Source organism: Salvelinus sp. IW2-2015, linkage group LG4q.2, assembly GCF_002910315.2.
Source record: "Salvelinus sp. IW2-2015 linkage group LG4q.2, ASM291031v2, whole genome shotgun sequence".
In the NCBI taxonomy this organism is placed as follows: domain Eukaryota; kingdom Metazoa; phylum Chordata; class Actinopteri; order Salmoniformes; family Salmonidae; genus Salvelinus; species Salvelinus sp. IW2-2015.
In genome coordinates, this window is record NC_036843.1 from 615907 (window position 1) to 687995 (window position 72089).

At 43.2% G+C, this 72089-nt stretch overlaps 4 protein-coding genes and 1 long non-coding RNA gene across 10 annotated transcripts in view; 2 read left to right on the forward strand and 3 right to left on the reverse strand.

Moving 5' to 3' along the window:
* The window catches only part of LOC111963111 (homeobox-containing protein 1-like), a 32547-nt gene extending 19914 nt beyond the window's left edge, over positions 1–12633 (reverse strand). For 3 of the 6 annotated variants that reach the window (XR_011479767.1, XM_023986339.2, XM_023986338.2), the window contains exons 1-2: positions 12372–12633; positions 10988–11060 (exon numbers count right to left, since the gene is read on the reverse strand). Coding sequence is in view for 4 of the 6 variants with exons in the window: in XM_023986339.2 (XP_023842107.1) it covers positions 10988–11052 (65 nt within the window). In the remaining 2 variants the exon portion in view is untranslated. The remainder of the gene's footprint in view (positions 1–10987; positions 11061–12371) is intronic. The other 3 variants (XM_070443316.1, XM_023986342.3, XM_023986340.2) reach the window with 3 other exon arrangements.
* On the reverse strand, positions 6357–10925 carry LOC111963112 (uncharacterized). The gene is made up of 4 exons (XR_002877210.2): positions 9690–10925; positions 8840–8947; positions 6548–6729; positions 6357–6453 (listed from the first exon to the last, which is right to left on the reverse strand). It is a non-coding gene; the product is annotated as an uncharacterized lncRNA (long non-coding RNA).
* Positions 12634–25698: 13065 nt separating the features above from the next.
* Positions 25699–27501, forward strand: LOC111963008 (left-right determination factor 2-like). Its single transcript, XM_023986229.2, has 4 exons — positions 25699–25976; positions 26206–26449; positions 26570–26809; positions 27006–27501. Exons 1-4 carry the CDS (start codon positions 25709–25711, stop codon positions 27325–27327), a joined length of 1074 nt encoding a protein of 357 aa, XP_023841997.1. The 5' UTR covers positions 25699–25708; the 3' UTR covers positions 27328–27501.
* A 14099-nt stretch (positions 27502–41600) lies between these two features.
* adpgk2 (ADP-dependent glucokinase 2) lies at positions 41601–56907 on the reverse strand. Its single transcript, XM_023986343.2, has 6 exons — positions 56619–56907; positions 52172–52331; positions 43829–44019; positions 43654–43750; positions 43313–43449; positions 41601–42879 (listed from the first exon to the last, which is right to left on the reverse strand). The coding sequence occupies exons 1-6, from the start codon at positions 56809–56811 to the stop codon at positions 42173–42175; spliced, it is 1485 nt and encodes a 494-aa protein (XP_023842111.1). The 5' UTR covers positions 56812–56907; the 3' UTR covers positions 41601–42172.
* A 5998-nt stretch (positions 56908–62905) lies between these two features.
* kif26ba (kinesin family member 26Ba) overlaps positions 62906–72089 on the forward strand; it is a 162945-nt gene continuing 153761 nt past the window's right edge. Inside the window, 2 exon segments of the mRNA XM_023986344.3 lie at positions 62906–63463; positions 63865–64260. Coding sequence (XP_023842112.2) covers positions 63404–63463; positions 63865–64260 — 456 coding nt within the window. The 5' untranslated portion in view covers positions 62906–63403.

Genomic DNA, 72089 nt, shown 5'->3' on the forward strand with positions numbered 1-72089 from the left:
GTCGCCTATGGGCACAAACCCACCGTCGCTGGACTGGCAAAAAAAAGTGCTCTGCACTGACGAGTCGCGGTTTTGTTCTCACCAGGGTGATGGTCAGATAAACGCGTTTATCCTCGAAAGAATGAGCGTTACACCGAGGCCTGTACTCTGGAGCGGGATCGATTTGGAGGTGGAGGGGTCCGTCATGGTCTGGGGCAGTTTGTCACAGATCATCGGACTGAGCTTGTTGTCATTGCAGGCAATCTCAGTGCTGTGCGTTACAGGGAAGACATCCTCCTCCCTCATGTGGTACCCTTCCTGCAGGCTCATCCTGACATGACCCTCCAGCATGACAATGCCACCAGCCATACTGCTCGTTCTGTACGTGATTTCCTGCAAGACAGGAATGTCAGTGTTCTGCCATGGCCAGCGAAGAGCCCGGATCTCAATCCCATTGAACACGTCTGGGACCTGTTGGATCGGAGGGTGAGGGCTAGGGACATGGCCATTCCTCTCAGAAATGTCCGGGAACTTGCAGGTGCCTTGGTGGAAGAGTGGGTTAGCATCTCACAGCAAGCACTGGCAAATCTAGTGCAGTCCATGAGGAGATGCACTGCAGTACTTAATACAGCTGGTGGCCACACCAGATACTGACTGTTACTTTTGATTTTGACCCCCCCCCCTTTATTCAGGGACACATTATTCAATTTCTGTGGAACTTGTTCCGTTTATGTCTCAGTTGCTGAATCTTATGTTCATACAAATATTACCCATGTTAAGTTTGCTGAAAATAAACAGTTGACAGTGAGAACATTTATTTTTTTGCTGAGTTTAGTTGAGCACACATCGGTTTTGTTGCTCAAAAACTATGTTTTCCAAAAACTCTGTTAAAGCTGCAATGTGTAACTTTTGGGCGACCTGACCAAATTCACCTAGCAACGCGACTTATAGAACTGTCATTCTCKTTGAAAGCAAGTCTAAGAAGCGGTAGATCTGTACTATGTGCGCTATTTCTATGCTTCTGTTCTTAAGTTTTGTTTTTGCGTCTTTTACTTTTATACACCAGCTTCAAAAACAGCTGAAAATACAATACTTTTGGTTATTGAAATATTTTTCACAGTGGGTTAGATGGTAAAGTGATTCTCTACACTGCTTTTTTGTCACAAACTGAAATTAGGAGAAATATTAGAAATTAAGCAACCAGGAAAATGGCGGAGCGATTTCTGCATATTGCACCTTTAAATATCTCCTCAGAATTAAGTTTCAAAGATGTCTGCAGAAAGAATGGGGTGTCAGCTATGACATGACACCTTGAGTTTGATATATATATATATATATATATATATTTGGGTTATTGAACTACAGTAGGTGAATTGGATTTACATCCAGTAATGTAATTACATCATGGGTCCCTGATCTGTACTATGTAGAAATGCATAATTATGGATATTAATTTAATTATCTTCATGGTGATGTATCCTGAATAGGTACACAAAAGTAGAAATATGCATTATCCTTGTTTTGGATATGTGGGTATTATTTTACACACTGGCTATTATTCTAATGAGCTCCGCCCCCAAGTTTGGTCCAGACCAAACCAAATCTGAACCAATCATAGATGTCTATGTTTCACAGGTTTGGACATCACAGRACAGRATGGTACAGTTCTGTACTGAGTACTCTACTCATATGCTCTACTTTTCTTTACTGTAATGTTCTCTACTGTACTGTGCTGTTCAAACTCAGATTTGGTCCAGACAGGGCGGACTGACCAAATTTCAACGTTCATGGACGTCCGGTGCTCAGTTGGTGAGGATGCTTGTTACAGTAAATGGAAAAGAGGGTACGTAGTAGGTGTGCGAGAGGAAGGAGAATCAGCGCAAGTCTGGTTGTCCATACAGTTTTCAGTCTTGCTTTGACCACAAGATGAAAGAAAATAGTTATGAGCTGAACATAAGTTTGCTAGTGGAAAGGAGGACAGTAGCAGGTGACTCAACGGTGGTTTGTTAAGACTGATTTTAAATTGTAGCCAGTTCAATTGCGGTAATTCCGTTACCGATTTGATAACTGAATTACGACTTTTGAACACTTAATAATACATAAACAAACTTTATCAGTAAATACACTAGCTTATTTGGTAGGTCTACCTATACTAGTTCTGTGAACTTTCATCATCATCCCTCAAGAGAGACAGAAATTAGAAAATATCTTAAACATATGGGCTTTTGGAAACGAAAGGCACATTTTTTAGGATGGAAAATTGTTGAAAAATGTACAGTTGAAGTCGGAAGTTGACATACACCTTAGCCAAATACATTTAAACTCAGTTTTTCACAATTCCTGACATTTAATCTGAGTAAAAATTCCCTGTTTAAGGTCAGTTAGGATCACCACTTTATTTTAAGAATGTGAAATGTCAGAATAATAGTTGAGAGAATGATTTATTTCAGCTTTTATTTCTTTCATCACATTCCCAGTGGGTCAGAAGTTTACATACACTCAATTCGTATTTTGTAGCATTGCCTTTAAATTGTTTAACTTGGGTCAAATGTTTTAGGTAGCCTTCCACAAGCTTCCCACAATAAGTCAGGTGAATTTGGGCCATTCCTCCTGACAGAGCTGGTGTAACCGAGTCAGGTTTGTAGGCCTCCTTGCTCACACACCCTTTTACAGTTCTGCCTACAAAACTTTCTATAGGATTGAGGTCAGTGCTTTATGATGGCCACTCCAATACCTTGACTTTGTTGTCCTTAAGCCATTTTAACACAACTTTGGAAGTATGCTTGGGGTCATTGTCCATTTGGAAGACCCATTTGCGACCAAGCTTTAACTTCCTGACTGATGTCTTGAGATGTTGCTTCAATATATCCACATAATTTTCCTCCCTCATGATGCCGTCTATTTTGTGAAGTGCACCAGTCACTCCTGCAGCAAAGCACCCCCACAACATGATGCTGCCACCCCCTTGCTTCACGGTTGGGATGGTGTTCTTCGGCTTGCCAAGTCTCCCCATTTTTCCTCCAAACATAACGATGGTCATTATGCCAAACAGTTCTATTTTTTTTGTTCATCAGACCAGAGGACATTTCTCCAAAAGATATGATCTTTGTCTCCATGCGTTAATGCAAACCATAGTTTGGATTTTTTAATGGCGGTTTTGAAGCAGTGGCTTCTTCCTTGCTGAGCGGCCTTTCAGGTTATTGTTGATCTAGGACTCGTTTTACTGTGGATACAGATACTTTTGTACCCGTTTCCTCCAGCATCTTCACAAGGTCCTTTGCTGTTGTTCTGGGATTGATTTGCACTTTTCTCACCAAAGTACATTCATCTCTAGGAGACAGAACGCGTCACCTTCCTGAGCGGTATGACGGCTGCCTGGTCCCATGGTGTTTATACTTGCGTACTATTTTTGTACAGATGAACGTGGTACCTTCAGGCATTTGGAATTGCTCCAAGGATGAACCAGACTTGAGAGTCTACAATTTTTTTTCTGAGGTCTTGGCTGATTTCTTTTGATTTTCCCATGATGTCAAGCAAGAGGCACTGAGTTTGAAGGTAGGCCTTGAAATACATCCACAGGTACACCTCAATTGACTCAAATGATGTCAATTAGCCTATCAGGAAGCTCTAAAGCCATGACATAATTTTCTGGAATTTTCCAAGCTGTTTAAAGGCACAGTCAACTTAGTGCATGTAAACTTCTGACCCACCTGAATTGTGATACAGTGAATTATAAGTTAAATAATCTGTCTGTAAACAATTGTTGGGCAAATTACTTGTGTCATGCATAAAGTAGATGTCCTAACCGACTTGCCAAAACTATAGTTTGTTAACAAGAAATTTGTGGAGTGGTTGAAAAATGAGTTTCAATGACTCCAACCTAAGTGTATGTAAACTTCCGACTMCAACTGTATATATGCCTAAATAACAAAACAAAAAAAAGACTCTTAGCTTTCATTTGACATGCTCCTATGAACTTCACATGTTGGAGCTCATGGGTCCTTTAGATGGAAATGCCCATGCTTAACTAGGGAGACTCAGTGAAAGTGGCTTATTCAACATTGACCAGAGTTGTTGCGGTTTACTACCATCCAAAGCCAAGTGATTGAAAATCGATAGTCAGCTTTACATTCAAATCGCGACAGCTTTTCATGCAAATATAGTTTGAGGTGTTGAGATGTTTCCTTCAAACTGACAAAACTGTTGCGGTTAAAATTCCCATGTATTGAATAAAAAAATACAAGTTAAATTGGTTTCCATCGCGTTTTCAACTTTACTGATTGTTTTGTCACAAAATCTGTTGCGTTATATAGCAAAATGTGCCCACTCTGGTCTTGGAACATGAGCTCTAGCCAACAGCTCGCAGGAAGTGCYGGTAGGCTATCTACATGAGATTATAAAGACTGAGCTAGACTATTTTTATTTAAATTTTTATTTAAATGCAGTGGAGGCTGGTGGGAGGAGCTATAGGAGGATGGGCTCATTGTAATGGCATAAATGGAACGGTATCTAACCATTTTTGACTCCGTTCCATAAATTCCAGTTCAGTCATTACAATGAACTCCTCCTATAGCTCCTCCCACCAGCCTCCACTGGTCAAATGGCAGCCAAGCATCATGATCATGTCACCAGAATAAAACCCTTGATATTTATTGAAAAGGTGCATTAGGTTCATCACCGGGCACTTTCACCACCCTGTGAAGTTCATCCAGTGCAGGCTGCTGAGGGGAGGACGGCTAATAATAATGGCTGGAACGGAGCAAATGGAATGGCTTCAAACGAATGGGATCAAACGCATGTCTCTCCTGCTATTTTCACGAGCCCGTTAAGGTGCCACCAACCTCCTGTGAGTTCYTCATAACTTAATTCATCTGTAGCCTAAAACTGCAAGCTCTCCCTGAGTCGTAGTGGGAGACCACACAACATATTGCGTGACTCCGAAGTTTACTTCTATATGATAGGTATTATACCAATATCTTTTTAGACCTATTCTTGCCTCCTATAAGACCCTATGAGTTGTGAACCATACATGATACAGACAACATCGTGGTGTCATTACACTCCTTATAGTTTGCTTTAATATATGGAGTGTCTAGATTCTGAAATAAAAATATTACACGTTAATTTGTTCAACATGAATCTCAAAACTACCCGTTTAGATTTTGTTCATTTTTGGACATATTGTTTAAAACAATATACTCTACAAGTACATCACATTTACAGAGTGGATTCTCTGCTACATGATAAATTAATGATTGATTGTATAGCAGTAATAATCCATTGTATGAGCACCACCACCAGAATGAAATGGAAAATGGATTCAAAGGGAACTCCTTCTGCTGGTGATTTGCTGAATGTGTAATCTTAATTAAAAGGAGGGCTTGGATTGGTTCATGACATGTAATGTAAATTTCAATGTATAAAATCATATTTTCAAACATACCATAGAGCTCACTCTGGATGTGATGTACTTGTAGAGTATATTGTTTTAAATAATATGTCTAAAAATAAACACTTTTTTTTTTAAGTGTCATTTTGGGTGATTCTGTCTTTAAGGGTGTGTTCGTAAATTCACTCTGTAGTGCCAGAGTGTGCWCAGAGTGCATTTGTGAGTGTCGTTAGATTGTCCGTTCGTAAATTCAGAGCGTTTCGCTCTCGGAGCGTTCAGAGCGCACACTGGACGCTCTGGCCGAGGAGTAGGGTTGATCTGATCGTTCTGACCTCCCAACAGCAGTCAAGCACGCAACCGAACTTGATTGCTACTTCCAGACACAAATGAGAGAACATCTCACTCGCCCTAGCATCACTGTTCAGTCTGTTTTCATATTATCTAGTGCATTGGTGAATGCAACTGTGCTGCTGGCAACAATTTCAATACGTTCTTTTGCCGACGTTTACTGGACGGCAGTATTATTCAAATGGGGGTTGCGCGTTCGTAAATTCCTCAGTTATTTTGTGCTCTGGCACACAGACGAGCGTGCTCTGAAATCGGAGTAGATAGCCAGAGTGAATTTACGAACACAGTCCAAGTCTCCAGTGGGTGATGAAGTCCCTTCCATCTACGTAATGAATTACATTATGGACAGGTGCAGTCAGGTGGAAGGAMGGGTGGAGTGCATGACACTCCATCCTGGATATGACAGAGTTTGCCTCAACCCATGGGTCCAGCAGGCAGAGTTCAATAAGTACAGACAGATGTGAGATGTAGGAGGACGGCACTCTTCCCATACCTCTCCAGGAGGATGCATTGCATTGGTCAGTAGCCTACAAAGGAATATGAGAAGAGTGCAATTGCTGAACTTAAGTAGATATTCTAAACTAAGTGTTTTGATATCTTTCAAGTGTAACAGTAACAATAATAACAAAAGATAAAAAAGTACTAGTATCATTTTAATGCAAGGTCTCTCCCAATTCACACAACAGTATCAACCTGTCTTTGAGTCAGAGGATTCCAAAAGCATCTCTTCTGGCCATCTGTAAAAAAYAAAACGAGGAAGAGTTGATGAGTGGCACATATATTAAAAAGGGTGATATCACACTTGTGATGTACAGTCTTATTAGTAATCACCTTTTGTCCCTTCGGAGGTGTTTGCCAACACCTGATGGGCATGGCAGTGTAGAACAGCTCCAGGCCCCTCGTCACAAATACTGGTCATGAAGGAGCCCAACTTTGGCTTCTTCATGGCATTCGMWAAGTATTCAGACCCCTTCACTTTTTCCACATTGTTACGTTACAGCGTTATTCTGAAACTGATTAAATWAAAAATGGTTAATCAATCTACACACAACACCCCATAATGACAAAGCTAACAAGTTGTTAGAAAGCTTTGCAAATTGATAAAAGTATTCAGACCCTTTGCTATGAGACTATGCATCCTGTTTCCATTGATCAACCTTGAGATGTTTCTACAACTTGATTGGAGTACACCTGTAGTAAATTCAATTGATTGGACATGATTTGGAAAGGCACACACCTGTCTATACAAGGTCCCACAGTTGAAACTGGATGTCAGAGCACTTGGTGGAACCACCAAGACTCTTCCTGGAGATGGCCGCCCAGCCAAACTGGGCAATCGGGGGAGAAGGGCCTTGGTCAGGGAGATGACCAAGAACCCGTGGGTCACTGACAGAGCTCAAGAGTTCCTCTGTGGAGATGGGGGAACCTTCCAGAAGGACAGCCATCTCTGCAGCCCTCCACCAATCAGACCTTTATGGTAGAGTGGCCAGACGGAAGCCACTCCTCAGTAAAAAAGGCACACGACAGCCCGCTTGGAGTTAACCAAAAGACACCTAAAGGACTCAGACCATGAGAAACAAGATTCTCTAGTCTGATGAAACCAAGATTGAACTCTTTGGCCTGAATACCAAGCGTCACGTCTGGAGTAAACCAGGCACCGCTCATCACCTGGCCAATACCATCCCTACAGTGAAGCATCATGGTGGCAGCATCATGCTGTGGGGATGTTTTTCAGGGGCGGGGACTGGGAGACTAGTCAGGATCAAGGGAAAGATGAATGGAGCAAAGTAAAGAGATCCTTAATTAAAACCTGCTCCAAAGCACTCATGACCTCAGACTGGGGGAGAAGGTTCACCTTCCAACAGGACAACGACACTAAGCACACAGCCAAGACAACACAGGAGTGGCTTTGGGACAAGTTTCTGAATGTTCTTGAGTGGCCCAGTCAGAGCCCGGACTTGAATCCTATCAAATATCTCTGGAGACCTGAAAATAGCTGTGCAGCGACACTCCCCATCCAACCTGACAGAGTTTAAGAGGATCTGCAGCGAAGAATGGGAGAAACTCCCCAAATACAGGTGTGCAAGCTTGTAGCGTCATACCCAAGAAGACTCAAGGCTGTAATCGCTGCCAAAGCTACTTCAACAAAGTACTGAGTAAAGGATCTGAATACTTATGTCAATTTGATCCGTTTTTTATTTTTAATACATTTGCAAAAATGGCTAAACCTGTTTAGATTGATGAGGGGGAAAAAATATTTAATCAATTTTAGAATAAGGCTGTGATGTAACAAAATGTGGAAGAAGTGAAGGAGTCTGAATACTTTCCAAATGCACTGTATATCCAACCCAGCATCATATCACTGAGGGAGAGAGGGAAAGACATTCACTATACAGTCATGGAAGCCAACAGTAAATACACAATTCAACATAGCCAATCAGAGATCCTGATTCACAGCTAAATCACAAGGGACACGTGCCAGCATGGCATTACTCACTCGGCCCAGGAGTAGACCATTGGCACAGTGTGGAAGGGGGCACCTCCTTACAACATACATATACAGTAATCCCTCGTTTATCGCGGGGGTTACGTTCCGAAAATGACCCGCGATAAGTGAAATCCGCGAAATAGAAAACTTTTTTTTTTTTTACAATTAGCAACTATTACATGTATACAAATACAGTGACTCACGTGTAGGCCGTTTCACTGCTCTTCAGACTGGGCCGCTGCATCCTGACTGCGCTCTGCAGTGGGTTATTATGGGTTTAGGAGATGTTCGAAATTACAAGATAATTTGGCCAACTTAATGTAAATTTGCCAAGCTGTTTTATGTACGTACACATAACTGCACGAGACGACAAAATGATAGCACAATTCGTAGCATGTTTTGATACAAGAAGCGGGAGTGAGTTTTTAGCGAATCAGAATGCAGAGCACAATGCACCAAAAAAAAAAAAAAAATGCATTATGAAAATCCGCGAAATAGCGAATCCGCGATAAGTGAACCGCGAAGTGGCGAGGGATCACTGTACACACACAGCAATGATTACATTATCAATGGTGGTTAGGTGAATTCCAGGACAGATCGTGTTTTGACCATTGACCAAATCAAATGTGACCAACCTGATTCAAGTGTCCTCTGAAGTGGGACTGGTGTCTAACAGCTCCTGATATGGTAGGAGGGTTCCTAGATGCTGCTGAACAACAAATCCACCAGCTTTTGTATGTAGCCTGTAAATGAAATAAAATGTAACTCAATAAACATAGCGAGAAAAATAACTTTCTCTAGTTTGGAATTAATTTATATGCTAATAGAGGGACTAACTACAGAATAGATTCAGCCCGGTGACGCTGAACGCCGTTACTATGCAACCAGCTGTGTACATTGCTGAATGCTTCCTGATAACGTTTTGCTATTCACTGCCAGAGCCATAGTTATATTTGTAGTAGACTAGTACCAGAATTTATTTTTGCCTTAGAAAATATATGATACACTTTTATGATCACAGTCATGTTTTGGGTTAGCAGACGAAGCCCCCAAATGCTAGCTAGCTACCTAATTTGCAAATCCGGGTAAGCTATATCGTTGTCCGAGTTTAAATGAGTTGGCTATCTAGCTAACATTAGTTAGCCAGTTCGTGTTGAAACATTATTAAAAGTAAGCTGGCTACATATTATTAGCTAGAAAGCTAGTATCCAAGTGCCTGCCCTGTATTGACTTAATTTTTTAGCAAATAATAAATGTCAATGGGCTACAATTAGCTGTTGTTAGCGAGGTAAGCTATGCACATCGTCCTCTGAGATGCTACATCACATTACACGTTAGCTTGATGTATTTAGCTAGCTACAGTATCATTCCCCTTTCATCTGTGGCATCATAGCTAGCCTGGCTCGCTAGCATTATCAAATAATGTTGTATAACCAAAAGTAGCCGCTAGCTAGTACCAGCTATATACTTAGCTAAAGTACTCACCAACACCAGTGGTTTGACGGTTGACAGGCAGCGGAAGATAAACTGTCGCAAGTAATCCATTCCTGGCCATATTGTTGAAATGCATTGGAAGTTTGCACCAACTTTATGGAAGCCCATTTTCACTCCTATTTGCGAGAAAAATGTGCTTGCGTTGCACCCATATGCAGACTTGACAAAAAATGTCCACATGGCATCTGGGGACATAGCACAACGTGTTGTCTCTGGGCAATTGGCAGTTGTGTAAAGTCCTTAAGTAAAAATACCTTAAATTACTACTTAAGTAGTTTGTTTGGGGTATCTGTACTTTACTATTTATATGTTGACAACTTTTACTTCCCAACATTCCTAAAGAAAATGATGTACTTTTTACTCCATACATTTTCCCTGGCACCCAAAAGTACTCATTACATTTGGAATGCATAGCAGGACAGGAAAATGGTCCAATTCACACACTTAACAAGAGAACATTCCTGGTCATCCATATTGCATCTGATCTGGCGGACTCACTAAACACATGCTTCGTTTGTAAATGATGTCTGAGTGTTGCAGTGTGCCCCTGGCTATCRGTAAAAAAAAGAAAAATGGTACCTCCTGGTTTGCTTAATATAAGGAATTTGAAATGATTTATACTTTAACGTTTGATACTTAAGTATGTATACCCAACACTCCAGTAAGTCGTAAAGAACTCACTGACAAAACTCAATTTCGGACGAGACTGACCAAAATTATCCTATTTACACTTTGTAGTCAATTTTGGCACCAGAATTAATGATTCTGACTCATATTGATGCCACATAGAAGCAATATATCTGGTTTTAAATGCCCTAAGGAGACAGCTTACTTTTAAATGTTGAATAAATGAATGTGAAAATGTGTTTCATAATCTAGATGTTCTCCATATGTTAGAAGACACTAAGTACAATGACACCAAGATGTTGTCCAACCATGATTGTGTTCTGACCCCAGTGCAGCTCAATGTAAACAAGGGTAACGTGTAGGCTTACCCTGACGTTTTGATAACCATGTAAATCTCTTTCGGACAAGATGACTTATCAATATAGTCGGCTCTACTTACTTTCAGATTTTAAAATGCTAATAAGCATCAAAGTAGACATGCAAAACTACAAATCCCTGCAAGCTCCAGCACATCACTCTAGCTGACACCTTTGCTAACAGGTATTTTGTCAATTTAAAACTTTCACAGGACAGATCACAGAATTGTCAATTTAAAGAAATGTAGCCAATTTACTTCTTACTACATTTAGCTAACATTAGATAGCTAATTCAGAGATTCTTACCTTTGCCTCGATTCAGCAGTCTCGTCCAGGTCATCATGGCATTTGTAGTCCTTTAGGATAGCCATATTAGCAGCTAATTTGCAATGCATTTTTGGGGGGCAAATACAGGCAAATATATTTATAAAAAGTCACTTTGTCCTAGAGAGCTTTACACAGTTATCAAAACATCATGCCAGGGTAAGCCTACACGAAACACAGCTCTTATTTTAAATGTTTCTAAAATCCCCTATGAGGAAAAATATGAATGGTGGGAAAACAATTGTAACCATTTCCCTGTTTGACCGCTAAATTTATGGGTATTATGACCCATACTGTGTAATCTATAGCCGCATTCAAAACAACTGGAAACTCAGAAAAATCAGTGATCTTCAGGTCCGAGCTCTAGAAAGAGGCCCGAGTTCCCGAGTTGGAATTCCAAGTTGGATGACTGTTAATATACATTTTTCCCAGTCGGAGCTCGTTTTTTTWATTTTAATTTTTATAAAGAGTTCCCAGTTGTTTTAAACGCACTTAAATCGGAAGTGTGAGATTTCCAAGTTGTTTTGAATGCGGCATATATTTCGGAGTTGTTTTGAACCCAGCATAATTTTATGACGTGGTGACTCAAATGACGTCACCCCCGTAACATTCCCATTGGAATCAAAACAGTGGAACGCCAATGCATCATACACGGGCGTACCARTTAAAATAATCTCTCACGCGCACAATCTAATAATCCAAACCCATTCCAGACAACTATGCAAAAAACTATCCGTCTGTGTGTATAACCTGTAGCTAACAGCACGCAAACGCCTCAGGGGTCTGACTGTTTGCAAAGTGTGTGGTGACAGGAGGGGTGGTGTTCAATCACGGTCCAGCTCTAGATTTTAGGCTAACGTTACTTAGCTCATCCTTTGCAAGTAACTCATGATCTAACCAATTGAGTATGGCATTGGCTGTGTTGTTACTTTCTGATAATGATCTAGTTACAGTATAGCCAGGAAATAGATACATGGCAGGGTAAAGGCACCCACAAACGTATTGTTGCTAACTAGTGATCTAAGSAGTTGAGTGTGGTAGCAATGGTTGTTCAATGACAATAGCTACAGTACATGGTATCTAGCTAGCTAGTTAGCGTGACATATTTAAGCTAGCGTTATAGTTATGARATGACATCTGGCTTGTTAGCTACCAATCTTTACAACCTGTATAGACCAAGCAGACTTTTCCAACGACTTCATAAAACACTGATCTGGCATTAGCTATAAATCCCTTAAGTGAACAGCTATAGCTCAGCTAGCTAATAAAGTTAGCTTGCTGACTAGCATTGGGACCAGTGCCAAGYAGTGCGGGCGAGTCTGCAGAAATGCAACCTATGCTAACTACTTAGCATTACAAGTCTTACCTTGATCTTTGTATCTAGGTCCCCCGTCCTCCACAGCATTTAATAAACCGGTGTTTAGTTGGTCCTCGTGACAAGTCCTCTTCTATATCCCCGACACGGAACATGCACCAGCCGGTTTTCACAGTGCCATCCGTCCTCCTCTAGCTTGCTAATTTGATTTCATTTCGTGGCGAGACTGATTCGCCTTTGTCTGACTGACAGTGGCCATATTGACATTAATAGCGAGCGCACTGAGGTTCTCTGGGATTCGTAGTTTTGGAAATTCCTATTGCAGGAACGCCTCAGAAACATACGATCTTGAATGCACCCTTGATAAACTCTTTCTTTGGATTTGACCGCCGCCTGGCGGATTTGTTGTCTAATAATACAATCCATTTTTTTCAGTGATAGAGATGTTGCTTTCCACAAAGTTCAAAAAATTATCCACTTCAGWTTTTTTCACAGACCCAAATTAGACCACAATCAACTGCTTTTGGACATMAATAATGTTTTCTCATCTAAGGTGTGTGTGTGTGTGTGTGTAGACGTGTTTAACTATACTTGTGGGGTCCAGAAGTCCCCACAAGGTCAAATGCTATTTCTAGAGGGTTTAGGGTTAAGGTTAGAATTAGGGTTAGGAGCTAGGGTTAGGTTTAGGGTTAACGTTAGGTTTTTGGGTTAAGGTTAGGGAGAATGGGATTTTGAATGTGTGTGCCCCCACTTGGTTAGTTATACAAGACTGTGTGTGTGTGTGGTTCTGGTCCTGGTCTGAAAGAGAGAGACCCCACGGTAGCAGCCACGGTAGCTGAGTGGAGCCTGTTTAATGTATGGTTTGGCCGTGGTCATGTCAGCCTGGGTAAGGGAGAGTGCAGGCAGTCACATGCACAATGGAGGGTAAGCCACCACTCATCTTTTCAACCCTGACAGTGAGCTCTATTTTAGGGCAATTCCACCACTTCTCAAACTKATTTTCATTATCTCCWGCACAATACCAGGGCCTACATATGTGGAAAAGGCACATTTCTATATTTTGTAGAAAAAAAATTAAAAGTCTCTTGTTATATTATATATATATATATACACAGACACACACTAACGTTCAAAAGTTTGAGGTCACTTAGAAATGTCCTTGTTTTCTATAAAAACATACGAAAATGAGTTGCAAAATTAATAGGAAATATAGTGAAGACATTGACATGATTTAATTGAAATAATAATTGTGTCTTTCAAACTTTTCTTTCATCAAAGAATCCTCAATTTGCAGCTATTACAGCCATGCAGACCTTTGGCATTCTAGTTGTCAATTTGTCGAGGTAATCTGAAGAGATTTCACCCCATGCTTTCTGAAGCACCTCCCACAAGTTGGATTGGCTTGATGGGCACTTCTTTCATACCATACGGTCAAGCTGCTCCCACAACAGCTCAATCGGGTTGAAATCCGGTGACTGTTCTGCCCACTCCATTATAGACAGAATACCAGCTAACTGCTTCTTCCCTAAATAGTTCTTGCATTTTTATTTTTTATTTTTATTTCAACCTTTATTTAACCAGGTAGGCCAGTTGAGAACAAGTTCTCATTTACAACTGTGACCTGGCCAAGATAAAGCAAAGCAGTGCAACACAAACAACAGCACAGAGTTACACATGGAATAAACAAACGTACAGTCAATAATAACACAATAGAAAAAGTCTATATACAGTGTGTGCAAATGGCGTGAGGAGGTACGGCAATAAATAGGCCATAGTAGCAAAGAAATTACAATTTAGCAAATTAACACTGGAGTGATAGATGTGCAGATGATGATGTGCAAGGAGAAATACTGGTGTGCAAAAGAGCAAAAAAGTAAATAAAAACAATATCGGGATGAGGTAGGTAGATTGGATGGGCTATTTACAGATGGGCTATGTACAGCTGCAGCGATCGGTAAGCTGCTCGGAAAGCTGATGCTTAAAGTTAGTGAGGGAGATATAAGTCTCCAACTACAGCGATTTTTGCAATTCATTCCAGTCATTGGCAGCAGAGAACTGTAAGGAAAGGCGGCCAAAGGAGGTGTTGGCTTTGGGGATGACCAGTGAGATATACCTGCTGGAGCGCCAGCAGGTATATGACCAGTGAGCTGAGATAAGGCGGAGCTTTACCTAGTAAAGACTTATAGATGACCTGGAGRCAGTGGGTCTGGCGACGAATATGTAGCAAGGGCCAGCTGACGAGAGCATACAGGTCGCAGTGGTGGGTGGTATATGGGGCTTTGGTGACAAAARGGATGGCACTGTGATAGACTGAACACTCTACTTTGCAGTTTGCGGAGTAGAGTGTTGGAAGCTATTTTGTAAATGACATCGCCGAAGTCAAGGATCGGTAGGATAGTCAGTTTTACGAGGGTATGTTTGGCAGCGTGAGTGAAGGAGGCTTTGTTGCGAAATAGGAAGCCGATTCTAGATTTAATTTTGGATTGGAGATGTTTAATATGAGTCTGGAAGGAGAGTTTACAGTCTAGCCAGACACCTAGGTATTTGTAGTCAGAACCGTCCAGAGTAGTGATGCTAGTCGGAAGGTGGGTGCGGGCAGCAATCGGTTGAAAAGCATGCATTTAGTTTTACTAGTGTTTAAGAGCAGTTGGAGACCACGGAAGGAGTGTTGTGTGGCATTGAAGCTCGTTTGGAGGTTTGTTAACACAGTGTCCAAAGAAGGGCCAGATGTATACAGAATGGCGTTGTCTGCATAGAGGTGGATCAGGGAATCACCAGCAGCAAGAGCGACATTGTTGATATATACAGAGAAAAGAGTTGGCCCGAGAATTGAACCCTGTGGTACCCCCATAGAGACTGCCAGATGTCTGGACAACAGGACCTCCGATTTGACACACTGAACTCTGTCTGAGATGTAGTTGGTGAACCAGGCGAGGCAGTCATTTGAGAAACCAAGGCTGTTGAGTCTGCCGATAAGAATACGGTGATTGACAGAGTCGAAAGCCTTGGCCAGGTCAATGAAGACGGCTGCACAGTACAACCTTTTATCGATGGCGGTTATGATATCGTTTAGTGCCTTGAGCGTGGCTNAGTGGTGGGTGGTATATGGGGCTTTGGTGACAAAATGGATGGCACTGTGATAGACTGAACACTCTACTTTGCAGTTTGCGGAGTAGAGTGTTGGAAGCTATTTTGTAAATGACATCGCCGAAGTCAAGGATCGGTAGGATAGTCAGTTTTACGAGGGTATGTTTGGCAGCGTGAGTGAAGGAGGCTTTGTTGCGAAATAGGAAGCCGATTCTAGATTTAATTTTGGATTGGAGATGTTTAATATGAGTCTGGAAGGAGAGTTTACAGTCTAGCCAGACACCTAGGTATTTGTAGTCAGAACCGTCCAGAGTAGTGATGCTAGTCGGAAGGTGGGTGCGGGCAGCAATCGGTTGAAAAGCATGCATTTAGTTTTACTAGTGTTTAAGAGCAGTTGGAGACCACGGAAGGAGTGTTGTGTGGCATTGAAGCTCGTTTGGAGGTTTGTTAACACAGTGTCCAAAGAAGGGCCAGATGTATACAGAATGGCGTTGTCTGCATAGAGGTGGATCAGGGAATCACCAGCAGCAAGAGCGACATTGTTGATATATACAGAGAAAAGAGTTGGCCCGAGAATTGAACCCTGTGGTACCCCCATAGAGACTGCCAGATGTCTGGACAACAGGASCTCCGATTTGACACACTGAACTCTGTCTGAMATGTAGTTGGTGAACCAGGCGAGGCAGTCATTTGAGAAACCAAGGCTGTTGAGTCTGCCGATAAGAATACGGTGATTGACAGAGTCGAAAGCCTTGGCCAGGTCAATGAAGACGGCTGCACAGTACAACCTTTTATCGATGGCGGTTATAATATCGTTTAGTGCCTTGAGCGTGGCTGAGGTGCACCCGTGACCAGCTCGGAAACCGGATTGCACAGCGGAGAAGGTACGGTGGGATTCGAAATGGTCAGTTATCTGTTTGGCTTTCGAAGACTTTAGAAAGGCAAGYCAGGATGGATATAGGTCTGTAACAGTTTGGGTCTAGAGTGTCACCCCTTTGAAGAGGGGGATGAATGCGGCAGCTTTCCAATCTTTAGGAATCTCGGATGATACAAAAGAGAGGTTGAACAGACTGGTAATAGAGGTTGCATCAATGGCGGCGGATAATTTTAGAAAGAGAGGGTCCAGATTGTCTAGCCCAGCTGATTTGTACGGGTCCAGGTTTTGCAGCTCTTTCAGAACATATGCTATCTGGATTTGGGTGAAGGAGAAGCTGGGGAAAGTAGCTGCGGGGGGTGCAGAGCTGTTGGCCGGGGTTGGGGTAGCCAGGAGGAAAGCTTGACCAGCCGTAGAGAAATGCTTATTGAAATTCTCGATTATCATGGATTTATCGGTGGTGACAGTGTTTCCTATCCTCAGTGCAGTGGGCAGCTGGGAGGAGGTGCTCATATTCTCCATGGACTTTACAGTGTCCCAAAACTTTTTGYAGTTGGAGCGACAGGATGCAAATTTCTGTTTGAAAAAGATAGCCTTTGCTTTCCTAACTGACTGCGTGTATTGGTTCCTGACTTTCCTGAAAAGTTGCATTTCGCTGGGACTATTCGATGCTAGTGCAGTCTGCCACAGGATGTGTTTGTGCTGGTCAAGGGCAGTCAGGTCTGGCGTGAACCAAGGGCTATATCTGTTCTTAGTTCTACATTTTTTTAAAGGGGCATGCTTATTTAAGATGGTGAGGAAATTACTTTTAAAGAATGACCGGGCATCCTCTACTGACGGGATGAGGTCAATATCCTTCCAGGATACCTGGGCCAGGTCGATTAGAAAGGCCTGCTCGCAGAAGTGTTTTAGGGAGRGTTTGACAGTGATGAGGGGTGGTCGTTTGACCGCGGACCCATAGCGGATGCAGGCAATAAGGCAGTGATCGCTGAGATCCTGATTGAAAACAGCAGAGGTATTTGGAGGGAAAGTTGGTCAGGATAATATCTATGAGGGTGCCCATGTTTACGGATTTAGGGTTGTACCTGTGGGTTCCTTGATAATTTGTGTGAGATTGAGGGCATCTAGCTTAGATTGTAGGACTGCCGGGGTGTTAAGTATATCCCAGTTTAGGTCACCTAACAGAACGAACTCTGAAGAGAGATGAGGGGCAATCAATTCACATATGGTGTCCAGGGCACAGCTGGGAGCTGAGGGGGGTCTATAACAGGCGGCAACAGTGAGAGACTTATTTCTGGAGAGATACATTTTTTAAATTAGAAGCTCGAACTGTTTGGGCATAGACCTGGAAAGTATGACAGAACTTTGCAGGCTAACTCCTCCCCCATTGGCAGTTCTATCTTGACGGAAAATGTTGTAGTTGGGGATAGAAATCTCAGAATTTTGGTGGCCTTCCTAAGCCAGGATTCAGACATGGCAAGGACATCAGGGTTGGTGGAGTGTGCTAAAGCAGTGAGTAAAACAAACTTAGGGAGGAGGCTTCTGATGTTAACATGCATGAAACCAAGACTTTTACGGTTACAGAAGTCAACAAATGAGAGCGCCTGGGGACAGGCAGGGCCTGGGTTAACCTCCACATCACCCGAGGAACAGAGGAGGAGTAGGATGAGGGTACGGCTAAAGGCTATCAAAACTGGTCGTCTAATGCGTTGGGGACAAAGAATAAAAGAAGCAGATTTCTGGGCGTGGTAGGATAGATTCAGAGCATACTGTACAGACAGGGGTATGGTAGGGTGCCGGTACAGTGGAGGTAAACCTAGGCATTGAGTGACGATAAGAGAGGTTACATCTCTGGACGCACTAGTTATGCTGGGTGAGGTCACCGCATGTGTGGGAGGTGGGACAAAAGAGGTATCTGAGGCATGTTGAGTGGGACTAGGGGCTCCGCAGTGAACTAAAACAATGATAACTATCCCAAACAACAATATACAAGGTATGTTGAAATTAGAGAGAGACATAAAGCGAGGCATAAAGCAATCACAGGTGTTGATTGGGAGAGCTAGCTAAGACAACAACAGGTAAGACAACAACAGCTAATCAGCTAAGACAATAACAACAGATAAAATGGCGATGAATGGGCAGAGAGGGTCAGTTAACTACACACAGGGCCTGAGTTCGAGGCTGGGGCCGACAGATAAAAACATTTCTTTTTAAAATGGAGTACCGTGATTAATGAACAGTCCAGCAGGCATCAGCTATGTAGCCAAGTGATCATAGGGTCCAGTGAACAGCAATAGATGAAACAGGGAAGCTGCTAGGTAGTCGTTACTAGGCTAGCAAGCGGGAGACACGGCGTTCAAAAAAAAGTTAGCAGGCCGGGGCTAGTAGAAGCATCTGCTCCGACGTCCGGCAAAGGCCGGTTGAGGGCACAACGGATGGAATTATGTCGGCAGACCAGTCGTGATGGAACGGCGGAGCTCTGTGTCAACAAAGGGTCCAGGCCAGTTGGCAAAAGAGGTATTGTAGCTGGAGTAATTTCGTTTGCTAGACGGGAGATGTGCCTGGCTCGCGGCTAACTGGTGCTAGCTTCGGGACAAGGGCGTTAGCCAATATAGCCACTCTGTAGCAGCTAGCTAGCAGCGATGATCCGATGCAAAGGTCCAGAGCTTACGGCAAGAATCCYGTGGTGTAGTGGATTCTAGTCGTGTTAGTGAAGAGTCCGTGAGGCATCAGCTGTGTAGCCGAGTGATCATAGGGTCCACTGAGCAGGCCGGGAGATGGGCCTGGCTCAAGYCTAGCTTCGGGGCTGGGCCACTCGGTGGCAGCTAGCTAGCTGCGATGARCAGGAGTAATGGTCCAMGGCTTACGGCAGGAATCCGGTGTTGTAGTGGAGAAAAACAGTCCGATATGCTCAGGGTTGATAACGCCCTGTGCAGACTGGCAGGCTGGCAAGTATTATCCAGGCTAAAAGCGGCTGGTGTCTGTGCTAAAGGTAAAGGCCGCTAGCAGTGGCTAACTTTGACTAAATAGCTAGTAGCTAATTAGCAGGTATATTTAATTTAAAAATGGAAAAATAGATTGAAAATATATTGAAAAATATACAAAAAATACAAAAAATACCAAATTTACACAGGAGAACGACAAACAACGTCTGCACTGCTACGCCATCTTGAAACATTCTTAGTTTGGAGGTGTGCTTTGGGTCATTGTCCTGTTGTAGGAGAAATTGGCTCCGATTAAGCGCCGTCCACAGGGTATAGCATACTGTTGCAAAATTGAGTGATAGCCTTCCTTCTTCAAGATTCCTTTTACCCTGTACAAATCTCCCAATTTACCACCACCAAAGAACCCCCAGACCATCACAGTGCCTCCACCATGCTTGACAGATGGCATCAAGCACTCCTCCAGCATCTTTTCATTTTTTCTGCGTCTCACGATTGTTCTTCTTTGTGATCCGAACTCCTCAAACTTAGATTAGTCTGTCCATAACACTTTTTTCCAATCTTCCTCMGWCCAGTGTCTGTGTTCTTTTGCCCATCTTAATCTTTTATTTTTATTGGCCAGTCTGAGATATGGCTTTTTCTTTGCAACTCTGCCTAGAAGGCCAGCATCCCGGAGTCGCCTCTTCACTGTTGACGTTTAGACTGGTGTTTTGCAGGTTGAGGACTTGTGAGGCATCTGTTTCTCAGACTAGACTCTCTAATGTACTTGTCCTCTTGCTCAGTTGTGCACTGGGGCCTTCCACTCCTCTTCCTATTCTGGTTAGAGCCAGTTTGCGCAGTTCTCTGAAGGGAGTAGTACACAGCGTTATACGAGATCTTCAGTTTCTTGGCAATTTCTCGCATGGAATAGCCTTCATTTCTCAGAACAAGAATAGACTGACGAGTTTCAGAAGAAAGTGCTTTGTTTCTGGTCATTTTYAGCCTGTATCGAACCCACAAATGCTGATGCTCCAGATACTCAACTAGTCTAAAGGCCAGTMTTATTGCTTCTTTAAATCAGCACAAKAGTTTTCAGCTGTGCTAACATAATGGCAAAAGYGTTTTCTAATGATCAATTAGCCTTTTAAAATMACGAACTTGGATTAGCTAACACAACATGCCATTGGAACACAGGAGTGATGGTTACTGATAATGGGCCTCTGTACACCTATGTAGATATTCCATAAAAAATCMGCCATTTCCAGCTACAATAGTCATTTACAACATTAACAATGTCCAACACTGTATTTCTGATCAATTTGACGTTACTTTAATGGACAAAAACTGTTGCTTTTCTTTCAAAAACAAGGACATTTCTAAGTGACCCCAAACTTTTGAACGGTAGTGTATATATATATACATACATATACACACCTTGTAAGCATTTGTATCTGTCATGTGTGAATGTTGCTGTTTTTATGTTTACTATATAGAGTATATCAGAAATTGTGTAATAMAATTATTGTTAARATAAAATTATAAATATAGTTCATACAGGGTTATACACACTTTCTGTATACTGTAAATAGCCTCTAAAATATACGTAAACAGACCATAAATGTCAAAATTGTTGTTTTCTTCCCAACACCCACATGGTATAATAACGTCAAAACCTAAAATGTAACTAGTCTGTATAAATCAATCGTTGCATTATTAGTAGCCATGATCCTGTCTCAGCCTCCAGTAATTATGCTGCAATAGTTTGTGCCGGGCGGCTAGGGTCAGTCTGTTATATCTGGAGTATTTKTCCTGTCTTATCCAGTGTCCTGTGTGAATTTAAGTATGCTCCTTCTAATTCTCTTTCTTTCTATTTCTCTCTCTCTTCTCTCAGAGGACCTGAGCCCTAGGACCATGCCTCAGGACTACCTGGCCTGATGACTCCTTGCTGTCCCCAGTCCACCTGGTTGTGCTGCAGTTTCAACCGTTCTGCCTGTGGCTATGGAACCCTGACCTGTTCACCGGATGTGCTACCTTGTCCCAGACCTACTGTTATTCTCTCTCTCTCTCTACCGCACCTGCTGTCTCTAACTCTGAATGATCGGCTATGAAAAGCCAACTGACATTTACTCCTGAGGTGCTGACCTGTTGCACCCTCTACAACCACTGTGATTATTATTATCCAACCCTGCTGGTCATCTATGAACGTTTGAACATCTTGGTCATGTTCTGTTATAATCTCCACCTGGCACAGCCAGAAGAGGAATGGCCACCCCTCAGAGCCTGATTCCTCTCTAGGTTTCTTCCTTAGCAAATGTTATTGCGAGTGTAGCAAAATGCTTGTGCTTTTAGTACCGACAGTGCAGCAATATCTAACAAGTAATCTAACAATTCCACAACAACTACCTAATACACACAAATCTAAGGGATGGAATAAGAATATGTTCATATACATATATGGATGAGCAATGACCGAGCGGCATAGGCAAGATGCAATAGATTATATAAAATACAGTATGTACATATGGGATGAGTAATGCAAGATATGTAAGCATCATTATTAAAGTGGCATTAATAAAGTGACTAGTGATCCATTTGTTAGAGTGGCCAATGATTCCAAGTCTGTATGTAGGCAGCAGCCTCTCTGTGTTAGTGATGGCTGTTTAAKAGTCTGATGGCCTTAAGATCGAAGCTATTTTTCAGTCTCTCGGTCCCAGCTTTGATGCACCTGTACTGACCTCGCCTTCTGGATGGTAGCGGGATAAACGACAGTGGCTCAGGTGGTTGTCCTTCCTGTGACATTGGGTGCTGTAGGTGTCCTGGAGGGCAGGTAGTTTGCCCCCCGGTGATGGGTTGTGCAGACRGCACCACCCTCTGGAGAGCCCTGCAGTTGTGGGCGGTGCAGTTGCCATACCAGGCGGTGATACAGCCCAACAGGATGTTCTCAATTGTGCATCTGTAAAAGTTTGTGAGGGTTTTAGGTGACAAGCTAAATTTCTTCAGCCTCCTGAGGTTGAAGAGGCGCTGCTGCGCCTTCTTCACCACACTGTCTATGTGGGTGGACCATTTCAGTTTGTCAGTGATGTGTACGCCGAGGAACTTAAAACTTTCCACCTTCTCCACTGCTGTCCCGTCGATGTGGATAAGGGGGTGCTCCCTCTGCTGTTTTCCGAAGTCCACGATCATCACCTTTGTTTTGTTGARGTTGAGTGAGAGGTTGTTTTCCTGGCCTTACCAAGGCAACTACTGTCTATCTAGGAAACGTGCTAGCTATTTCAGTGGATATTGAACACATTTCAACCTGCAAATGAATAATGTTTTTACTAGATCTAAGGAATTGTAATACATTCACACAAGGTTTTTTGTGGAAGTCAAAGGATGTAAAAGTAGGCCAGAAATGTTTGAGTAAGGTCTCTCTGACAATCAATTAGAAAGGGTATTGCGATAACAATAAAATGACATATTTCACAAGATTTAAGTCATTTTAATAAATTTACACAAGGTTTTTGGTGGAAATCAAAGGTTGTAAAAGTAGGCSAYACATTTGRAGAATAATTTACACTTGGTTCGAGGTGTCACTGACAAGCCTATGGAAAAGTTATTGCGATAAGAATAATTACATATTTTACTAGATTTAAGTCATTTTAAATGAGGCTTCTTATTTAAAAGGCTTAATTTAATTTCTTTAATAGGATATTGATTTATGCTTCATATCTTTTTCTTAATCCACTTAGAACTCATCATAAACACGAACATATTTTGATCAGCTAAGGCTACAATACCTTTATCACAACACATGTAGGCCTGCTATAACTTTGATTACAGAAAATGATCACCATTACAACAATAGCAGCACATTAATAGCTGCAGTAAATGAAAGGCTTGGCTGTGTCTTCGTTTCTGTTGTCCTATTTTGTAATGCTAATCTATAGTCCTTCATTAAAACCTGTTGATTGGGGAAGACTTGCTGATTTCTGATTAAGTGGATCAAGATGTCTGTTTACTTTCACCCGAAGAGCTTCTGTCAACAGTCAGGGTAGGAGGGGCGACTCGTCCCTCTCACAACCCGTCTCCAACCCCTTATCGATATGGTGTATTGTCAATGCCGACTGTTCTCGCAAAATCAAAGCTTGCCGGTCGGTAGAATGTGTGAACATGGGATCAGCATCACCCAGGGGCGTCATATACCCCAAAAWTCTGAGGGGCACAAAGTATGTGTGGATGGCTGGGGGTTGGTCTACCGGGGGGAACATTTCCCTCTGTACGTAAATGTGAAAATGTTGCATTTTTCAAATAGCAGGAAAATGCTGTTTCAGGTATCTAAAGCCAAAATATTTATGCTTTGTAAAAAATATTTTGATTTTTCTGCATATCTAAGCATACATCTTAAGCTGTCTGTAAAATAAGAAACGAAATATGCTGCTCTGCATCTTTGCTAAAATCTGGGTTAAAGATTAAAAGGAATGTGAGTCTTATTCAGTACATTTAGTTATTGCTTGCTTTTCTCAAATAGTTAGACAAGCTAGCTACTCTAACTAGATTGATAGCCTGAAATGGCTTCTTGGTAGCTAGTTATGAGGTTGGGAGATTAGGAACCTATCTGGGCTAGCTAAAGCCAACGTCATAAAATTGCTAAGTGACTAGTACTATTACAGAGGGATTTATTTTTAATTGACAAATCTGAGAGGGAACGTGCCCCTGTGCCCCCTATGTGCATGACACCCCTGGCGTCACCCCTTACAAATGGCACTATCTAATGAAGTAAAAAATAACGCAAGGTTTTACATTTAGGTTAGGCATACCCAGAGCAATAATACAGGCATTTTGTCTTGGCACAATGGGCGCCAAATGTGTCTCTAACTTTGTAGGGTTTCTTTTATATGTCCTATGTGAGCGTTACATTAAATAGGCAACCAATTAATATTTGAAGTTTTGCACAAATGTAATTTTTGCTGCACTATTCCCAACTCCAATGTGGTGAATAAAAAAAATGGTTGGCTTGACAATGACAGCAATGGAATTGGCAAGAGCACAAACAGATCTGGGACCAGGCTACTACTCCCCCTCATCAGGAAACAACTGAAATCTAAGACATGAATTTGTCTGAATCTTTCATCTCTTTRGTTGAATATCTGTCCGTCTACTACATCTATGAAAATGAGGACCCAGCAGGCCTGCCCTGCCAAAAAGAGYCCGCTAATAACATGATGATTAACACACACAGCACAGGGAGCACATCTGTTTAGCTGTCTGACTACTGTTGATCTGGCATCACGTTTCGTGTGTGTGTATGTGTCTGTCCTCTGCCTGTCAGCTGTTGATCTGTCAATCAGCCATTCCTGTGTGTTGTCTGCGTGTATGCTGTCTGCGGGCACACTGTCTGTCATCCCAAGACCACCTGCCACACTCCAGTCCCAATACACACTCCACACTGGGACTCTATGGAGGAACCCGTTGCCTCAGCCACTGTAGTGTTTGTGTGTGTATGTGACAGAAAAAGACCCAGCCAGCTCCTGCATTAGAGACACATAATCAGGTCCATGTGAAGAGCCCTTTACAATCCACATCCCAGAGCAGAGCACACACTGGATTATTCATCTGTCCCCTGTGGGAGCTCGGCTCCCAATACACACCAGTCTGTTTGACCTGACACACACATACACAGGGGGACCACCATAGACTCAGGCAGAGAAGGATAGACATACCTCCACACACTAATAATGTTATACACATACTTGACAAACTTAATTACACTAATATGAGAATCTGTCCACGGGGTGCCATTCTAAATCTACACAGGGTTGAGGGGCCAGTTGTTAATGAGTGAGAGGAAAATATCTGTCTGTTTGTCTGTCTGTCAGTGATGTCCATCTATGTATGCCTTTTGATCAAGCAAGACTAGTGCTCCAATTAGAACAATATTAGATCATGAAAACTAGATCATCATCATCATCCCAGACCTAGTTCTATTTGATAAATTATGAAAAAAGTTTAGGCTCAAACTGTTTCGATTGTTAATCAATTCAAGAATTGACATACTGGAAGCCTATCAACGATGTTTGGACTGAATGACACTGAGGGTGAAACCGCTTAGATGTCCATTAGAGAGAGATTATCACGTCATTAATTACCAGTATAAAGCACTCCTCTATCTGCTAATCTATTGGTGTCTAATCCAGCCATGTTTCAGATGAAAATGGGGTCATTAAAAACGAAATGTGTGTTTTTATTTCATGTGCGAGTCCCATCTTTACTGGTCGATGTGGTGATGATGGGTGTGATAGGTGAGTGGGTGGAGGTGGGGGTTGAGGTAGGTATCAGGCAGAGTCTATTAGTCCTTAAATAGGGCGTTACTTTGAAGCTCTCCTGCACGTCCACTGTCATTGATGTTGGTCCCCACCCCTTTGTACACGTCCGTCGGGATGTCACAGCGGGACTACTATATATAAAGGTGGTCAGTCCTTGTCCTCCTCCATCGCAACAGGGTTTAACTCTCAACTCTTTCAGAAATGGCATATTTCTCAATTTGGCTGCTGTGCGCCTGTGCGATACTGTCTCTAACGCACAGCTTCAATCAGGAGAACCTGAAAGAGGCTATGCTTCAGAGGCTTGGACTGAAGGAACTCCCAAGGATCCATAAAAGGGACTTGGAAAACCTAGTCGTTCCTAGCCACATCAGAAACAAGTACCTGGCCCTGCTGAAGCTGCACCACGAGAGGAGACGCCGCTCTCTGCCCAGCCTAGCAGGAATCCTCAGGGGGTATTCCGGGAACGCAGGTAAACAGCAATGGCAACTATGACAGTTTCTAAGACTGAGAATATGACAGTTTCAAAGACTGACTGATTTTCAGTTTTATTTTCCATTATTATATTTTATTTACCATTAGCTATACTATTGTTAACACCAATGCGTAATTCTCAGTTTGGTTCTGTTTGGATTCCAAATTACGCACTGCTGTCCAATTGTCCACATGCGGACGGTGTCCTGTTATATTCTACATAACAGATATATCGGGGGAGATTCTTTACTCTGACGCCACCAGAGAGCGGTTGGTTTTCGACATGGAGGCCAGGGTCCCAGCCAACAGCGAGGTGACCATGGCGGAGCTCAGACTCTACCAGAACGCCCCTCATAAACTTCACCTGGCCGGGAGAAAGAGTCAAAAGCAGGACAACAACGCACGGGTCAGCGTCTACTGGGTGGAGGTTCTAGAGAACGGCGCCAACCGCTCCTCACTGGTAGACTCAAGGTCAGCACCGTTACCGCACATCATTCAACAGCCTACTTTTAATTAGCGTAATACTAATTAATTAGCATGCTAGTTAAAGTACTATTGTGATTCATTTGTACGGTTGTCCTCTTTCAATAGGTTGGTGCCAATCTACGAGACCGGGTGGAAGGGTTTTGATGTGACGCAGGCCGTACACTACTGGTCGAAGGGACGTCGCGAGGTGCCGCTGCGCCTGGAGCTGCGGGTCGAGGGGGAGAGACCGGGAAGCTACGCAGCCCAGATGGCCAAGAGTATACGCTTTACCGCGCAGGACCCCTCTGACCAGAGCACGGGAAAGCCTGAGCTTCTTTTTTACACCTTGAACCTGGAGGAATATGGGTAGGTGGCATTTAATAGCTAGGCTAATGGCAATGTTTAGAACTTTGGTTGGACAGTGGACACATTTTAAGCATATAGGCTACACACATATGGGCCTGGCTGCTATGTCACAGTATGACATTTGCGTATACATTATTTGAGAACSCTCTATATGTGTGTCAAACGTGTAATAATCTGACCATTTCTCTTCGTCCAGTTCCCGTGGTGACTGCCAGTCCAGCAAGCCGAACGGCATATGCTGCAGAGAAGACCACTTCATCAACTTCCGGGAGCTAACTTGGACTCAATACTGGGTCATCGAACCTGCGGGCTACCAGTCCTTCCGATGCGCAGGGGGATGCAAGCAGCCAAAGCGTCATTATGGCTACGGAGAACGGCGGTGCGCGGCTACGGAGAACGCGCCGCTACCTATAATGTACCTGGTGAAAAAAGGAGACTACACTGAGATTGAAGTGGCCGAGTTTCCCAACATGATTGTGGAGAAGTGCAGATGTACAATGGACAATGTATCTGTTTGAGAATGAGGAATGAGCGCAATCCAGAGAGACTGAGAGATGCGAGTGCGACTCGTGACGCACAGTACTTTTTTTCCCTTCAAACTTAAATTACTATAGGCTGAAAAGGAGATCTCTTGTTGGTGTGAATATTTGAGACAAAGGTTATATTAGCCGATCACTTGTTTTTTGAGCACTTTAAATGTAAATACGTAGCCTAATTTATGTTGRCCATTAATGCATTTATACTCTTCATATGACAAGATTAAAAATATGAATTAATTGCACATTTTCAAAGTATATTAARACATGTATTTTTCTTCCACAAATCCTTTACACAGTGTCACTTCATTGGTTCATCTGTTGTCTATGGGTTTGTCTTCTGAGGGAGAGCGAGGGAGTGTGAATAAACGAAAACACAATCGAACTGAGATCACTACAGATGTGATTGTSACACCAATTTCCTATATCATTAGAGCCTCACCACTAGCCCAGTCCTTTGTTATGGTAACACYTCCTCATCACGGGGCTTCCGATCAGTGTTTGATTTGTGGATTTATTTACTTAGTTCCAGTCTCAGAATCTACAGCACTGCATCCATTGACGACCAGTGTGGCCAAGCTAAACGTCACCAATTACGCACGAATGGCGCGCCTTTGGAGATCCACCATGACACACTCAACAGGGTTGATTCTTATGCAAATGCACGGAAGGAGTTTTGAACTATGTCAAATTAGTTTTATTTWAAAATGGCATGACTGATTTGCCAGACATCCAGTCCACTCTACCATTTATGACCACGAGACAAAACCAATGTCAGTTCGCTGTCCTCATCTCGTCCCCCATTAGAGCCCCAGTCAGTGTAAAGTGTGAGGTATTTTACTCTAATCTTAATCTAATCTCCATGGTGTTCAGCGTTTGCCTGGCTACCCAAYCTCCTTGCTACAGACACACACTACACCAAGCCCACGGTGTATAATATAATGCAAATGTCTTGCAACGCAAAGGTTGCATGTTTAAATCTCATCATGGACAACTTTTACATTTTCTGTAATTAGCAACTACTTACTACTTTTTATCTACTTTGCATGTTAGCTAACCCCAATCGTAACCCTTTTAGCTAACCCTAACCCCTAGCCAACATCAGCCAGCAAGCTTATGTTAGCATTAGCCACCTGGCTAACATTAGCAACAACAAATTGGAAATCGTAACATATCATACATATTTCAAATTTGTTACATATTGTATGAATTGCAATTCGTAACATATTATACGAAATGGATGATGGATATCCACAAACGAATGCAAACCATACGAAACATAACATATCATACTAAATGGAGCATCTCGGATTTAGGCACAGAATATGAAACGCTGTGAAACCAGGTTTGTCAGTCAGTTAGTCATCTCTCTCTCCATCCCACACCACTGAAAGCATGCAGGAAAAAAGTAAATAAAGTCTTTCCAAATAAAAGTGAATCTACAAAGTTAGGGGTTTGGGCTGGGGCAGCCTGGGTTGAGATGTGCAGGGTTAGGGGAAGGTTGGATAGGTTCTGCCTCTGCGGAATGAGTCTGGTCCTACATATGGGGGTCCGTGGGCGAGGACAGGAGACTCTGGGGCACCCCGGCGCCCTGCGTGTGGCACCCCATGTGTGGAGGTTGTGGGAGGTCGTGTCTCCGTCAGAATTACCCTGGGGTGGAGGATGGGGGAGGTGGGTGGGCCCTGGGCACTTGGTCCATCTGTGGGACAATGGTTAAACAACCAATCAAACCATTCAATCATTTAGTTTCACAAACTTTGGGATTTTTTACATTTTAATTTCCCTCGAAAAGGTAAACTATTCATCCTTTAAAATCAATATGGTCAAATTTAACACAAAGAAATAACATCAGACATCGGCTCAAACAAACTCCTTGACATTTGATAGTAGCCAGGTAGTTCTGTAAATTATAATATATTATACAGTGAGGGAGGGAAAAAAGTATTTGATCCCCTGCTGATTTTGTACGTTTGCCCACTGACACAGAAATGATCAGTCTATAATTTTAATGGTAGGTTTATTTGAACAGTGAGAGACAGAATAACAACAAAATCCAGAAAAACGCATGTCAAAAATGTTATCAATTGATTTGCATTTTAATGAGGGAAATAAGTATTTGACCCCTCTGCAAAACATAGAGGCGAAATAATAACAATTTAGCATTAACACTGGAGTGATCGATGTGCAGATGATGTGCAAGTAGAGATACAGGGGTGCAAAAGAGCAAGAGGATAAATAACATGGGGATGAGGCAGTTGGGTGTGCTATTTACAGATTGGCTGTGTACAGGTACAGTGATCGGTAAGCTGCTCTGACAGCTGATGCTTAAAGTTAGAAAGGGAGATAAGTCTGTCAGCTTCAGTGATTTTCGCAATTCGTTCCAGTCATTGGCAGCAGAGAACTGGAAGGAGAACTGGAAGGAAAGGAGGTGTTGGCTTTGGGGATGACCAGTGAAATATACCTGCTGGAGCGCGTGCTACGGGTGGCTGTTGCTATGGTGACCAGTGAGCTGCGATAAGGCGGGGCTTTACCTAGCAAAGACTTATAGATGACCTGGAGCCAGTGGGTCTGGCGACGGATATGTAGTAAGGGCCAGCCAACAAGAGCATACAGGTCGCAGTGGTGGGTAATATATGGGGCTTTGTGACAAAACGGATGGCACTGTGATAGCAAACTGGATGCAGTCTGAGTAGAGTGTTGGAGGCTTTTTTGTAAATGACATCGCCGAAGTCGAGGATCGGTAGGATAGTCAGTTTTACGAGGGTATGTTTGGCAGCATGAGTGTTGCGAAATAGGAAGCCGATTCTAGATTTAATTTTGGATTGGAGATGCTTAATCTCTGGAAAGAGAGTTTACAGTCTAACCAGACACCTAGGTATTTGTAGTTGTCCACATATTCGAAGTCAGAACCGTCCAGAGTAGTGATGCTAGTCGGGCGGGAGGGTGCAGGCAGCAATCGGTTGAAGAGCATGCATTTAGTTTTACTTGCATGTAAGAGCAGTTGGAGGCCACGGAAGGAGTGTTGTGGCATTGAAGCTCGTTTGGAGGTTTGTTAGCAGTGTGCAAAGAAGGGCCAGATGTATACAGAATGGCGTTGTCTGCGTAGAGGTGTGTCACGTAGAGTAGGCCAGAAGGCTAAACTGGAAAACCTAACCTCTATCAAAATGAAAAGATGGTGGAGCCGCAAAAGTTATTCTGTGCAAGGGTGTTTATTTACATAGTGATTCCGGAACAAAAACAACKGTACTGCCATCAAACGTATACATTATGGGCCAGCTAAAAACAATGCTGCCCTATCCACAGCTCAACCCAAAAACGCCTCTCCATGAACTGAAAGAGAGGCTCCTTTTGTAGGGCTAGCCCCTCCCCTCAGAACAATTAACACTAATTAATTGAGCAATTACCTATACAAACCTACATTTTCCATTTAACTAAACATACTAAAGTATATACATTGCAACACGTTTTTTATGAAACAATATCACAAAATAACATTTACAAAATTACATCACTACTGACAGTGTCTTTCAATATGTCCATTTACATTAATGAGCCATTCGGGACAGGCACTAGAAAGTCAGTCCAATTCCCTTAGCTCGGGTCCTTATCCAGCATACCCGYAAGCTACAGAGATGYAGAGAGAGAGGAACAGAACAAACAACGCGCTCATCCATAACATCGATAAGTAAAATAAATATTGCTTATATTAAATATGAACACTTGTCTGTTTATTTCTTTATCCCATAACCGGTTACTGAAGTAAGTGTGAAATGTATGTACTAAGATAGAGAAGTTAACTTATCTGTTAACGGAGCAGGGAGGAGTGATGAATGTGTGCATGCGTTAAAGTACCAAATTCTGCCCGCGGCCAGTGACGGACTTCTATGTCACAAGGTGGATCAGAGAATCACCAGRAGCAAGAGCAACATCATTGATATATACAGAGAAAAGAGTCGGCCCGAGAATTGAACCCTGTGGCACCCCCGTAGAGACTGCCAGAGGTCCGGACAACAGGCCCTCCGATTTGACACACTGAGCTCTAACTCAGGAACCACACCTGTGTTGAAGCACCTGCTTTCAATATACTTTGTCTCTCTCATTTACTCATGTGTTTCCATTGTTTTGGCAGTTACCTGTATTTTAATCTAACATGTTGCACCTTCCTGAATAAACCCCAAAATAAACATCAAGAACAAGGAGATTTTCCTGGTGCTCGGGAGGTCCTTGAAGTTTTACATCTGTCTGGGTGTTGTGCTTAAAGTCTTAACCTCTCTGCGCACAGATCCCTTTAGCGGGATCATTTCCCTAAACAACCGCTGAATTGCAGGGCGCCAAATTCAAAAATATTACTAAAAATATTTATAATCATGCAATCACAAGTGAAATATACCAAAACACAGCTTAGCTTGTTGTTAATCCACCTATCGTGTCAGATTTTGAAAATATGCTTTACAGAGAAAGAAATCCAAGCTTTTGTGAGTGTATCAATCAATGCTACAACAGGTAGCCCCAAATTAGCATGGTCACAAGTCAGAAAAGCAATAAAATGAATCGCTAACCTTAGATAATCTTCGGATGTTTGCATTCACGAGACTCCCAGTTACACAACAAATGTTCTTTTTGTTCGATAAATATTACTTTTATAACAAAAAAACGCCATTTGGGTTGCACGTTATGTTCAGAAAACTACAGCCTCGTTCCGGTGCTGAAAGGCAGAAGAAAATTCCCAAACGTATCAGATACAAAAATATTACAAAAAATATTTATAATAATGCAATCACAAGTGAAATATACCAAAACACAGCTTAGCTTGTTGTTAATCTTTTTACATTTACATTTTAGTCATTTAGCAGACTTAATCCACCTATCGTGTCAGATTTTGAAAATATGCTTTGCAATGAAATCAATCCAAGCTTTTGTGAGTGTATCAATCAATGCTAGAACAGTTAGCCTTATATTAGCTTGGTCACGAAAGTCAGAAAAGCAATAAAATTAATCGCTTACCTTTGATAATCTTCGGATGCTTGCACTCACGAGACTCCCAGTTACAAAAAGAACATTTGTTGTGTTCGATAAATATTACTTTTATAACAAAAAAACGCCATTTGGGTTGCGCGTTATGTTAAGAATATTCCAAAAAGTATCCGTAATGGTCGTAGAAACATGTCAAATGTTTTTTATAAATCAATCCTCAGGTTGTTTTTAACAAACATAAACGATAATATTTCAACCGGACTGTAACCTATTCAATAAGAGAGAAAAGGAAAATGGAGAGCTCCCCTCTCGCGCACAGGAAAGACTGGCCAGGAAACACAGATTTAAAAGAAAATATATAACGTCCGGGTTAGATTTCCTCAGGTTTTCGCCTGCAGAATCAGTTTTGTTATACTCATAGACAATATTTTGACAGTTTTGTTAACTTGAGTGTTTTCTATCCTAATCTGTAAATTATATGCATATTCTACGATCTGGACCTGAGAAATAGTCTGTTTACCTTGGGAACGTTATTTAAAAATAAAATAAAAATCTGACCCCTAGCGTCAAGAAGTTAACAATAACTAGCAAATATAAGTTTCTAGAAAATGAACTCTCAGTTGCTGGTGGTAGTTATCTAATTACCATTACATACATCCCTCTAACTAAATGAGATTCAAAAAGATGTTGCTTTCTTACCTAAAAGAAGAAGTGCCTTGCGGGAAGTCCTCCATGTTGCAATGTGACTACTGGTTACCTACCTGAGTATGTAAACATCACGTTGGTCCCGACTTCCATTTAGCTCGCCAGTCACTGGCATTGTAAAAGGCCGTGCTATGACTGGTCAATAAGGTTGGCAATCATATTTGAGGAACAGGTCATTGTAGATTTGCAAGCACACAAAGATCGCAGTGAGATGCGCACTTGACACTTCCTTTCTTAAACCATATATGTTTCTCCTTCACATGTCCACCTGAAAAGTTGTCTTCAGTGACACTCTGGACACTGGGTATGTAGGGTTGTCCCGAGCCATACCATTAACCAGCATCAAAAGATGACATTTCCATGGGCTTGGAGGCAAAACAGCTGGAAGAGTGGGCCACATCCAACAACATGTTCCTGAATAGGAAAAAGTCTGGAAATTCAGATATGTTTTTCCTGAGACCATCCACAACCTGCACCACTAATCCTAGGAGGACAGGAAGTACTAGTGGTAATAACAACTAAGTATCTTGGTTTTCATCTAGACAAGATGGGGCCGAAGATCATGGCTGACGTTTTACATTCTCCCAACCAATTGCGCAATTTTGTTTGCATTTTGTGTAACGTATTTAATTATTGTGTACATAGTGTTGCTGCTACCGTCTCTTATGACCGAAAATAACTTCTGGACATCAGAAAAGCGATTACTCACCGCAGACTGGAAGAACGAGTTAACGAGTCCGACGAGAAGGATATCCTGCTTCCACTGGAACAGGCCCAGATCCATGCCTTTTGCGTGAACAAAAGACACCGGAAAAAGGGACGCAGATCAGGGATCCTTCTGAGAATCCGGAGGGGAGTGAGTAAACTCCCAATGCCTTCCATTCTACTTGCTAACGTGCAATCGTTATAATATTTTTTTGATGACCTAATATTAAGATTATCGGATAATATAGAGCTGGCAGGATTTTCCATGCACCGGCAGAACAGAGATGCTACCTCTGGTAAGACGAGGGGTGGGGGTGTGTGTCTTTTTGTCAATAACAGCTGGTGCACGATGTCTAATATTAAAGAAGTCTTGAGGTATTGCTCTCCTGAGGTAGAGTACCTCATGATAAGCTGTCGACCGCACTACCTACCAAGAGAGTACTCATCTGTATTATTCGTAGCCGTCTATTTACCACCACAAAGTGAAGCTGGCACTAAGACCGCTCTCAACCAACTCTAAGGCCATAAGGAAAGAAGAAAATGCTCACCCAGAAGCGGCGCTCCTAGTGGCCGGGGACTTTAATGCAGGCAAACTTAAATCAGTTTTACCAAATTCTTACCAGCATGTCACGTGCAAACAGAAAAAAGAAAATCCTAAACCACCTTTACTCCACACACAGATGCATACAAAGCTCTACCCCACCCTCCATTTGGCAAATCTGACCATAATTCTATCCTCCCGATTCCTGTTTACAAGCAAAAACTAAAGCAGGAAGTACCAGTGACTCGCACAATATGGAAGTGGTCAGATGACGCGGACGCTACACTATAGGACAGTTTTGATAGCACAGACTGGAATATGTTCCGGGATTCATCCAATGGCATTGACGAATACACCACCTCAGTCAGTCATCGTCTTCATCAATAAGTGCATCGATGATGTCGTCCCCACAGTGACTGTATGTACATATCCCAACCAGAAGCCATGGATTACAGGCAACATCTGCATCGAGCTAAAGGCTAGAGCTGCCGCTTTCAAGGACGCTTATAAGAAATCCTGCTATGCCCTCAGACGAACCATCAAACAAGCAAAACGTCAATACAGGATTAAGATTGAATCACCAGCTCTGACGCTCGTCGGATGTGGCAGGGCTTGAATATTATTACGGACCACAAAGGGAAACCCAGACGCGAGCTGCCCAGTGACGCAAGCCTACCAGACGAGCTAAATGCCTTATGCTCGCTTCGAGACAAGCAACACTGAAGCATGCATGAGAGCACCAGCTGTTCTGGATGACTGTGTGATAACGCTCTCGGTAGCCGATTGGAACAAAACCTTTAAACAGGTCAACATTCACACAGCCCCTGGGCCAGACGGATTACCAGGACGTGTACTCAAAGCATGCGCGGACCAACTGTCGTGGTAATTTCCTGTTTTACCAAATGAGGAGAGTTACAAACCACACACCAGTCAGTTATACTTAAATTTCATCTTTAATAATGTGAGCTTTAAAATCGCCCTTTGACTCTCAGATCAATTCAGTGTCTATAATGAATTCTGAGAGTGCCTACAAAAGAATACCAAGATCTTTTATAGTCAAGATACACCCCCCTAATCGACATGACAAACCACAGATCTTAGGAACAGTTCACAAAGAAAGACTTTTACTTGAGAGAGGAGTATCCCATAGCCAGATAACATTAGCTATAAATTATCGTTCAGTTTGGTCTCTAAGACGAGGTTCTAATCTCGTTCCTGGTTCCTCATAGTACAAAAACATTACCTCACTATCTGGGATGCTCTTTAGGCTTTATTGGCCAAAGACATCTTAAATCTCCTCTGTCAGTGCTATCTCATAGAGGCCCATCCTCAGTGGAACACTGAACACACAATAGTCGACAGATTCTATTCTGTCGAATAAAACAACCATTCTAATGCAATACAAAGATTATAATATAATCTTTCAAGCACTATAACATAATCTCGCAATTTTCTACGACACAACTGTCAAGTGTCTTCACTGACATTTTCAACCTCTCCCTGACCGAGTCTGTAATACCTACATGTTTCAAGCAGACCACCATACTCCCTGTGCCCAAGGAATCAAGGTAACCTGCCTAAATGACTACCGCCACGTGGCACTCACATCGGAAGCCATGTAGTGCTTTGAAACGCGGGTCATGGCTCACATCAACAGCATCCTCCCGGACACCCTAGACCCACTCCAATTCACATACCCCCCCAACAGATCCACAGATGACGCAAATCGCAATCGCACTCCACACTGCCCTTTCTCACCTGGACAAAAGGAACACCTATGTGAGAATGCTGTTCATTGACTACAGCCCAGCGTTCAACACCATAGTGCCCAAGAAGCTCATCACTAAGCTAAGAACTCAGAGACTAAACACCTTCCTCTGCAACTGGATCCTAGAATTCCTGATGGGCCGCCCCCAGGTGGTAAGAGTAGGCAACAACACGTATGCCACGCTGATCCTTAACACTGGGGCCCCTCAGGGGTGTGTACTTAGTCCCCTCCTGTATTCCCTGTTCACCCAGGACTGCGTGGCTAAGCACACCAACACCATCATTAAGTTTGCTGACGACACAACAGTGGTAGGCCTGATCACAGACAACGATGAGACGCCTATAGGGAGGTCAGAGAACTGGCAGTGTGGTGCCAGGACAACAACCTCTCCCTCAATGTGAGCAAGACAAATGAGCTGATCATGGACTACAGGAAAAGGCTGGCCAAACAGGCCCCCATTAACATGAATGGGGCTGTAGTGGAGCGGGTCGAGAGTTTCAAGTTCCTTGGTGTCCACATCACCAACAAACTATCATGGTCCAAACATACCAAGACAGTTGTGAAGAGGGCACCTTTTCCCCCTCAAGAAACTGAAAATATTTGGCATGGGTCCGCAGATCCTCAAAAAGTTCTACAGGTGCACCATCGAGAGCATCCTGACCGGTTGCATCACCGCCTGGTATGGCAACTGCTTGGCATCTGACCGTAAGGCGCTACAGAGGGTAGTGCGAACAGCCCAGTACATCACTGGGGGCAAGCTTCCTGAAATCCAGGACCTATATAATAGGCGCTGTTAGAGGAAAGCCCAGAAAATTGTCAAACTCCAGTCACCCGTATAGACCGTTTTCTCTGCTACCGCACGGCATGCAGTACCGGAGTCTAGGACCAAAAGGCTCAACAGCTTCTACCCACAAGCCATTAGACTGCTGAACAATTCATAAATATCGCCACCGGACAATTTACACTGACCCCCCCTTTGTACACTGCTGATACTCTGTTTGTTTCCTATACAGTCACTTCGCCCCCACCTACATGTACAGATTACCTCAACTAGCCTGTACCCCCGCACACTGCCTCAGTACCGGTGCCCCCTGTATATAGCCTTGTTATTGTTATTCTAATTGTGTTACTTTTTATTTTAGTCTACTTGGTAAATATTTTCTTCTTGAACTGAACTGTTAGTTAAGGGCTTGTAAGTAAGCATTTCACGGTAAAGTCTACACTTGTTGTATTCGGCGCATGTGACAAATAAGGTTTAATTTGACTCTAACCTCAGTGGTGACACATGTGGAGCAGTCAGTGAGGAAGGCCTCAAAACGCCTGCTCTTTGGCTGTTCTTGCCAGAAATGGCCAACACACTGAAAATCTGGTCAGTCTATACTACACTGGTCAGTCCCTGTCTGGAATACGGTGGAGTGCTGTTAGTTGGATGCAGTACAAAGCAGCAGGCCCAACTAGACCGGGTGCAGAGGAGGGCCTTGATCATCTCCAGAGGTGTAGTCCAACCACAGCTCCCTTCACTGCAGAACAGGCTGCATGCAGTGCATCTGGTGAAGGACATGCAGACTCTACCATCCACTGAATGACCGGCTCCCTCCAAAAAGAGGTAACTGCACCACCAGGCTCCTGAGAAACAGCCACAAACTGTCCTGTATAACTGCCCGTACAAACCACTTGCAAAACGCCCCTCTACCCACTGATATCAGACTGTATAATAACTCTAGCTTTTAATATTTACATTTCCATCATGAAACATGTCCTGTAATGTTTTAAATTGTTCAATATTCCATTTGTCACATATTGTGTGTTAAGTATTTTAAATGAGTGTTTGCAATTATTAGTAATGTAAATTGTGCATTTCTTCAGTTATCTGTGAGCAAGAATAAATAAACTCAAACTTTCACTTTCTGGGCACACAACATTTATTTTTCTATGAGCTCTCAAATATCTCTACAGCTCTTCAACATGAACCTCTGCGACCCCTTTTATCTGAATTCTCCACACAAGCACATTATCTTCCGCGTTCGTCTTTCCTCCCTGCTTCTTTAAATTAAGAGATGGAAATTTCGCCATATTAACTGCTTTGCTCAAGAGCAGAACGGCAGATTTTTCCAATTTGCCAGCTCAGGGATTCAAATCTTTCGGTTACTGGCCTAACGCTCTTAACCGCTAGGCTACCTGCCGCCCTCGATTAGATAAGTATTCACCACCGAGTCAATACATGTTAGAAACACCTTTGGCAGCGATTACAGCGGAGTCTTCTTGGGTAAGTCTCCTAAGTGCTTTACATACCTGTATTGTGCAATATTTGCCCGTTCTTCAAGCTCTGTCAAGGTGTTGGATCATGGCTAAACAGCAATTTAAGTCTTGCCATAGATTTTTTAAGCAGACTCAACTTTAACTTGGACACTCAATAGCACTCACTGTCTTCTTGGTAAGTACAGATTTGGCTTTGTTGTAGGTTATTGTCCTGCTGATAAGCAAATTCCAGACACCAGAAAGTGTCTGGTGTAAAGCAGGTTTTCTAGGATTTGCCCGTGCTTAGCTCTTTCCCGTTTCTTTTCAGCCTGAAAAAAAAAAAACTCTCCAGTGTTAACCGATGTCAAGCATACCCATACCATGATGCAGCCACCACCATATTTGAAAACAAGGAAGTAGTTACTAAGTGTACAAAATCCTTCCCTTCCTACCTGGAGGGGAGCCCTCCCCTCACTAGTCACCACACACCTCCATCAAAGCTCGTTAAGCACAATCACATCCACCTGAAAGAGGTGGGGCTACCCCTTTAAATGCCCCTCATTGGTGTGTGGTGACCAATGAGGGGAGGGCTCCCCTCCAGGTAGGAAGGGAGTCATTTATTTAAAAAATCTGTGATGCGTTGTGAATCTATAAAATACCATTCAATAATGTCCCAGTATCTTTGATGAGCACACTAATTAAAAGGATCTGCACTAGGGATATTCAGCTCTTACCCTACCAGGTCCGGAGCCTGCTGGTTTTCTGTTATACCCGATAATTAATTGCAGACACCTGGTGTCCCAGGTCTAAATCAGTGCCTGATTAGAGGGCAACAATGAAAAAGTGGAACTGGCTGCAAGGTCCAGAGTGGAGTTTGAGGAGTCTACACTTTGATGGCTCAGAGTGTGTCCGAGATTCAGACATGGCTTGAATGAGAACTGACTTTCTGTAAATAAGAGACAGGATAGACACCAGAAGATGGAATGTGTGTTTCTTTATTTCTCCCAAGTCAATCAGAATAAACCAACCCACGTGGCTATGAGGCAGCCTTCCTTCCATGTACTGTGATACACCCAAACAAGTCCTCCAATCCATCTGGAAGTACACTACAAAAGTATATGGACACCTGCTCGTCCAACATCTCATTACAAAATCATGGGCATTAATATGGAGTTGGTCCCCCTTTGCTGCTATAACAACCTCCACTCTTCTGGGAAGGCTTTCCACCAGATGTTGGAACATTGCGCTAGAGAATATGTTTTCCACTGCGCCAGAGTCCAATGGATGCAAGCTTTACATTACTCCAGCCAACGATTGGCATTGCACATGGTGATCTTAGGCTTGTGTGTGGCTGCTCAGCCATGGAAACCCCATTTCATCAAGCTCACGATGAACAGTTATTGTGCTGACGTTGCTTCCAAAGGCAGTTTGGAACAAAGGACAGACAATATTTACGCGCTTCAGCACTCGGCGGTCCCGTTCTGTGAGCTTTTGTGGCCTACCACTTTGCAGCTGAGCCGTTGTTGCTCCAAGATATTTCCACTTCACAATAACAGCCCTTAACAGTTGACCGGAGCAGCTCTTGCAGGGCAGAAAGTTGACAAACTGACTTGTTAGACAGGTGGCAACCTATGACGGTGCCACGTTGAAAGTCACAGATCTTCAATAAGGCCAATGTTTGTCTATGGAGATTGCTTGGCTGCGTGCTAGATTTTATACACCGGTCAGCAACGGATGTGGCTGAAATGGCCAAATCCACTCATTTGAAGGGGTGTCCACATACATATAGTTTATAAGGTCTCCCAGAGCCTACAGAACTTACACATCTCCTGAACAGCCCAGCTAGTTCCTGAGACGACAATGTCAGATGGCCAGAGCAACCACATTCACACAAGTATGTTCCGCAATCATGCACACTCACTCATAACATGCGTGTCTGGACAAGCAGGCGCAGACAGGCAGGAACGCACACACACACAAGCTTGCAGATCAGTCACTCAGAGGGGTGGACACTTGAAGTGGTCTCAAAATAAAATGCAGCCTTTAGCAGAGGGCAGTAGAGAAGCCCTGTCAGGCATACAGGCTTCATCCACATTTCATTAGTACAGTGGCTTCCTCTCATCTGCGCTCATATGAAGATTTGAGATATGTGCAGTTCGGCGCTAATTAAATAAAGGAAACAGGGAGAGAACGCCAGACATGTCGGGATGCACCCAGTCTCACTCCACAGCAGATGAGATCACGGGCCGTTCTCCATAGAAAAGCACATTTAAAATGACAAACGTGTGTCTGATATTATTGCGCAGTCACTTTTAGCCAAAGCGCCTTACAGTTAACACGTTCAGTGTGCGTGGCCCATGCAGGTATCATTCAAACTACTTGAGGGCCTAATGTGTTTGTGTGTGTGACGCAATGATATGATACAGAGTGAGGAGGTCATGGGAAGGATACATGCTCATGTAAAGGGTCAAATAGTTTCACATTACAGACATAAGAGAAACACTCCCTGTTGTCAATCATTAAATCAGCACAAAGACAACATTACAGCGGATTGTGTGTACAGGCCAGATTAGCATCAGGTAACAATATGCATATACATTCAAATCAATTTTTCTAAACTAATTATAGGCTGTGATTACACAGGAAGCCCAATTCTGATATTTTGCCCAATGAGCTGATCGAATTGGTCAAAAGATCAATTGGTGAACAAATATCCAAATTGGGCTGCCTGTATGAACGCAGACCTAGACATACGAGTTAAGTCTCATATGTCTCCAGCATTAAATCTGGTTCACATGAAACCAGAAAAAAAACAGTCACAGATATCAAACTAAAGCTTTCCCTTGAGAAAAAAAAAAGAATCAAAACATTAGAACACAGGGATAGAACGTCTGAAATAGTGGAACTGATGGAATGTTGGGGTTTTGTGTTGATATCCTGGGAGAGAATGGAATGAATAACTATGACAACAGCTCCAAGGCAGATATGGATCTATGTAAGAGACTACAGGGAAAATAGTGGATATGTGATGTGTGTCTGGACCGTTGCACGACCGACCGACACACACATGGTTGAGGAAAACCCTACAGCAGGGGTGTATTAACGAGGAACTAAACAGAACAGGGAGGGACCTATTTGAATGTGTTCAATAAACTTTTTTTCATTTTTGTTTCTGGTTGAGGAAATACTATATATCCCAGGGGGGTTTATGAGTAGTATTATTAGATGTGTTCCATCTTCTGACAGAATGAGAGAACGAGATGCCTGTCTTGACACGGTCTGTCTGACAGGAAGTATAGAAGTCTGGAGTGTGAGTCTCAGCCGGGTCATACTGCTCAGAGAGGACAGGAGAGAAATGAGCTCAGGAGGAGAGCGGGGAGAGGAGATAAAAGGAGAGAGAGAAGGGGAGCAGGCTCGGCCCTGCCACAGACACACTGGACCCTGCGTTAGCATTGCACCGGCAACACAACATAAACATGAAACAATCAAAACCAAAAATCAACACACCTAAAACCAGAATGCTAAAAGTCTTCACATGTTATGGGAAGGGTTGTCTGTCTTTCTGTCCGTTTGGTTGACTGACTGAAAACAGACGTGGAATTTATTCAAGGAGTCTGTGGAGCTCCAGAGAGCTAGCCAGCTATCACAGCTCTGTGTTACCCTTTGGCGCGTTAGCCTAGCGTTGAATCCTAGCAGAGAGCTACTAGGTGTGCTGGCTTTTGCACTGGACCTACCTATCAGATACTCATGAGGATCTTGTCTAGTTGAATTCAGTGTGTTAGAATAGGGCTGGAGCAAAAGAGTGCACACCCACCACCTCCCCCCCAGGTGCAGAGTTGGCCGCCCCTGTTAAGCTAACGCTTCGTCAGAGTTAGCCGTTCGCCGCTATCAATGGCTCAGATCTGCAGCACCAGTCCTGCGGCGGAGATGTTGTCCCCTCCCCCGGCTGTCTGGTAAACCTCGGTGCACACCAGGACGGGCGCCACACAGATCTCGTAGTCCTCCTCGTTCCAGCAGCTGACGGGCCTGGTCTCCTCTAGAGGGATCCGCTGGCTGCCCTCCTTACTACTCACCGAGAACGACTCGTCCATGATGAGGCGCGCCTTGCTGGGGTCGATGTCTGGCGAGCCACACACGTGGCGGTTGGCGGTGAGGGAGGCCTTGGCCACGGCAGACATGGTGTTCTTCCACTGGGAACCGCGCGTCACGATCATGGCCTGGAACGCCAGGGTGTGTACGTGGAGCCGGGTCAGCGGCCGGCCTTTGGCACTAGTGGCGTAAGCGCCCATGTCGCTATCCTCATTAGCGTCGCGGTAGCGCTGGTTGACCAGGCGGTATAGCGCCCTCATCTGGTCGAGGACGGTAGCAACGCGAGGGTTAGGGTCAGAGAGCACGGTGATGTTGGAGCCCCTCAGAAGGCTGAGCAAGTTGGGCAGCTCCTGCTCGTTCATCCCCAGAGAGTCGGCGTGGGGCAGGACCAGACGCAGCAGGTCCCCCATTAGACCCTCATCCACGAAGCTGGCCATCTCAAAATGGACACCCGTACGAGGGGAAGAGGAGGAGAGGAGACTGCCCAGCCGAGAGAGCAGTGCTTCCCGCTCACCTGGAGAGAGAGAGAGAGATGCTGTTAGAGGGGGAGAGAATTTATCCAAAGTAGTCAAACCAGTCTGACAGCACAAAGGCATGTTCCTGGCCAAAGAAAACACAGCATTGGATACATCCCCACACCCTCCCTATACACACGTGCTTCCTATTCCGGCTGAGTTCTAGGGGCCTGTGTGACTGAGGCAGCAGAGCTATTGAATAGAGGCAGGCAAATTTAATCCACTTGAATACCAACAGTCTGCACGTCAATGGGAACCAACCCTGCCTTCCCCTCCGCTCTCTTATCCTTCCCTCCGATACACTCTCCCTCACAGCAACACAGACCACTATAATACCAACAGACTGTCACTCAATGGGAACCAGCTCTGCTCTGAAAACACCTCCCAATTGGGGAACAAGCTGGCGAAGAGGGTGGCAGAGTATCCTCTCACCCTGTTGGAAGGGGAAGCTGTCCATCATCTGGAGCCCACCCACCACCAGCAGGTCAGGGTGGAAGTCCTGTAGCTTCACCTCAAAGTCCTGAAGCGACGCCAGATACGGGTTATGGTCATCACTGTGAACTATGTATCTGGACACACACAGGTTAGTGACACAGGGCATGGATTATAATGGACTACATCACAGGTTCACAGGTACAGGCGCGCACACACACACACACACACACACACACACACACACACACACACACACACAAAGTAAAGGTCCTGATATGCAACCACACCATGAATAATCTAACTCTGTTTATCTCACACCCTCTAGTATTAACACACACCTGTTGGCTCTGCGGGCGGTGTACTGGCCCCAGGTGGCTCCTGATGGGTACTCCAGGATCAGATGGATATCAGGCTCCTCCACCACATTACCTGCAACTGGAGAGACAGAAGGTGTGGGAGGTGGATGGCATCAAGGAGGGAGGTGTTACATATGTACTGTGTGTGTGTGTGTACCTGTGATGTGCTGGGACAGTATGTCAGCGAAGTCGGGGCTGAAGCTCCCCCCTAGCAACACGTCGCAGCCCTCGGTTGCCATGCGACCAGCCATCACCGGGGCGTTGCCACCTATGGCCCAGCGGTTGTCGGGCAACTCACGGGATGCCTCGACCAGCTGACTGAACAAGGTGTCATTTATCACAAACCGCCTGAGAGGAGAGGGGGGATGGAAGGGGTACCAGAAAAAAGAGGGAGGGTTAAAATGTAGAAACTTCACAGCTTTTAAAGAGTTACACAACCAAGGCCAGGAAAATGTTTTTGAAGTGTGTGTGTGTGTGTTAGTGCTGAGCGATTAATGCTTTTTAAGGTTGGTTTATTTTTATAAAAACATTTATGGATTCTGGGTTCTAACTCCTAAACTTGGGACAGGGTTAATTATCAGGTATCCTATTGAAATAGTGAGTGCTTAGGTTTAGAGGGTCTATACCAGAAGTTTATGGTTATCTGTAGGAGGAAAGTATATGGTGGGTGCAATTAAGCTTGGAATGTGCTGAGCGTATGGAAAACAATCACGTGGCAGCATTGATAAGGGGAAAGAGCCAGGAATTAGTGATGAAGGGGGTCGAGGTCAGGTTGAGGGAGAAGGAACAGTTTATTGCCCGCATCACTTAGTTTCCTGTCTAGCAATAAAGGTACAATGTTTAGCGAGGAGGAGACCGCATCCAAAGTGGGGTACATATACCACCACTATTGTAACCATGTCTTGTCTGTTCAGCTGTTCCATTCTTTGGGAAGAATAAACTTGGTTTAAGCTTTCATAGTGTCCGTCGAGTTCTAACTCTGATAATTAGAACTTAACAGTTGGCGCTGTGAGCAGGATTCCCCACGATTTATAGTCAAACCAGAGTCCAGATCAGTGGAGCAGGAGCTGGCAACAAACAAGGTAGGCACAGTTCCTACACCTGCTTCCACTCATTTTGACATCTTGGGGCGATGAGAATCGTAGGCTGAACAATTATAGAATACAGACCTAGAAAGACTGAGTTTATTCAGTAGGCCCATTGAGAAATGACCGGTCATAAATATATGGTGTAGGGTAGGCTCCATAAGGATAGGTCCTGAGGAGGTTTTCCTCTGCGAGAACCAGGTAAATATGGTGTAGGGTAGGTTCTAGAGGTCGACCGATTATGATTTTTCAACGCCAATACCGATTATTGGAGGACCAAAAAAAGCTGATTAATCAGCCGATTTTTATTTATTTATTTGTAATAATGACAATTACAACAATACTGAATGAACACTTACTTTAACTTAATATAATACATCAATAAAATCAATTTAGCCTCAAATAAATAATGAAACATGTTCAATTTGGTTTAAATAATGCAAAAACAAAGTGTTGGAGAAGTAAAAGTGCAATATGTGCCATGTAAAAAAGCTAACGTTTAAGTTCCTTGCTCAGAACATATGAAAGCTGGTGGTTCCTTTTAACATGAGTCTTCAATATTCCCAGGTAAGAAGTTTTAGGTTGTAGTTATAGGAATTATACTATTTCTCTCTATACCATTTGCATTTCATATACCTTTGACTATTGGATATTCTTATAGGCACTTTAGTATTGCCAGTGTAACAGTATAGCTTCCGTCCCTCTCTTCGACCCTACCTGGGCTCGAACCAGGAACACATCGACAACAGCCACCCTCGAAGCATCGTTACCCATCGCTCCACAAAAGCCTCGGCCCTTGCAGAGCAAGGGGAACAACTACTTCAGGTCTCAGAGCGAGTGACGTCACCGATTGAAACGCTATTAGCGCGCACCCCGCTAACTAGCTAGCCATTTCACATCGGTTACACCAGCCTAATCTCGGGAGTTGATAGGCTTGAAGTCATAAACAGCTCAATGCTTGAAGCACAGCGAAGAGCTGCTGGCAAACGCACGAAAGTGCTGTTTGAATGAACGCTTACGAGCCTGCTGCTGCCTACCACCGCTCAGACTACTCTATCAAATATCAAATCATAGACTTAATTATAACATAATAACACACAGAAAATCCGGAAACTATCATTTCAAAAACAAAACATTTATTCTTTCAGTGAAATACGGAACCGTTACGTATTTTATCTAACGGGTAGCATCCCTAAGTCTAAATATTCCTGTTACATTGCACAACCTTCAATGCTATGTCATAATTACGTAAAATTCTGGCAAATTAGTTCGCAACGAGCCAGGCGGCCCAAACTGTTGCATATACCCTGACTCTGCGTGCACGGAACGAAAGAGAAGTGACACAATTTCCCTAGTTTAATATTGCCTGCTAACCTGGAACTAAATATGCAGGTTTAAAAAATATACTTCTGTGTATTGATTTTAAGAAAAGCATTGATGTTCATGGTTAGGTACACATTGGTGCAACGACAGTGCTTTTTTCGCAAATGCGCTTGTTAAATCACCGGTTTGGCGAAGTAGGCTATGATTCAATGATAAATACATTTCTTATGGCTGGGGGCAGTATTGAGTAGCTTGGATGAATAAGGTGCCCAGAGTAAACTGCCTGCTACTCAGGCAGAAGCTAAGATATGCATATTATTAGTAGATTTGGATAGAAAACACTGACGTTTCTAAAACTATTTGAATGATGTCTGTGAGTATAACAAAAATCCAACCAGGAAGTGGGAAATCTGAGGTTTGTAGGTTTGCCTATCCAATATACAGTGTCTATGGGGTCATATTGCACTTCCTAAGGCTTCCACTAGATGTCAGTCTTTAGAACCTTGTTTCAGGCTTCTACTGTGAAGGATGAGGGAATAAGAGCTGATTGAGTCAGGGCTCTGGCAGAGTGCCACGAGCTCACTCAGACCGCCCCCGTGAGAGTTAGCTGCGTTCCATCGCATTTCTACAGACAAAGGAATTCTCCGGTTGAAACATTATTGAAGATTTATGTTAAAAACATCCTAAAGATTGATTCTAAACATCGTTTGACATGTTTCTACAAACTGTAATGGAATTTTTTGACTTTGTCTGGCCTGCGCGTCAATTTGGATTTTTGAACTAAACGCGCGAACAAAAAGGAGGTATTGAACAAAACAAACATTTATTGTGGAACTGGGATTCCTGGGAGTGCATTCTGATGAAGATCAAAGGCAAGTGAATATTTATAATGCTATTTCTGACTTCTGTTGACTTCTGTACTCAGATTATTGCATGGTGTGCTTTTTCCGTAAAGTTTTTTTGAAATCTGATACAGCGGTTGCATTAAGGAGAAGTTTATCTAAAGTTCCATGTAAAACACTTGTATCTTTTATCAATGTTTATTATGAGTTTTCCTGTGAATTGATGTCGTTCTCTGCAAAATCACTGGATGTTTTGGAGGCAAAACATTACTGAACATAACGCGCCAATGTAAACTAAGATTTTTGGATATAAATATGAACTTTCTCGAACAAAACATATATGTATTGTGTAACATGAAGTCCTATGAGTGTCATCTGATGAAGATCATCAAAGGTTAGTGATTAATTTTATCTCCATTTCTGCTTTTTGTGACTCCTCTCTTTGGCTGTAAAAATGGCTGTGTTTTTCTGTGACTAGGTACTGACCTAACAATCAGAGTGTGCTTTCGTCGTAAAGACTTTTTGAAATCGTACACTGTGGTTGGATTAACAAGTTTATCTTTAAAATGGTTTAAAATACTTGTATGTTTGAGGTATGTTAATTATGAGATTTCTGTCGTTTGAATTTGGCGCCCTGCACTTTCACTGGCTGTTAACGGGATCCCAGCCATAAGAAGTTAACAGGCACCACAACGCAGGACAAGCTAGACAAACTAGTGATATCATCAACCATGTGTAGTTAACTAATGATTGTTAAGATTGATTGTTTATAAGATACGTTTAATGCTAGCTAGCACCTTACCTTGGCTCCTTGCTGCACTCGCATAACAGGTAGTCAACCTGCCATGCAGTCTCCTCGTGGAGTGCAATGTATTCAGCCATGAATGTGTCCAAAAATTCCAATTACCGATTGTTATGAAAACATGAAATCGTCCCTAATTAAATCGGTCGACCTCTAGTAGGCTCCATAAGGATCGGTCCCGAGTGGAGGTTCCTCTGCGAGATCCATGAGTGACATTACAGTGTAGGGTAGGTTCTGTATAGGATAGGTCCCTAGTAGGGGTATTCCCCTGTGAGATCTGTATAAGGGATGAAAGTCCCAGATGCAGTGACAGTGAGGCAGTAGAGTGGATGTGGATAATGATAAGGTTGCCTATAAATTCTGAAGTAAAGCCACATGGCATGGTTAAAAGAAAAGCAATAAGATATTCGAACACTGTCTGTGTTACGTTGCGCAACAGTAGCAATAAGGAGAAAGGTTGGTTGATGCCCTATGGGGAGGGGGAACCATAACATTATGTGGAAATAGGAAGACAAGTGTGAATAATTTTGGTAATGTGTGTTAACAACAGTGATATTTGAGGCGCAACACTGGAATAGGTCATCCGTATTCTCCAGTAATACATTTGCAGACGGTATAGCATTGGTTCTAATACAAGGTATTAAGTGCCGTGACCAATTAATAGGCACAAATACCATTACCATTCTCCGGGGGAGTGGGTAGCGCTACCTTGGAAAATAGTTAATAGAAGGTGTATATTAGAGACGGGAGTAAAGAAATATGAACACCCTGGACACCGTCGGGAGAGGTTTCGGAAGAATAATTATTGAAATGGCGACAGACGGCCCCGATTCCCCCTGTAAAGCGGAGCTAGAGGATTTTAATAAAGCAATGGAGGCACTGAAAGAAGCGCACGAGCATTCTACCAATTCGGCTCAAATATGGGAAGCATTTTGCAAACGGGATAAAATTGGGCATTGGGCAACATTTCCCTACTGACGGGAAATTCTAATCAAATAAAGAACTCACAACGACATCATTGAGAAATCGCAAGCTCAATATCCAAGTTTTAATGTCGGCATTTTATCAACAGAAGAGTATAACCGATAGAAATGAAATTAGTAGATGTCCTCAGCTGCAAAAAGACGGTAGGGGAGTGCATTGATAGAATTTGCACTTCGGCTTTGATGGCAGGTTTGAAACCTGTGATCAAAACGGCAATTGCGGGGGTAGTGGATGAAATAGAGCAGGATGTTTTGAGTGAAATATAACTCCGCTCACTTTGCAGACGTGCGAGGGGTTAATACGGCCACAGTGAAAGTCACTAACAGTGGTTTCAATGGCCACGGTAAGACAAAGAAAAGTAGCGGGGGAAAAACAACAGCGTAGGGAGATAGCTCCCTGTTTTAGATGTGGGGCTATCGGGCATTGGAAGAATGAGTGTAAGGCTGTCCTGGAACCTGCTGCATTCGGAGGAAATGCTGCTTAGTTCATGAACATGGTGGTGCAGTGGTTATGTAGAATCATGGGGAAGAGAGACCTGTGAATCATTAAGACTCGGTGGCGAGAGAATGTCACCATGTCTAAGGGTAGTACATGCTAAATAAACGATGGGGTGGATTAAAACAAACGTTTAATGATTGGAGTAAGGACAGTGGTTCCCAGATAACACCTGTTCATGTGTTTTTGACCTACGGTTTACCACACAACTTACCGGTTATGAATATGCGTTAGTGGTGTTGGTACTGGGAGATTTACTTTGTGGGGTCTTTTCAATTTGGTATGCAGAATGATGGAAATGTAAGAAATGTTTTTAAAAGGGTTTTGGAAGAACAGGGAAAGGGAGGAAATATTTAATGGTGTCGAATGCCCTGTATCCTGACTTTCTGGTGAGGCCTGATCGATCGAAACAGGTGGGATTTAAACACCAGTCTCTATTCTATTTTACCATTACTTTATGGGATACCATTATTTCCTTATGGAGTTTTCAAGAGTTGAAATTCTAAGTTGATTGGTTATTCAAGGTAGTTTATTTTTGATTTAGCGATGTGAATCATGTGTTCAAAGGGGAAATTACCAGTTCCCTGGTTCCCTGGTCTTTGCGTAAATACACAAATGTATTTTGTTCAGTCTGCATATAGAAGGAAACATATGTTAATGAGAGTTGACAGTTACTCCAAATGGATTGTGATATGTGTATTGCTGATTTCATTTCTGTCTTTGTTTTGATACAAATTTTACCAGATTGGGTCTGCTGGATTGTTGGGATTCCCCATTGGTTAGGGAATCCCTGATCTGGTAACTCTTCCGAGACGTCGCCAGAAAAATAAGGGAGTATGAACTAATTTTGAAAATGGTTTCAACAGTAACAGTATGTTGTTATGCTTTGACATTTGTCAGAGATAATGTTAAGAAAATTTGGAATGTAACAATTTGTCATAGTCAATGCTTGTCTGGATTTCCTGAATCATAATTAATTGAACTAAACTGTTGTTCTGATCGGTCCTCTCTTGAGGTTATCATGGAAGTTGACGTCAGATCGTGTCTTAATGCATGGTAGGAATATTTTGACCACAAACACTGTGTGAACCTCAAAACCCTCCTTACCCGGCTGAAGACAGAGCAACAAAGGTGTTCAATGCGACAGTGACTTAACACTCCAATCTGAGTCCGAGCCATTAATCTGGGTACGGGCGGCAGGAGTGCGCCATGAGTCCTGAGACCGCGCATGTGGAGTGAGCATGGAGAGAGATCCCATTAAAACTTCTTTCATGCTCCTGGTGTACTGGTGGGAGAAATGGACGAGACAGAATGGTGGTAGCTCAGGTGAGAGACTTGTGTACTTGGGAAAAATAGTTGTATTTATTTGGATATTGAAAGAAAAATCGGGCCATCAAATGTGTACCAAGGGCCATCAAATGTGACAGGCAAGAGTTACATGTGCTGTTGGGAAGATGAACTGTAACGCTATTTGAAGAAGACACGCTAGAATGATAAGTGCCGGGAGAAAGGGGGGGCGGTCTACCACGCCCGTTATTGTTTAATTTGGGTATCAGGTTTACGGAGCAAGGTCTGTGTATGTACCACAGTTTGAGTTCAGTTTCAAATAAAAATGTTTCAATTAAATGCATTATGAAATATGACATTAATTATTTGATTACTTTTTCATTGAAATTCCAAAGCCAAATACTGAGAACATTCAATTGTCTCCAACACCATAAAACCATCAATAAGAGCCCACATGATGGTAGAGACTAATTACTGTGTGCTTATCACTTTACTAAAATATTTCTGTTGTGTATATTGATCTGGTCTGTAAGGAACGCATATCTGTGTGTGTGTGTGTGTGTGTGTGTGTGTGTGTGTGTGTGTGTGTGTGTGTGAGAAACCGAATGCCTTTGTAAAGGATCGCAGACATTTACTCAATAAAATGTTCCCTTTGTTCGATAAAGTCTCTTTATATCCAAAAACCTCAGTTTTGTTCGCGCGTTTTCTTCAGTAATCTACAGGCTCAAACGCAGTCAAAACAGGGAGACAAAAAAATCCAAATTGTATCCGTAAAGTTCATAGAAACATGTCAAACGATGTTTTTTCAAACCTCAGGATGTTTTTAGCCTAAATACTCGATAATATTTCAACCGGACAATAACGTCGTCAATTTAAAAGGTAAACAAGAAACGAACTCTCTCGGTCGTGCCTTTAGGGTCCACTCATTCAGACTGCTCTTACTTTATTACTTAATTACTTATTACTTAATATAATGTTTACATACCCTACATTACTCATCTCATATGTATATACTGTACTCTATACCATCTACTGCATCTTGCCTATGCCGTTCTGTACCATCTCTCATTCATATCTTTATGTACATATTCTTTATCCCTTTACACTTGTGTGTATAAGGTAGTAGTTGTGGAATTGTTAGGTTAGATTACGCGTTGATTATTACTGCATTGTCGGAACTAGAAGCACAAGCATTTCGCTACACTCGCATTAACATCTGCTAACCATGTGTATGTGACAAAAAAAAATTGATTTGATTATTTGATTACTTCATTTTTCAGAATACAAGCCTGAAACAATTTCTAAAAGACTGTTGACATCTAGTGGAAGGCATAGAAACTGCAATTTGAGTCCTAAGTCAGTGGATACTGTAATGGCATTGAATAGAAAACTACAAAACCAACAAAATAAATACTTCCTGAATGGATTTTTCTCAGGTTTTCGCTTGCCAAATCAGTTCTGTTATACTCACAGACACTATTTTAACAGTTTTGGAAACTTTAGAGTGTTTTCTATCCAAATCTACCAGTTATATGCATATCATATCTTCTGGGCCCGAGCAGGCAGTTTAATTTGGGCATGCATTTCATCCAAAATTCCAAATTCTGCCCCCTACCCTAGTGAAGTTAACACCGTGCACTAGAAATGTCACAAGACACACACAAGGACGCTTGGCCACTTACTCTGAGGCGGCTCCCGGGGCAAAGAAGTAAGCGAAGCTCTGTGCCAGCTGATCAGCGTTCTCTATGTAGTCATGGTGGAGCGGCTGGCCTGTGGGCGGCAGGCCAATCTTATTCAGCAACGTCACCCCATCCACGATGACGTCAACACAACCCCCTAAACCTGGAGGAAGAGAGACAAGGTGAGAACAGTATTTAACTCTACACAGAGAGAGACAGAGAGAGAACATACTTTGATGCCCCCAGCACAGCCACCAATCCCCCCCCAATTACTTCCACTGCCCTGCCTGCCTGCCCCAACATTCATACAGAGAGAGAGAGAGGTAACACTCCTAGTACTCTGACATATGTACTAAGTGGCAGAGGGGAGTGAGATACAGTTGAAGTAGGAAGTTTACATACACCTTAGCCAAATACATTTAAACTCAGTTTCACAATTCCTGACATTTAATCCTAGTAAATATTCCCTGTTTTAGGTCAGTTAGGATCACCGATTTATTTTATGAATGTGAAATATCAGAATAATAGTAGAGAGAATTATTTATTTCATCTTTTAATTCTTTCATCACATTCCCAGTGGGTCAGAAGTTTACATACACTCAATTAGGATTTGGTAGCATTGCCTTTAAAATGCTTAACTTGGGTCAAACATTTTGGGTAGCCTTCCACAAGCTTCCCACAATAAGTTCGGTGAATTTTGGCCCATTCCTCCTGACAGTGCTGGTGTAACTGAGTCAGGTTTGTAGGCCTCCTTGATCACACACACTTTTTCAGTTCTGCCCACATATTTTATATAGGATTGAGGTCAAGGCTTTGTGATGGCCACTCCAGTACCTTGACTTTGTTGTCCTTAAGCCATTTTGCCACAATTGTGGAAGTATGCTTGGGGTCATTGTCCATTTGGAAGACCCATTTGCAACCGAGCTTTAACTTCCTGACTTATGTCTTCAGATGTTGCTTCAATATAGCCACATAATTTCCCTCCTCATGATACCATCTATTTTGTGAAGTGCACCAGTCCTTCCTGCAGCAAAGGAACCCCACAACATGATGCTGCCACCCCCTTGCTTCATGGTTGGGATGGTGTTCTTCGGCTTGCAAGCCTCCCCCTTTTTCCTCCAAACATAACGATGGTCATTATGGCCAAACAGTTCTATTTTTGTTTCATCAGACKAGAGGACATTTCTCCAAAAAGTACGATCTTTGTCTCCATGCGCAAATGCAGCCCATAGTTTGGCTTTTTTTAATGGCGGTTTTGAAGCAGTGGCTTCTTCCTTGCTGAGCGGCCTTTCAGGTTATGTCGATATAGGACTTGTTTTACTGTGGATATAGATACTTTGTACCGGTTTCCTCCAGCATCTTCACAAGGTCCTTTGCTGTTTTTCTGGGATTGATTTGCACTTTTCGCACCTAAAGTATGTTCATCTCTAGGAGACAGAACGCGTCTCCTTTGACGGCTGCGTGGTCCCATGGTGTTTATACTTGCGTACTATTGTTTGTACAGATGAACGTGGTAACTTCAGGCGTTTGGAAATTGCAAGGATGAACCAGACTTGTGGAGGTCTACAATTTTTTTTCTGAGGTCTTGGCTGATTTCTTTTAATTGTCCCATGATGTCAAGCAAAGAGGCACTGAGTTTGAAGGTAAGACTTGAAATACATCCACAGGTACACCGCCAATTGACAAGCTTCTGAAGCCATGACATCATTTTCTGGAATTTTCCAAGCTGTTTAAAGGCACAGTCAACTTAGTGTATGTAAACTTCTGACCGACTGGAGTTGTGATACAGTGAATTATAAGTGAAATAATCTGTCTGTAAACAATTGTTGGAAAAATGACTTGTGTCATGCGCAAAGTATATGTCCTAAACGACTATCCAAAACTATAGTTTGTTAACTTCTTATGGCTGCAGGGGCAGTATTGAGTAGCTTGGATGAAAGGTGCACAGAGGTGCCCATAGTAAACTCCCTGCTCCTCAGGCCCAGTTGCTAATATATGCATATTATTATTCATATTGTATAGAAAACACTCTGAAGTTTCTAAAACTGTTTGAATTATGTCTGTGAGTATAACAGAACTCATATGGCAGACAAAAACCTGTGAAGTTCCACTTCCTGTTAGAATTTTTTCTGAGGTGGCAGATTTTCAACCAAGCTCTCATTGAAATTACAGCGAGATATTGATGAGTTTACACTTCCTACGGCTTCCACTAGATGTCAACAGTCAATAGAACTTTGTCTGATGACTCTAATGTGAAGGGGGACCGAAGGAGACATTAATGAGTAATCACTGCCATGAGGTGACCACGTATTGAACACGCGCGTTCATGTGAGAGGCATCTCCGTTCCATCGCTCAACTGAAGTCAATCTAATTCTCCGGTTGGAACGTTATTCAAGATGTATGTTAACAAGAAATTTGTGGAGTGGTTGAAAAACAAGTTTTAATGACTCCAACCTAAGTGTATGTAATCTTCCAACTTCAACTGTACTACAGTACTCTGTGCTTCGTAAATATGCTACCATAAATCAAGGTGCATGCAAAATCCATTCAGAAATGTGTCAACACACAATGACGGCAAAGTCACTCATAAGGACATGACTAACTAGCGAATAAACTGACGCGCGCACATTATAGAATTGCACTATCACTGACAACCTTTTACACGCTAGGCCCATCTTGGGAGAGCTACCGGGTATGTTAAAGCAGGGCTGGAACAAAAGCCTCAGAACCAAAGTAGCTCTCCAGTACAAGGGTTGGGGTTAGAGCAGGGCAGGTGTGGTTATCTTGATTGAACTATGGAGAGCATGTCATCGGTATTGGTTCCAGAGGTCCCATGCTTGAACTAAGTAGCCCTAGCCTGGTCCCAGATCTGTTTGTTATTTTGCCTACTCCTAGATTAGGAAAGATTAGGGTTGACCCCAATTAGTCGACAGGCTGTTGGTCGACCGAGATTTCTTTAGCCGAGCAGTAGCACAAAAAAAAGTATAATGTGTCTGATTCGCACCTGTCTGAGTGGACTGGTCCATTGTGGAGGCCGTGGGGATGGCAAAGTCCATCAGTCTAAGACGTGCTACTGAAATTGTATATGGTTATATTACATAAGAACAATGGCGCAACAATATAAAATAGTATTTTATAATAAATGCGCTTTCTCCTAATTAACAATCTGTTAACGCGTTTTGAGAGCTTGCGCTTTGTGCTTGCAGTGCAATCATTGTACAATTTCTCCATCTGGGCCTTCACGGTTTTTCATCAAAGCATATTTTAGTCTGGTTCTAGATATGCTATTAGGGTATTGATGCTGACATTCTCTACCATTGGCTGCATATCAACTGCAATCATTTGATCATTGTCGCACTGGTGCCAGCAAAGGGTTGGGTCTCCCTTAGAGTATTGCACCTGTACTGCAGCTCAATTCCACCTCGCAATGTTTGCATTTAATCACCGTCTCATTTAACTTCTCAAAAGTATTGCCATAGAGGACTTCGCTGCTGTCGCTTCCCTAACTCACTATCTGCCATTTTTTCCAACTGTTAATGACCATGACGTGCGGAGCACTTTATATCCGCGGCAAATAAAATAAAGGTTTTCGGTTGAGGATTTTTTTCTAAACATTAACCATCCCAAACTCGTTTAAACATCACAAATCTAATTTTTTACCCTTTTTTCAGTAGATGTTGGAGTTTTCGCCATGTCCTCTGGGGTTATTCATCAACTTCCACCAGAAATAAAAGCCATAAAATATTTCAAATTCATAATTTTATAACCATAGTTCAAGTCTCTCATCAATAACTTTTTTCCATGATTACTGTATTTATTATTATTTTATTTAAGATGTGCGTGTCACTGATATCACTTTCCACCCTGTCAGTTTGTTGTTATTCTCCTTTAAGAAAACAACCGCTTCCTACAATGACACCACATTCAGTGTCGTCATTTCTTTTGTGCAAAAACGGTGCAAAGTTCAATGAATATAAACACTCAGTTATCTATTTTTCACGTTGTTAGTCTGTATTTCCCACTCATACATTTCCACCCTGTTAGGCTAAATTATAGAAAATTAACAAAAATGTTTAAATATATTTGATAGAGAAGTTAAAATACTGTTCAAGTGTTCACCATTATGCTAACTCAATCAGCTCACTCACAGAGCTATGGCTAATATACACCTGTAAGGTTCCTCCATCCGCCCTGTTAGGATTATGCACCTAACAGTTTGGAAAATGTACTAACAAATGTTAAGTGGCCGAGTTTGACTAATATATTTTTCTGAAAGTCTAACGTCCTTTCTCTGATAGAATACAACAACAAAAATACAAAGATATACTATCCAAAATCCACTGGTTTGTAGGAATGACCCTCCTCTCTGCGCATCAAAGTAAGCACTAAGGTTAGCTGACGTTAGCTAGCTAACTGATGCTAGGCTAGCTTGTCATATAGGATTCTCACCTATCGCCACCCTGGGTCTGGCGTTGTTCATCCCCACTTTGCTTTCAGCCCGTAGTAGGGAGGACAGCACCGTGTCAAGCCTGTTATCTAGTCCTGACTCCCCTGGAGATCGGAACCAGTACGCCAGCAGAACCATTGCGAGGGACGCTGCCGTCCCATACTTCATCAATGAAAACCCGCTTCCTTGCTCCATGGCCAGTGGCTGTGGACTGGCCAGCGGTCCTCCAGGCAACAGCTACGATGAGTCTAGCGCGCTAACTTGTCTAGCAAACAAACTGGATTGACAAAACAAGTGTCCCTGGGGAGGCGGTTGTGTTGTTGGTTTCAAGCGTGAATACAGGGTCAGCCCCACGAAACTGCGGAGGGGGAGTGACAAGAAAGCGGAAGTAGCTGGCTAAGGCCACATTTTGGTCAGTGCAATCTGAGATCCTTGGGACGGCCCTACTCTAAACCCTAACCAAAGATTTGTTTATCTAAGCCTCTCATTGTTCTATCTATATGCCCTAACCGTAACTATTTAAATGGACGTCCAAATGATCCCTGATAGTGACGATCCGTAACTATTTACGATTATCCATTATACTGGGTTTCCACTAGTTATCAGGGCCAAAGGCAAAATTGGCCATAAAAATACAAATGCTTTTTGTTCTTAATTTAAGGTTAGTAGTGTTGTTAAGATTAGGGTTTAAAATCAAATTTTAAAGAAACATTTAAGAAATAGGCGGGTTTATGACTTTTTGGCTGTGGTAACTACTGACGACCATTATATTGACCTGATGCTCTAGTGCCCTCAAACTCAGCTTGTTTTCATTGGTCATCTCTAATCAGGGACTGATTTAGACCTGGCACACTAGGTGATGCAATTAATTATCAAGTAGAACAGAAAACCAGCAGCTTCCGCACCTCGCAGAGTTGAATAACCCTGCTCTAGTGGCTTCCCAGCCGAAACAGTTCAGAAGAGTTCGTGCATATATTATGAGGACATTTTGTGACGTTTTTGTTTGTTGCGGCTGTTCGGGCACGAGCGGAGGAGAATAGTTGCGTCAGGTTTAGTTTTTTTTCTTCTGGTTATCTAGATCTCTGGCGCCCTCGTGAGGCGTCAAACCGTAAGCGTAAAGCATCAGACAAGCTCAATGCACATAGTTGGTTTTATTAAAACACATAAGGTGTGTCTATATATGGAAAAATACACATAAAAACATTTTGAGCACTCGATTGGTCGAAAGAACAGACTACTTTTGGTCGACCAATATTTTCTTTAGTCGGTGACAGCCCTACATTCAATACAGCATCCCTCAAGCCCTCACCATAACCCTCCCTATCACTAACTAGCTATACTGCCAACAACCATTAGGCTACGTACAGAAGGGCTTTGCAGTGGCAATTTGGTGTGATAGCAGTCGCCTAGAATTTTCACTGCGCCAAGCCGCCACCTTTTCTACACAAGTCCCACTACAACTGCGCTGCTTATATTGCTAGTGGCAGCAATATAGCCCTACCGTAATGACGCGAAAACACCAGTCAGCTTTTATTCAATAGCTCTTTTCACATAACTGCTGTGGATTCAGTGGCTTTTATCTGTCACTGTGGCCAAAGTCTGTCAAAATATAGCTAAGATTTTTCACAATGTGTTACTCACTCATGTCTGTCTTTGCCCAGAGCAATAGAACTATACTTATTTTATAAATGAGACATCAGAACACATACACTGACATTCACTGGCAGTGTGCATGGCCAGAGCCTTCTATTTGTCCCATTTATTTCCCTATTTCAATTGGTGCTTTTGTTGTAAAATACTGCATCTAACTTCTGGAATAATATCAACTAGTTTAGAGTGGTCCTCCCATGGAAATATAATATAGACTAGATTCTATTTCCATGGGTCCTCCCATAGAAATATAATATAGACTAGATTCTATTTCCATGGGTCCTCCCATAGAAATATAATATAAACTAGATTCTATTTCCATGGGTTCTCCCGTTAGGACCAATGAAAGATGACCTTCTGCCAATCAAAAGCTAGTTCTTATATTGCTCTAACGAACCCTTAAAGATCATTTGACATACATTTTAAAGGTGGCACCTGTTTCAGCTAACCAGATTTGATTTGCACCTTCTGACAGTAACAATATTTATGCTAGAGATGCGCCTCTGGTATACACGTACACTACTTGACCAAAAGTATGTGGACACCTGCTCGTAGAACATCTCATTCCAAAATGATGGGCATTAATATGGAGTTGGTCCCCCCTTTGCTGCCATAACAGCCTCCACTCTTCTGGGAAGCATTAGTGAGGTCAGGCACTGATTATGGGCAATCAGGCCTAGCTAATCCCAAAGGTGATGATGGGGTTGAGGTCAGGGCTCTGTGCACGCCAGTCAAGTTCTTCCACACCGATCTCAACAAACCATTTCTGTATGGATCTCGCTTTGTGCACGGGGGGCTTTGTCATGCTGAAACAGGAAAGGGCCTTCACCAAACTGTTGCCACAAAGTTGGAAGCACAGAATTGTCTAGAATGTCATTGTATGCTGTAGCGTTAAGATTTCCCTTCACTGGAACTAAGAGGCCTAGCCAGAACCATGAAAAACAGCCCGAGACCATTATTCCTCCTCCACCAAACTTTACAGTTGGCACTATGCAGCTCCCGGCCAACAGTACTTGTGCTGACGTTGCTTCCAGAGGCAGTTTTGAACTTGTAGTGAGTGTTGCAACCAAGGACAGACGATTTTTACGTGCTACGCGCTTCAACACTCGGCGGTCCCGTTCTGTTTCCACTTCTCAATAACAGCACTTACAGTTGACCGAGGCAGCTCTAGCAGGGCAGACATTTGATGAACTGACTTGTTGGAAAAGTGGCATCCTATGACGGTACCACGTTAAAAGTTACTGAGCTCTTCAGTAAGGCCATTGTAATGCCAATGTTTGTCTATGGAGATTGCATGGCTGTGTGCTCAATTTTATACACCTGCCAGCAACGGGTGTGGCTGAAATAGCCYAATCCACTAATTTGAAGTGGTGTCCACATACTTTTGTATATATAGTGTAGCTACGGAAGGCTATGTGGCAACATTGGCCAAATTGGCCTTAATTGGTTGTTTTACAGTGATAAATTCCAGAGTGATTTTTCTCATTAAATTCACCCTGGTTATTCCTGACCTAAGTTATCACAGATATGGCCAGGCCTACTAACAGGTTTACACATAGCTGCGGGAAGTAGGGGTGCTGAGGGTGCTGCAACACCCCCTGAAAAATGTAATAATTAAGAAATACAAATAATTAAGAAATACAAATATATAAATTATTCCTGAATTAGCAGAGAAAAATTCTCCCTCTGTTCTTACACATAGCAAAACTGACCTTAGATCAGTGTCTTGCTCCAAATATAGACAGAGCACGTGTGTCCAGGAGGAGAGATTAACTATAAAGATAAGAAACAAGGTTGTAGCTCGCTGATGAAACAGGCCTAATCACTCCCACCTTTTACTGCCCGGTCTCAGTTTTAGATAACAACTCTGTTAACTGTCTGCCTGTCACTGGTGTGGCACTTTGTGGCACCTTATACAAACATGATGTGATTGATATATTTCACTTACTTGCAGGGATGTTCTGTATGAGATTGTGTTAAATGTGTGTGTGTGTGTGTGTGTGTGTCTGTGTGTGTGTGTGTGTGGTCCAGACTGTTTCTATAAGCACCAGAGGGGTAACAGACTATCTGAGAGACACTCCAACAACACTTAACTACTTCCTGTGTCCACTGAGCCTCAGGCTGGAGAGAGAGAGGAGAAAAAGTACAGGGGGGATGACAAAACGGAGAGAGAAAGGGGGGAGGAGAAACAGAGCAGGGCCAAAGTAAACAATAAGGAAAAACAGATTGAGACACAGGACACAGAGGACTCATTGAGATGGGAGGGAGATACGGACAACAGATGGGTGGGGCTTGAGAGAAAAACAGAAAGGGGAGAGAGAGAGAGACAGAGAGTGGGGAGTTCATAATGGTTTGATCGTAAACATTGTGTTGTGTTGTGTTGTGTTGTGTTGAGTTGTGTCATGTTTACAGGGTGTGTCCTTCTAACTAACTCAAGCCTAACACGCCCTGCCCACTTCTCACCACTCTGACAGTCAGCACCACCTAACAGGCTCTGGGAGCTAACGCAAGTCTTCAGCTCTCAGACAGGCTTACTCATCACACTCTGTTTCATGTGCCCCATACATAGTCACCCAGATCTGGAGAATAAAACTGAATTGAAAAGGATGTCCATTGTGTTGTGACTGTGTGAGTGGTGAGGACCTGCTGCTCCAGGCCTTTGAGGATGTGTATGTGGACTGTATAGGTTATCTTGGGTTAATTCCCTTTGCAGACTTTATATGTTCTGTATGCAGACTCTAAAGGTTATCTTGGGTTAATTCCCTCTATTGCAGACTGTATAGGTTCTGAATGTAGATTGTGTACATTCTTATCGTGTGGTTATGTGTTGTAGACTGTATAAGTTCTGTATGTAGCCTGTTTTGTTTCTGTATGTAAACTGTAGGCTCTTACGTTGGATTCCTTCTATTGTAGACTGAATAGGACCATACCTTGGGTTCACTTTGCAGGTTCTAGATCAGCAGAAAAAGGGACATTTGGAACCGGAGGAGCTCACGAGTCACAAAGTACTTGACACCGGCAGGTAATGTGGAAGCAACATAGAGCTCCTTACAGAAAACCACAGAATCATTGGCCCGAAATCACAAATCGGTCGCATCTTGTCACTTTGCATTAACATTAACGTGTGCTTTGATTACAGCAAGGTGATYTTACAGTACTCATGCCCTCCAGTGGTCAAAGATTTTGACAGCTACTGACAGATAACAATCCACTCTACAAACATGATATGATGATATCTCCCAGATCAGCAATATAGTCTCTGGTTGACTACAGTATTAATTCTTAGCATATTTCAAGAAAAGGTCACTTCCAGTTTGCTGGTTCCCTTCGACCAAGCAGATGCACTTATTAGTATCTAACAGATGCCCAGCTGGAGTGACATTCAGCAAATAGTGGGTCCCCAGAATCAACATTGAGAAACCCTGCTAAGGGGTGGCGGCAACCTGAAAGATATAAAGGCAACTGCCATCAATATCTCAGGAGCCACCTACTGCCGTTGTAGCTTTGAGCAAGGCCCACCTTAAACTGTAGGGGCTGGCTGTTCTGTGGTGGACACCGTGCTGCTCCCAGTGTGTTGTGTGTGTATGGTGTGTTTGGTACTGTGTTAGCGAAAGTTGTGATTGTGTCTGTATAATGGATGGATAAAGATCTATTGTTCCTATGAGTTCCTCTGTGCAGGAGAGCTCTTCACCCAGCAGGAGATGCAGGAGATTCTGTCAGCTGCTCTGGAACCTGCCAAGAACGCCATCATCTACAAAGACTTTGTTAGCATGATGACCATGGACTGTCTCTTATACACATCTAGATGTGTATAAGAGACAGCACACACACACACACACACACACACACACACACACACCTGCCTTCTGGGATTAATAACAAATGTAACCATCATCTTGCCTAATTGTTGTATTGTTCTAGATTCATAATCTGATACAGAATATATTGAGCTATTGTAAATATTTGCAGTGACATAAAACATTGTTTTATCTTCATCTGTTGTGCTAGGCCATGCAGTGACACCAGATGGCGCTGTGCATCCACAAACAACATCAAAACCCCACGCTGTGTAAATCCCATAAATCACAGCAGCAATATGTTTTCATTCACATGACACCACCAGCACCCCGTATGTGCATTATCCTCAGAATGCGAAACACAAATTAATTGAATGAGACTATTCATGAATAGGACAATAAACTCAAGCTTTTTGGGGGGTTTAAATTGAGTGATTGTGTTCTGTGTAAAACCTCTCCAGTGAATGGTTTAATACTACCTTATTGCTTAGAAATATACCTTGTTTCTGTGGTAGTGGTGGTGATGATGATGATGATAATTTTGAATGATATTCTTGATTAGGCCTAAACCTCTTTGATCCAACTATACATAGCACACCCCTGATCCAGGTACCTTTTAAATGCACATTACTGTCTTGCAACCATAGTCTATCATAGGCTACGCATCTGTTACTACCTTACTCCCTAGTCAGCATTTACCCCCTCCAAAAGTTGACATAGAAAATTAGCTGCCACCTGTCGGTCAACCAAGCATTGATACGGTATTGGTCGGCCAGTGAGGAGGGGGCAGAGAGGACCCTCCCCCAGCCAGATGTGAGCGCCACTCTCTCCAGTCTGCACCTCTGCCTTCAGATGAGCACGGAGCCTCCTGCAGTTTGCAGGCGTACAGACAGCCAGAGGAATACCACGGCTGTGCCTCTGCTCTGCCTTGGACTGTGGTGTGGGCTATAGCGCTGCAAACGCGGCGTCCCCACTGTCTCAACGTTGAGCCTGTGCGGCAGCGGCAAAATTCACTCTGCTACCGCCTTGCCTGCTGCACTTCGCCGCTCCCAGAGAGAGAAACCCGTCTGTACCCCACTTTCAAGTCGCTAAAGGAGACCGTGGATTGGAACTAATTATTGCGCCTATTGGATCAATTTGAGTGGAATTACTGTTAGGTCGTTGTTTTTCATGGTTGAATACAGTAGGCTATATGGATACCCAATCTGCGTGATATCGGTTCATGATTGAGAAGCACGGAGGGGCGTGGAATTAATTGAAATCTATTTGGTCTTCTTGGATGTAAAACAACCGAGATTTATTTCTCCCCACTCCTCCCTTCCCCTCTCCTCACCTTCAACATGACTTCTCTGTCTGGGACCAAAGAGAGGTCTGTGACCAGCAGGAGCAGAAAATACGGGGTAAGTATTTCTAATTAATACTAGTATAAGTGGATTGGATGATTATATCAGTAATAATTGTGGCAACAACAACAGTGAGTCGTGCACTACTGCCGCGCGCTCATGCATTCCAACAGAGCAGTAACTGTATGCTTGCTACAGGTTTGAATGGAGGTAGGCAATTAATTACTGCGGCGAAGAGGGTAGGCTATAGTTAGGGAACGCAAATATCATACTCAGCTTTATTTAAAAAAAAAAAAGCTTTTTGCAATTTGTGTTCAAACTTTGGACCTACGTGGATTTGTTCGGCTGTGGTGCCGTTTATAAACATGGCAAAGACCGGCGTATAGTGAGTTATTGTGCGTTTCCCCAATTTAAATGGTCCATTAAAGGTAGGATTGCCTTTATGTTGCTCCCAACAGATGACCGACACCTCCCCGACAAAATCAGCCTCCTTCTCCCCGGAGACATGGTACAGAAAGGCCTATGAGGAYTCCCGGACCGGCAGCCGACCCGCTCCAGAGGGAGCCGGCTCTATGCCCAGCTCCACAGGCACCCCCTCCCCAGGATCTGGCACCTCGTCCCCGGGATCCTTCTCCGGTTCCCCCGGGACCATATCTCCAGGGATCGGGACCGGTTCCCCTGGGTCTCTAGGTGGCTCGCCAGGTTTCGGTACAGGTTCGCCGGGCTCTGGCAGCGGGAGCTCTCCTGGTTCTGAGAGAGAGAGGGGGATATGGTGTGAGAACTGCAATGCCCGGCTGGCGGAGCTGAAGAGACAGGCGCTGAAGCTACTGATTCCCGGCCCCTACTCCAGCAAGGTAAGCCCGGCTATATGCAATGCTGCTCGGCTATAGCATCCTCTGATTCTGGCGAACTCTGCAAAGARCATCAGACATCCCTATGGTGTACCATATTGGGAATATTGACATCTCCATACATGGCACAGGGCATAACTGTTTTCTGTTTCCATGTAAGAGACGCATGGTATGAGGAGTGAGTTGGATAATGGTAAATCTGACTACTGCCCTGTTTGTGTTGTGTTGTGCTTGGGCTGTAGAGCCAGAGAGCCTATGGGAAAAGCTCAGTTCAAAGGCAAACAGCTTTGTGCGGCGTGCTCGTTCAATAACTGGTATTATGCCAAAACGAATATGATAATACAATTTGATTTCTTGTCCATCAGCTTTATCCAAAATGTAAATAAATTAGTTCCATTTGCTTCATTACGCATTTTTTTGTTGCGATTAATTAATGGATGCTTTCCATTAGGCCTATAGTTTTTTTCCGTGTCCATAGTTGGGTTATTTACTGTTCTATTTGGCTACCTATGTATTTTGTATTTTCCACTATCATAAATTAATGCTACAAATGAATTTGTCGGAGGCACAGACTCGTTTTACTGTGCAGGTGTGTGTATATGTGTGTGTATGTATATTTGTGTGTGTGTGTGTGTGTGTGTGTGTGTGCACGCGCATGCGTGCCTGTGCTCGCGTGTGATTGTTTGCGCGCCCGCGTGTGTGTGCGTAAAGAGGGTTCTCTCGCTATAGAGCACAATAGGCCTATATGCATGAGCGGGTTTTTCAGCATGTTGCAGATTTTAGGCGGCCTTGCCAAGTTATCTGCATTGCCAAGAGTCTAGGTTCTACAGAGTGACGAATGCAGCCCGCGGGGACGGTGTTAATTGGTTACAAATAGCAACGTTCTGCGTGGCACAGCGCGCGTACTGTAAACCKAGAGCGAACAGAGGAATCGCGTCATGATCCTGGCTGCTGTAAAAAGACCACGGGTCGTTAAGACCGCAGGGGGGAGGGGTGGTACTGGTGGGATCCCAATTAAAACCGATTAAAATGAGTTCGGTTTTGACTCCCAATGTGCGTAATTGGCCCATTCATACACGGGTCTATTCTGTGGGGATGTAGAGTGCTTATGAACTTCTAACCTTATACTTAAACTCAATCTTTCTCTGAACCATCTCCCCATTCTAGCCCAGCCTAACCATGGTGCATAAAAGTGTGATTTATTTCAGCCTGATACTGTATTTGAGAACAAATGTGTTTGAAGGTCTAGGGTTCTCTCCATAGCCTGCCATTCTGGTGTGGTTGTATCTACAGCACGCCCTACTGTTTGTTGGCAATAGAGAAGGTTGCTCTGAGACATGGTTGCTCTGAGACATGGTTGCTGACCGTGGTCACTGCTGACAGTGCACAGGTGATGAGTGAGTGGTAGGCCTGTAAGTGAGGGACCAGAGCAGTCCCCAGTAGGGACACAGGGGGTGCTGTATAGCAACAGACAGCTGGGCCGCGTTCAGTAGGCAAAAGTTGTGGAACTTTGCCGATAGAAATGCCATCAATAGAGCTGACACGATCCCTTATTCCAGGGCTGCCCAACCCTCTTCCTGGTGATCTACTGTCCTGTAGGTTTTTAGCCCAACCCTCTTCCTGGTGATCTACTGTCCTGTAGGTTTTTAGCCCAACCCTCTTCCTGGTGATCTACTGTCCTGTAGGTTTTTAGCCCAACCCTCTTCCTGGCGATCTACTGTCCTGTAGGTTTTCAGTCCAACCCTCTTCCTGGTGATCTACTGTCCTGTAGGTTTTTAGCCCAACCCTAATTTYGCAGTTCTCCAGGAAGAGGGTTGGGCAGCCTTGCCTTATTCTAAATGTCAGAGAGGGGTGTTTGTTCTACATGCTGTATTTCTATCTGAAATCAATGTTGCACAACGTTGTATCCTGCTGAACGCGCCCCCAGGAGCCTATGGAGCTGAGGAGCTCACCTATCAGAACGAACAACCAGGGGTGAAGTTTCAGACAGGGGGAAAACATGCAGTGGAAACTGAACAGATCTCTATTGAAATCATAGTGGGAACTGGGAGAAACAAAAAAAAATTGGGACCACCTCGTCACCTTGGGACTATAAGGTTCTATCTGCACAAGGCGTAGTTCTGAGATATTGAGCATTAAAGTTTTCACATCTCAGATTTCAGAACTGTTTAGTAGTAAATTCTTCTTTTTTTATGACAACTGTAGCTATTTGAATACATAAATGATAGAATAACACTATTTTACCAAGATAGTCAGAACACATCCTCAAATACATGAAGAAATGTGTTATGCTCATCAGACTAATTATTAACTGTCATCACTGAACAACGATGTGACAACATTTAAGGTTTCTGACAGTGTTGTTTTGTTTTGCTTGCGTGCCAGTATTGCTGTCTGGACTAGCCTAGACCATACTTAAAGGGAGATRGCAAAGATGTGTTCTGATTGGTCCCTCTGTATTTGTTCAGGCTTGTGATTGGACCTAAGATAGATAGACCCTTAATAGCGCCAAGTCCAAAAGGGTTTATGCAAGAATTTCACTTCACCTGCGTTAACATCTGCAAATCTGTGTACGCGACCAATACACTTTGACTTGGTTTGATTTAGTAAAAAAAATTAAAAACACTTGCAATTGCCTTACATATTTTTTTTTACATCACAAACATATGAAGAACCATCTAAAGATGAATTATATGTGGCTAACTCATTTTTGACAAAAATGGCAGATAGTCCCAAGGTCTCGACTTGCAAAATCCCTATCTAACATCTGGATCTGGACTTGAACAATGAATTGTCTTATTGATTAAGTCAATATAAATGGTACACGATGTTCGTATGAGCACCTTCTGGAAGCTGCAGGTTTAGTGAAGGGGTCATATGGAGCGCGGTATTGTAAAGGGTGGGAGACTGTTTAGCCGTGTGTGTGTGTGTGTGTGTGTGTGTGTGTGTGTGGTGTGTGTGTGTGTGTGTGTGTGTGTGTGTGTGTGTGTGTGTGTGTGTGTGTGTGTGTGTGAGGGTTCAGATAAAGTTAACCTTTTTCCCAGCCTCCATTACAAAGTGGTAATTGACTGGAGAGTGTGGGTATGTTAGTATTACAGTGGATTACAGGGTGAACGTTTGACACTCTCCTAGTGAATTGCGCTCAGCAGGTAAATGCACAGGCTTCCACATAGAATTATAATTCAAAGAACGAATATAACAGACTTTTCCATTCAGAGCAGTGTTGGAGGGCAGCCATATGCGGTGGGCCGTTCCACGACACTTATCATCATCATCATCATCATCATCGGTGTCATCATCCTCATCATCATCATCATCGTCATCAGCATCAGTGTCATTATTATTGGAGTGCAGTCATATTGATGATTGGTGTAAAGGGACGTTGGCTGACTTTAATTGCGGTTTGAGCTCTCTGGCTGGGCAACTTTCTTGTCAGGAGAGAGACACAACTGGAATGGTTGGATATGATTAGTTTGTATTCTCATCGTTGGGAAAGAAGAAAAGAGTACTGTTATTATGGAAGGGGCCCTGCAATAGATTAGCGTCCTCATGTCCAGGGCTGTTCTGGCTCGTACCAAGCTATTAGTGATGGGACGAGAGAGAGTTTGAGGGGTTGTTGTTTGGGCAAATCTCTGTTGTTCTGACAAGAACATGGCTGGTAGCTAGTAGGTCTKTCAGAGAAGACAAGGGACACGGGTTCTGTCCCAAATACCACCCTATTCCCTATATAGTGCACTACTCCCAAACAGAGCCCATTGGAACCTGGTCCGAAGTAGTGCACTATGTACGGAATAGGGTGTGATTTGGGACGCGGCCATGGTGCGTCCATCACCTCTCCTGCTTCTGTTCCCCCTCCCTATGGCAGAGCCAACAGACATGAGTATTGCTATGCTAATCATGACCTTCACAGAGCCACTGTAGAGAGACCTGGTTCTCAGTCTCTGCTGAGCGTCCGCACACAACACACGGGGAACAGAAACAGACAGAACGCCACACAGTTGAAGAGTGCAGCAACGGAGTCCATGTTCGAAAAATGTCACTCGCCGCAACCTGCCACTGCCATGTGTGTCTGCAAGGCTCAGGGTTGGAGGGCAATGGAAAGAAGGAAAAAGGAGAAAAAAAAGGAAAGAGAGGGAATAAGTGTAGCCTAATTTACCTAATTTGCATGACTAGGTACTGCAGTGCAGAAAGGGGCTTTTGCCTCCCCCATTCTCCCTTCCCATTCCTCCTTTCCTCCCCCTCGTCTGTCTATTTCTAATGGAGGGATCTGACATCACACAGCGTGTGTGTTTGCGTGTCTTTGCCTTTCTCTTTGAAGCGGGTGTGTTTGTTAGCTGTGCTGTGGTTAAGGTTCACGACCGACCAACCAACTACAGGAGGAGGCTATCAAAGAAAAACAGGGATAGACAATGTATGGGAGGAAGGAGAGAAATGTACGAACAGAGGGAGGGAAGAGGGTAAGGTATGGCCTCTAGAGGGGTTATGTTAGTAATAATGGCAGAGGAGAGGGAGGAGGAGAGGGAGGGAGAGATGGAGGGAGGAGACGGGTCAGGGAAAAAGAGGTAGATGTCAGTGACACCGCATGGGGGGATTTTTATAGACATATTTGTAGCTGGAGGCTCAGAGGCACATCTGGTACCAAAGCTGAAGTCATTCAAGTCCTGGTTCCTGTGTGTGTGTGTTTGTGTGTGTGTGTGTGTGTGCACTGTTGTGTGTGTCCCAAACCCAAATCGTAACTGGTGAGCGGTCTGTTCTTGGTTAGTCAGGTCCAGCTCAGTAAAGTGGATCAGAGTGTGTGACGTGTGTGTGTGTGATGTGTGTGTGTTTATGTGAGCCATGAGGAATATGTACTAGAATGTACAAGTAGGAGTGTCACTGGCTCAGATCTCAGTGTGGAGAGGTTTAACTTCTCTTACGGACTCCCCTGTAACATACAGTACCACTACCTTACAGCACTGTTGGTAAATTACCACCTAGCCTTGTACACACACGCACGCGCACGCACATGCACACACACACAGCATCGCTCTCGTAACCGTGGCACCCTCCGTTGCTACGGCAGCGACATATGACAGATGTGAGCTGCATACATATCTCAGTCAACGTTAATGTGCTCTTCACGCCTGTGTGTCTGTGTCTGTGTGTGTGTGTGTGTGTGTGTGTGAGCGTTAATGTCCTCTTCATGCCTCTCAGGTGGGAAAGGCATTACCATATAAAGAGGTCCCTTCGTCAATACAGCGAGAAGGGATGGATGGATGAGAAAGAAAGAGGGAGGGATGCTGATGGCGGCTGAATCGAAGAGCTTCTCATACAGACTTCTTAGTGGCTCCTTCTGTATCCGTCTCTTTCCCTTTACTCTCTTTTTCACCATCACTTGCTCCCTCTCTCTTTGAAGTGTCACCTTCCACACTTCTCAACCTCTTTTTCATTTCGTCTCTCTCACTTTTCCCCCTCTCACCTCTTTTCTTTTTCTCTACTTTTCTCTCTCTCTCAATTCAATTTCAAATAAATTACATTTCAATTCAAAGGGCTTTCTTCGCATGGGAAGCATATGTTTACATTGCCAAAGCCAGTGAAATAGATAAACAAAAGTGAAATAAACAATCAAACATGAACAGTAAACATTACACTCAAAAGAACAGAGGCATTTTAAATGTTATATTATGGCAATGTACGGTGTTGTAACACTGTGCAAATAGTTAAAATACAAAAACAGAAAATAAATAAATACGGGTTGTATTTACAATGGTGTTTGTTCTTCACTGGTTATCCTTTTCTTGTGGCAACAGGTCACACATCTTGCTGCTGTGATGGCACACTGTGGTATTTCGCTAATATATATATGTGAGTTTGTTAAAATTGGATTTGTTTTCAAATTCTTTGTGGGTCTGTGTAATCTAAGGGAAATATTTGTCTCTAACATTGTAACGTGTACTTTGAGAGTCGGGAAGCAAGTACAGGGAGTGAATAATTTAATAAATAAACGAACGTCGTCCGGGTTAGGGAGGGTTTGGCCGGTAGGGAGGGTTTGGCCGGTAGGGAGGGTTTGGCCGGTAGGGAGGGTTTGGCCGGTAGGGATATCCTTGTCTCAGTATGTAAAAAAAAAAAATGTAATAAAATGTATGCACTCTACTGTAAGTCGCTCTGGATAAGAGCGTCTGCTAAAATGACTAAAATGTAAAATGTAAAAATGCAGAAACAATAACACCTGGGGAAGGAACCAAAGGGAGTGACAGTTATAGGGAAGGTAATCAGGAAGGTGATGGAGTCCAGGTGAGTCTGATGAGGCGCTGGTGCGCGTACCGATGGTGACAGGTGTGCGTAATAATGAGCAACCTGGTGACCTAGAGCCCCAGAGAGGGAGTGTACTTGACAAATATGGTCATACATTTGGCAGACGGTTAGGAAGTGCGGCTCAGTTTCCACCTCATTTTGTGGGCGGTGTGCCAGGTCTGTCTATGGCGTCCTCGCTCAATAGCAAGGCTATGCTCACAGAGTCTGTACATAGTCAAAGCTTTCCTTAATTTTGGGTCAGTCACAACGGTCAGGTATTCTATGTACTCCCTGTTTAGTTCCAAATAGCACTGAAGTTTGCTCAGTTTTTTGGTTAATTCTTTCCAATTATCTTTTAGTTTTCTCATGATTTGGTTGGGTCTAATTGTGTTGCTGTCCTGGGGCTCTGTGGGGTCTGTTTGTGAACAGAGCCCCAGGACCAGCTTGCTGAGGGAACACTTCTCTAGTTATGGAWGGTCTATTATGGAAATTTTGGTTGTAGAACTGAATGGCTCTTTTCTAGATTTTGATAATTAGCTGGGAATCGTCCTAATTCTGCTCTGCATGCATTATCTGGTGTTTTACGTTGTACATGGATGTTTTTGCAGAATTCTGCATGCAGTCTCAATTTGGTGTTTGTCCCATTTTGTGAATTCTTGGTTGGTGAGTGGACCCCAGATCACACAAACATAAAGGGCAATGGATTCTATAACTGATTCAAGTCTTTTTAGCCAGATCCTAGTTGGGATGTCAAATGTTATGTTCCTTTTGATGGCGTAGAAGGTCCATTCTTGCCTTGTCTCTCAGGTCGTTCACAGCTTTGTGGAAGTTACCTGTGGTGCTGATGTTTAGGCCGAGGAAGGTGTCGTTTTTTTGTGTGCTCTAGGGCAACGGTGTCTAGATGGAGTTTGTACTTGTGGTCCTGGCAGCTGGGCCTTTTTTGGAACACCATTATTTTTGTCTTACTATGCAGAAGATTGCATTAGGTACTCTGTGTTGACTTTTGCGGTTATGCAAATGCAGAAAGAATGAATTAACTCCAATACGCTGTAAGTAAGCAAAGCTTATTGGGCTGCAGAGGACAGAGGACAGGACAGGGATGGAAAATAGCAGCTCCTTGTGTGTCTGTGCCCCAAACACTGCAGTCTCTCCCCCAGAAATGCGGACTTATTTCAAGACAGTGCATGTCTGAAATAATCAATTATAGCAGCTGATGAGCCGTGTACGCGTGTGTCTGTGTGTGTGGTTGTGTGTCTGTGTGTGTGGTTGTGGTAGTGGGTGTGTGTGTCTGTGTGTGGTTGTGGGTGTGTGTCTGTGTCTGTGTCTGTGTGTGTGGTTGTGGTTGTGTGTCTGTGTGTGTGGTTTTGTGTGTTGGTCTGTGTGTGTGTGTGTGTGTGTGTGTGTGTGTTGTGTGTGTGTGTGTGTGTGTGTGTGTGTGTGTGTGTGTGTGTGTGTGTGTGTGTTGTGTGTGTGTGTGTGTGTGTGTGTGTGTGTGTGTGTGTGTGGTGTGTGTGTGTGTGTGTGTGTGTGGTGTGTGTGTGGTGTGGTGTGAGTGTGGT

Bases quoted from the DNA above. Each gene is read 5' to 3' on its own strand.
- LOC111963008 (XM_023986229.2), top strand. From the start codon at position 25,709: ATGGCATATTTCTCAATTTGGCTGCTGTGCGCCTGTGCGATACTGTCT. The intron at 25,977-26,205 runs GTAAACAGCAAT...TCTACATAACAG, and splicing joins GGGGTATTCCGGGAACGCAG to ATATATCGGGGGAGATTCTT. The intron at 26,450-26,569 runs GTCAGCACCGTT...CTCTTTCAATAG, and splicing joins TCCTCACTGGTAGACTCAAG to GTTGGTGCCAATCTACGAGA.
- adpgk2 (XM_023986343.2), bottom strand. From the start codon at position 56,811: ATGGAGCAAGGAAGCGGGTTTTCATTGATGAAGTATGGGACGGCAGCG. The intron at 44,020-52,171 runs GTAAGTGGCCAA...CTCTCCTCTCAG, and splicing joins GCCCCGGGAGCCGCCTCAGA to GCGGTTTGTGATAAATGACA. The intron at 43,751-43,828 runs GTACACACACAC...CTGTCTCTCCAG, and splicing joins ACTGTCCCAGCACATCACAG to TTGCAGGTAATGTGGTGGAG.